The following is a 52,892-nucleotide window of genomic DNA, read 5'->3' as shown; positions in this document are numbered from 1 at the left end:
GAAGCAGACAAGAAAAGACTGTTGAAGAAATGTCTCTTAGCCAGGCGGTGGTCATGCATGCCTTTAATTCCAGCTCTTGGGAGGCAGAAGCAGGTAGATCTCTGTGAGTTCGAGGCCAGCCTGGTTTACAAGAGCTAGTTCCAGAGCAGACTCCAAAAGCTACAGAGAAACCCTGTCTTGAAAAATACAAAACACAAAAACAAACAAACACCCAAAAAGAGAACAAAAAAAGAAACGTCTCTTATGGGCCCATAGTTGTGCAGAGAAACCCAACCAAACAAACCAGTAAAAAATTTCCTCCTATGAATTCCGGGAGGTCTAGTATGCGTTATATTTAGCTGCCGTTATATACTTAAATATTTTTTCAGTTTGTCTAGTAATAATTCTCCCAATTAAGTAGGAACAAGCCTAGCATGATGATACACACCTGAAAATCCTGTGCTTGGGAGGTGGGGGAGGCAAAAAGATAAAGAGTTTAAAAGTCGCCGGGTGGCGGTGGCACACGCCTTTAATCCCAGCACTCAGGAGACAGAGGCAGGCGGTTCTCTGTGAGTTCGAGGCCAGTCTGATCTACAAGAGCTAGTTCCAGGACAGGCTCCAAAGCTACAGAGAAACTCTGTCTCGAAAAATCAAAAAAAAAAAAAAAAAAGTTTAAAAGTCAGCCTCAGTCACATTAAGAATTCCGGCTAGCTTGGTCTCCAAAAGGGCTTACCTCAAAGCAAAACCACTTCGCACCCCCATCTCAACCTCAAACAACAAAACCAAATAAGAGCAGAGGATTCTGGGTTTTGTAGTACAGTTTCAATGTGCGCCCACACGTGCAAGAGACATTTCCCTGAAGGCTCTCCGTCCAGTTGTCAGCTTGATCCCGCCTCCTAACTTCCGGCGTCGCTACATTCTTTTTCTGAGTCCAAACGGAGGGCGGGGTTTGTCTGTTCTCGGCCCTCTGATTGGTGCATTCGACCGGGTTCCTGAGTTCAAATTTTCAACCGTACCGGTTGAATCCCGAAGCGGACGGACGACTGTGTCTTCTTAGATAAGTGGGTGCAAGGCGAAGCCGGGTAAGTGATGGGAAAGGGGGAGCCGCGGTGCACCGGGAGCCATTCCTCTAGGTTTCCAAGAGGGTAGGGGGATCCTCGGGGCAGGCCTTGAAAGCCTAGGCAGCGCGCGGGCTCCGGCGACCGGACTTTGTGGTAAAGCTTCGGACTCGGAGTCGGTATTCCTGGAAACCCCGGAGCAGAGGCTGCTCCAGGCTGTCAGGCCCTAGAATGTAACGAGTGTTCGTGTTAGCACTGCGCTCCAATTTCCGCTCTAAACTTTGCATTAAGCGCTCTTAGCATTTAGGGAAGCCGAGGCCCAGTGGGTGGAAATAGCCCTGCCATTAAATAGCATTGGTGGAGGAAAAGAGATGTGATCGCCACCAACTGCGTTTATCCGAGATAGGAAAGTAATTTTGTTGTTTGCCAACAAGGTTGAGGCAGAGTTAATTTTATTTTGATTGTCTTCTGTTTGTGATATAAAATTAATTTTATGTTATCGTTACTCCCTTTTCCCTTTATATTGAGGCATTACGTCTTTCCGCCCTTTTAGCTTCCTTTCCTGGAACATTTATAGATTGGAGGAGAAGGAAAGTTGTATCCTTTAGTATTAACATAGTATTGTGGGTTGAGTTTACCCCCTATTTTCTTGATTTGTAATCGCATATAATTTTCTCAGTAGCAAAGATTCTCACCAAACTATTTCTGCTTGCTTGCTCTCCCTCCCTCCCTTCCTCCCTTCCTTCCCTTCCCTCCCTCCCTCTGTCCTCCCACTCTCTTTTCTTTTTTTCTGCACTTCCTGACTCATTCTTACCTTGTATTCTCACACCCTTTGCCTTTATTTAACTTTTTCTCATATTAAAAAAAAATACAAACTACTAAAGAACTATTTGCTACTATAATAAAACTATTCTTTTTGTTGTTGCTTTGAGAGAGGGTCTCTCTACACATCCCTGGCTGTCCTGGAACTCAGGCTGGCATCAGACTCACAGATATGCCTGCCTCTGCCCCTCAACTGCTGGGATTAAAGGCATGTGCCACTATGCCTGGCTAGTAGGAATAGTAAGAATATTCTTGTGTGTGGCCTCAGTGTATTACAGCTGTCAAGCCCCACCCCCCAGGTCCTTTGTGTCCCTCTGTTGGTTTAAAGCCCCACCCCCCAAGTCCTATGTGTCCCCCTGTTGGTTTAAGTGTCTGTTCAATAGTATCAAGTTGCTATTTTTGGTTCAAAATTTTGTGGCCTTTAGCCAGCAAAACCAACTGATTGACCTTTGAGAGTGTGTTGTGAGCCTTTGTTGGTTCATGTTAGATACCGTTTGTATACAGATACACGATATATTCAAGGCTTTATGGTATACTTGAGGACAAAATGGTTGATGTGTGTGTGTGTGTGTGTGGTATTGGGGTCTGAACCCAGTACCTTGCTCATGGTAGGGGGAGTACTGGGGTACTGTCCTTTTTGTGTGTATGATGACGATAATGATTACTACTGTTGCGACAGGGTCTTCTTGTAGCCCACACGGATCTGAAAGAAGATATGTAGCCTAGGCTGTTCTTCCTCCTTCCTTCACTGCCAGAGTGCTGGGTTTGCGCTAACACACTGTTTATGTGGTGCTGGGATCTCAATGCTTGGGTCTTTGTGTATGCCAAGCAAGAACTCTACCAACTTAATTTTAAGACAGAAACTTAATAAGTTACTATTATGTAAACAAATTGTTTTGTAAGGGTTCTGGCAACTTTAGAAGTAAAGGAGATGGATGAGACTTAATATGGGAACATAAACTCACTCTTGGAAAGCAGGGTTTGGCTAGACAGGGATGAGAACAACCAGGTTGCATGTCTATGAACTGGATGGCTAGGAAGGCCCTGCAAAGTTTACAGTAGAATAGCAAGTGTGGAAAACTCAATCTTACCAAGTATGTAAGTAAAAGTATTTCTTTTTTCTTCAAGACAGTTTCTTTGTGTAGCTCTGGCTGTCCTGGAACTCATTCTGTAGACCAGGTTGGCATCTAATTTAGAGATCTATCTGCTTCTGCCTCTTGAGTGCTGGGATTAAAAGGGTATGTCACCACTGTTGGGCTCAGTAAAAACATTTTTTGGTCAGGTTTATGCCAATGTTCAAATTAGAATGAAATTGTCATCAGATTATTTTGGCAAGTACAATTAAATTTGGTCAAGAGAAAGCTATATGGAAAAGTAGGACTGAATTCTACATTTCCTTTATATATTTTTTCCTTTAGCTTTTCTTGGATTTGTTTTCTATAGTGTGAGCCTTTATACTCAGCTTCTTCCCTTTAAGATTTTTTATTTAAAGCCGGGTGGCGGTGGTGGTGCACACCTTTAATCACAGCACTCCGGAGGTAGAGGCAGGCTGGTCTCTGAGTTTGAGGCCAGCCTCTGGTCTATAGAGCTAGTTCCAGTACAGACTCCAAAGCTACAAAGAAACCCTGTCTCAAAAAAAAAAATTTTTTTTTTATTTTAAAAAGCTTTTTGTTGTTGTTGTTTTTTATGTTTTTTGGTTTTGTTTTGTTTTTCGAAACAAGGTTTCTCTGTAGCTTTGGTACCTGTCCTGGAACTAGCTCTTGTAGACCAGGCTGGCCTCGAACTCAAAGAGATCCTCCTGCCTCTGCCTCCCAAGTGCTGGGATTAAAGGCCTGTGCCACCACTGCCCAGCTAAAAGCTTTTGTTTTTTAAACTAGAGAGAAGAACAAGAGAAATTGTGTACCCTTTCACAAACTTACTGTTTTGCCTTGGTATTGTTAGGAAGCAGGATTGATAATGGTGGTGATTGACTATCCTGAGTTATTGTAGATAGATTTATATTTGAGACAAAGACATGTAAATCAGCAGCCCGATTGTTCTTTACAAGAAAAAGATGGAATTAAACATAAATAGAAAGATGCCGTATTAGTCAGCATTTTCTAAAGGAACAGAGTTTATAGATTGAAGATGTGATGTCTGTATGGGATTTATTAGAAAATGGCTTACAGGCTGTGGTCCAGCTGCTTCAACAGTGACTGTCTACCCAGGAAGATTCCAGTAGTTGTTCAGGCCCTGAGGCTGGGTGTCTCAGCTGGTCTCCAGTACCTGCCACAGTGTGTGCTCTAATGCCAGTGGGAGCCAGCAGGCAAAGCAGCAAGCTTCCTTCTTCCATGTCCTTTATTTAGGCGGCCAGCAGAAGGTGTAGCCCATATTAAAAGGTAAATCCCACCTAAAAAAGATCTGGATTAAAGATGTGTTTTTCCACCTCAAGAGAGTCTGTTTAAAAGTGGGTCTTCCCATTTCAAATTATTTTTGAAAAAAAAAAAAATCCCTCCCAGGTGTACCCAGCTGATACTCCATGTGCTCAGTTGACAACAAGAATAGCCAGCACAAGCTGACCCCTCGCCAATTTGACACAACCATGGATGTCATGATTGATTTCCAGATGAAAACAATAATCAGGTTATAATTAACACCTGACATCATATAACTATCCAACGTATTCTACAAATGCTTTATGAATGTTAGAATAGATGGTAATGTCCCACGAGGGACATTCTTTAGGGATCTCAAAACTTTAATATGATAACTACTGATAGTCTCTTAACTGATGTTGCATTGCATGATAAAGAGATCGAGGAAAGAAAAGACAACTGTACAGAAGCATTCTTAACAAAATATGACAGAAACGTGTCAACTGTAATCCTCATTTCTACAACTGGTCACGTGGCTTTAGCTGTCTTTACAACTACCTTCCTCTAGTACCCTTCCTGCATTTCCTCCTCCTTCAGCAAGCTCTTGGCCGCTTTCCCAGAGGAGTAAGCCAGGCCTTAATTTTTGAAGGGTCTGTGCCCTTTTTCATCCTGTCTGGATTAGATTGTTGTAGTCTCCCATTGGTTTGGGGTCACAGGATATGCTAGCACCAATAGACAGTCGCTCTAAAGGATCATCTGTACTCCAGATAAATATTTTTTACCTCCACTATGGAAAAGCAATCCAATTTTCCCTTGGTAATCTGAATCAATCACCCCTCCTAACACTGTTATTCCTTTCTTAGCCAAAGTGGCCAGGGGATGTTTGAACTTCCAGTTCAATAGAATATTTGCTGTGGCTCTTGGCAAGAACACTATACACTCCGGAACCAAAACTTCTTGGTTAGCAGAACTTAAGGTTGAGGGATCAGGAAGCAAAAAATTTTTCCTAGAGGGCTACTAGGGGTGATAGTGAATGTGGAACTATCCCACCACCATCCCTCCTTTTCTTTTGTTTGTTTGAGACAGGGTTTCTCTGTAGTTTTGGATCTTGGATCCTGTCCTGGAACTCGCTCTGTAGATCAGAAACTACCACATATTGGATGCTGATTCAAATCAAATACCACCCTCTGGAGAATCCTGCCCAGCCCTCCATGCTGCTGCCACTAATTGGCCCTGTAACTGTCTTCAAAAGCCATTCCATCTTTCTCTCAGGCTAGCAGATGGTGGGGAACATGACAAGACCAGTGGATTCCATGATTGTGGGCCCGCTGTTGCACTTTTATGGCTATGAAGTGAGTTAATCAGAAGTAATACTGTTGAATACTTGACGGTGAGTAAGGCATTGTGTAGCTCATGGATAGTGGTTTTGGTAGAAATATTACATGCAGGAAAGACAAATCCATATCCAGAATAAGTATCCAATAAGGACAAATGCTATCCTTTCCATGGAGGACGTGGTTCAATACAATCAACCTGCCACCAGGCCACTGTCTAGTCACTCCGGGGAATGGTGCCATATCTGGGGCTCAGTGTCAGCTCTGGTACTCAGCAGCAGTTGTAGCCAGGTCAGCCTTGGTGAGTGAAGTTCATGCTGCTGAGCCCATGACAACTTCCATCTCTGCCACTATGGCTACTTTGTTCATGGGCCATGACAGGGATGGCTGGGGAAAGAGGTTGACTGTCTACAGAATGCTCTGTGTCACAGCCCTAGCTGCCTTGGAACTAGCTCTGTAGACCAGGCTGGCCTCAGACTCACAGAGATATCAGAGATCTGCCTGCCCCCACCTTCCAAGTGCTGAAGTTAAAGGTGTGTGTCACTACCGCCTATCTGAAGTCACCTTTTGATGAGCATTTACATGGAACACAAGTATCTTAATATCTTTGCCCATTTGGAGAAATCTACTCACATAATTCTTCCCTAGATGTCTTGCTTATCAATTTTACAATCATGCTCTTTCCAAGTCCCTGACCATCCAGTCATTGACTGCAGCCCATGAATCAGTGAAGAATTGCATGTCTAGTCATTTCTCCTTCCAGACAAAATGTATGACCATGAGTACTGCCCACAGTTCTGCCCAGTACTTGCATGGTTCCAGAGAGGGGTTGTAATGCTGCAACTGTCCATGTCTGGGTGGTGCCTGCATAACATGCAGAACCATCAGTAAACCAGGCCCTAGTCTCCTTTTCCTCAGTCAACTGATCATAGTGAACACCCCATAAGGCTATAGGTGCATTCTTGGCAGCAGATGGCGTTGTAACAGGAGTAGAAACCATAGACATTTGGGCAACTTTTTCGTGTAACTTGCTTGTGCCTTCAGGAGCTACTCAGGCCTGCTCACATATATACTACTTACATTGATTGCTGCTCTACATGTCCTACTTTATGGTTTGCTGAGTCAGATAACACTCAGCGCATGATGGCTAGCTCAGGTTGCATGATGGCCCATGGCTGAACTTTCAGGTTCCCCTAAGTAGGCTAGACTAGTTAGTAGATGATGGTACAGCCTTGCTCCAGAATGCCAAAGGTCTCTTCCGTGATTCGTCTGTAGGGGCCTGTCAAAAGCTCCAAACAGCATTCCTACCTTCCAGTTACACCTCAAGAATTCTCGGGTTTGCTAGATCATATATATGGTCCAAGTGGTAGAACAGCCTGGACAGCAGCCTGGACCTGTTGAAGACCCTTGTCCTGTTCCAGTACTCACTCAAAGTTAGTAAAATTTGGCATAAGGGCCAGATTAACACATCTAAGTGAGGAACGTTCTATCTCTAGAATCCAAATAGGCCCCCGAATGTGCTTCTTTCTTGGTGGTGAGAGGGGGTAGCTATAATAACTCCTTCATCTTAGAAGGAATATCTCTGCATACTCCACATCGCTGAACTCAAGAATCCCACTGAAATAGAAGACCCTTAAATTTTGGTTGGATTTATTTTCCATCCTCTGATGTGCATACGTATTACCAACCAGTCCAAAGCTCACTTGGTCCAGTCAACATAATGTTGTCAGTACAGTGCACCAATGTGCAGGAGACTGGAGAGTTACTATATCCTTGAGGTAAAACTGTAAAAGTATACTGCTGTCATTGCCAACTGAAAGCAAATTCCTTCTGGTGGTCGTTATGGACAAGTACTGGGAAAAAGGCATTTGCTAGATCGATACCTGCGTTCCGGGAGATGTGTTAATCTGCTCTAGTAAGGACTCTGTTTGATATAGCAGCTACAATCAGAGTCACTACTTGATTGAGTTGTCTTTCTTTCTTTTTGTTTTTTTGTGACAGGGTTTCTCTGTGTAACAGCTCTGAATGTCCTGGAACTCTCTCTGTAGACCAGGCTGACGTCAAACTCACAGAGATATGCCTGTCTCTGCCTCCCAAATTAAAATCAAAAATGGAATTAAAATTGGAATTAAAAATGTATGTGCGCCATCACTGCCTGGCCAAAATTTTTAAAGTTTATCCTTTCAAAATACCTTTCTGCTGTTTCCAGGTGCTTAATGAGAAGTGTCTGTGGACGTTCAGAAGAGACCTGAGAAGGTGATCTGTGACGTGGGCATTAACTACAGGACAGGTGTGTATCCATGGTGAGGTGCACGCGAAAGATTGAAAGAAGTGTTACTAAATCAGCTTCATCAGTGTTTATGTAACTGAAGTATGTCTTTTTAAACCAGTACATATTTTTGAAAGAAATTTCTTAAATTTGGAAACGAAGAAGTAAAATCACTCACTATCCAACTTCTTAGAGATGCGGTGGTGGCACATGCTTTTAATGCCAGCACTCGGAAGACAGAGGCAGGGTTCCAGGACATCTGGGTCTATACAGAGAAACTCTGTCTCAAAAAAACTAAAAAACAAAACAAAGAATAAGTTGTGGGTGGCTGGAGAGATGGCTCAGAGGAATAGAGCACTGGCTGCTCTTCCAGAGGTCCTGAGTTCAATTCCCAGCAACCACATGGTGGCTCACAACCATCTGTAATAAGATCTGGTGTCCTCTTCTGTACTGCAGGATACATGAAGGAAGAAACCTATATACATAATAAATAAAAATCTTTAAAAGAAAAAAAAGAACAAGTTGTGCTTGGTGGCACATCCTGTATAATTCCAGCGCTTGGTAGGTGGTGGCGGAAACACTGGGGAGTTGAAGGTCATTCTTGCAACATAGTCATTTTAAGGCTGGACTGGGCAATGTGATCCTGTCTCAAAGATATGTCAAGGGAGGTATAGGAGTAGAGCAAGCCCTGAATTGATGTGTCTTGTTAATATGAACACAAAAGTTTTTAAAACAGTAAACATGAGCCAGGTGTGGTGGTGCATATGTTTAATTCCAGTACTTGGAAGGCAGGTCATCTTTGTGAGTTAAAGGCTAGGCTAGCCTGGTCTATGTGGTGAGTTCTAGTACAGCTGGGGCTACATAGAGAGATTCTGTCTCAAAGCAAACAAACTCAGTAAAATATGATTTACAATTTTTTTTGTGTGTGAGAGAGTAGGAGTGTGTGTGTGTGTGTGTGTGTATGTATGCGTGTGTATGTGTACGTGCATGCAGTTAGGGGCATGAGTACCATGGTGTGTGTGTGGCCAGAGGATATTTTAGGAATGGTTTTCCCCCTTCCACCGTAGATTCTAGGGACCAAGCTCAGGTTGTCAGGCTGGCACAGCAAGCTCCTTTAGCCACTGAGTCATCTTTGTTGTGCTATCTTGTTTGGGATAGCTTAGGCTGGCCTCAAATTCACTGTGTATCCTATGTTGGCCTTGAACTGATGGTTGTCCTGCTGCCTCAACCATTCAATTCACAGTGACACCATGTCTTTCTAGAATTGGTAAGTTTGGAAAAGAAATGAAAATACATTTGCTTTATGTTTCTGGGTGAATTAGAACAAGTGTCTAGTGTGTCCTGTGCTGACTTCTGAGTGTTGGGATGCCACATCCACGGCTGTCCCGCCTGTGTGACAAAATGCCTCTCAGGTGGTGGCCATCTCAAAATGAGGGGCTCGTGCTTCCCGGAGCTTGGCCCCCGGCGGTTCCCTGGCAGTCTGCTCGAGTTGAGGTACCTGATTAGCCTCAACGATCTCGTTCACTTTGTTCCTGGCGATGGTTTCTTGCATTGACTCTGCTTCTGTTCTATTCTTCTCTTGACAAAAACTTAATCTGTTCAAGGAACCAGGAAGCATTTCCAACGGCTCCTTGAATACGGAGGAACTGATGTGTCAGTTCCCTCCCTTGATTCAGGCCATTAATGTTATGATTAAAACTCCAGCTCACTCTCTGGGGGAATTTATAGATACCCTAGAACAGAAAGAGCCCATGATAGGAGATTTGGTAAAATATGGGTAAATTATGAAGGAAAATGTATGGAATGGCATGAGTTACCATTTATGGAGAGGCTAGCCAGAATGAGAAACCCCTGGTACATATTAGATAGGAAAGAAAGGCAGGCTATTCTTGATAACATGAAGTCAGTCATTCAATATTGGAACAAACCCTGGGGGTGGAATCCTGAAGAATGGTGTTTGGGTTACCTTGGTTACCTTGAGGGCAGATATGATTGAGGGCCATGAGGAAGCACAGTTAAAGAATGGTGTTTGGGCTACCTTGGTTACCTTGAGGGCAGATATGATTTAGGGCCACAAAAAAGCACAGGTAGTTAGTGGTGTGAGACGAATTTCAGAGAAAAGCTCTGCCCACCTGGCTCTGACCACAAGACTTGCTGAGAATAATTAATTGTCTGTAATCATTTTCTATGGAAACTTTTATGTCTGCCAACTTCCTTCTGTAATCTCTTAAAAGTGATGCTTGAATTTTAGTAAAGTTGCAGCAGATTCAAGTCTCATTAGAGTTGTGTCTGTCTGTCATTCGCCGAATCCTGGGTTCTCCTAAGCCTTCACCCCTGTTCTCCCTCGGTCTTCGATCTCCAAGAGAGTCAGTCCGCGACATTGGGATGCTAAAGGATTGATTTTGGATCTTTCTCTTTCCCTTTCTTTCTTTCTTTCTTTCTTTCTTTCTTTCTTTCTTTCTTTCTTCCTTCCTTCCTTCCTTCCTTCCTTCCTTCCTTCCTTTCTTTCTTTCTTTCTTTCTTTCTTTCTTCCTTTTTTAAATTTTATTTTATTTTTTTTAAATATTCATTTTATTTATTATGTATACAATATTCTGTCTACGTGTATGCCTTCAGACCAGAAGAGGGCACCAGACCTCATTACAGATGGTTGTGAGCCACCATGTGGTTGCTGGGATTTGAACTCAGGACCTTCGGAAGAGCAGGCAATGTTCTTAACCGCTGAGCCATCTCTCCAACCCTCTTTCTTTCTTTCTTTCTTTCTTTCTTTCTTTCTTTCTTTCTTTTTCTTTTTTCTTTTCTTTTTTTTTTTTTTTTTTGAGACAGGGTTTCTCTGTATAGCTTTAGAGCCCATCCTGGAACTAGCTCTTGTAAACCATGTTGTAATAGGAAGCGGGGCTGTGTCCTGCCACCCGGCTAGCTTTACCCGAAATAATTACACGGAAACTGTATTCTTTTGAACACTGCTTGGCCCATTAGTTTTAACTTCTTATTGGCTAGCTCTTACATATTGATCTAACCCATTTTTAATATTTTGTGTAGCACCATGAGCTGGCTTACCAAGAAAGATCTTAACCTGCATCTGTGTCCGGTGGGAGAATCATGGTGACTGCCTGACTCGGCTTCTTTCTCCCAACATTCTGTTTTGTTTACTCCACCCACCTAAGGGTTGGCCTATCAAATGGGCCTAGGCAATTTCTTTATTAATTAACCAATGAAAGCAACAGATTAGAAAGAAATCACTCCCACATCAAGACCAGGCTGGCCTCAAACTCACAGAGATCCACCTGCCTCTGCCTCCTGAGTGCTGGGATTAAAGGCGTATGCCACCACCACCCTGCTGATTTTGGATCTTAAATGGACCCAGTTTTGGAAGCTCCATAGATCTGTTGCTGTAAACAGATCGGATTTCAACATAGAAGTTAGCAAATGTGTAACCAAGTTCATTAAGCTTTCTTCAGGCTTAGTTTGTACGTTTGACTAATAGTCAAAACTAGATGTTGGACATGTTGCCATTTATTGACTCTTTCTAATCCCCTAAGGTACAAGGAAAAAATGTGAATGTTTCATTTCTGGGTAAAATGAAAGTATGTGTTAACGTAAGATCCCTCACCCTGGCAGGTGGGAGAGGGTGTTGGTGAGGAAGTGCCAGTGCCTGGATGAGATTGTTTTAACTGACTGCCTCTACTGAAGCCTCGGCTTCTGTTGGCTCTTGAATTACTAACAGTTTAGCTTGTGCTTTCCTCTGTCTCACAACAACTGGGTGGTGAGGCGCTTGGCCTCTCACATCCGCCTATTTTGCTAGGAGCCTCTGGCCTGCAATTTCAGGCCTGCTTAGAAAGTGCTCTGTGCTGCTCCCCACCCCTTCGGAACCTGCCCGTTTTGATTTATAGAGCTTGTCAAGGCCAGTTATTTTCGGTTTGGGGGAGAGTGAAGAGACCAGAGGCAGCATGAGGCCAGTTTCTGATGAATGTAGACAGGCTGCACTCGCTGTCTCCATTTGTTTTCCCTTTCCACCTATTTCATCCCCCTAGAAGACTGGTAAGATCCTTGTTTGTTTGTTTGTTTGTTTGTTTGTTTATTTATTTTGAGACAAGGTTTCTCTGTATAACAGCCCTAGCTGTCCTGGAACTCTTTTTTTTTTTTTTTAAAGATTTATTTATTCATTATGTATATAGTGTTCTGCAGGCACCAGATCTTACTATAGATGGTTGTGAGCCACCATGTGGTTGTGGGAATTGAACTCAGGATCTCTGGAATAGCAGGCAGTGCTCTTAACTGCTGAGCCACCACCTCTCCAGTCCTGTCCTGGAACTCTTCTGTAGTCCTGGAACTCTTCTGTAGTCCTGGAACTCTTTTGTAGGCAGTCATTGAACTAACAGAGATCCACCTGCCTCTTCCTCCTGATTGCTGAGATTAAAGGCGTGCCCCACCACAGCCTGGCTCTATTGTCTGTACCTAAAGAGATAGGATTACACATGTGTATTTTTTCAGTGTTTTATTTTATTTTTTTATTTTTTTTTTGGTGGGGAGGAACAGAGGGTCTATACAATATGATGGATGATATGTAAGAGGCAATTTTATAAAGAACTAGTTTTTACATAGCTTGGTTCATGCATACCATATTGAGTTGGCTTTCTTTACTTATTTAAAGAATATTTCTACTTTATTTTATTTTGTGTGGGTGTTTTGCCTGCAAGTATGTATGTGTACCATGTGCTTGCCAGGTGCCCATAGAGGCCTGAAGAGGGTATCAGATCCCTTCGAACCAGAATTACGGATGGTTGTGAGCTACCATGTGGGTGCTGGGAATCAAGTCCCTGACCTCTGGAAGAGCAGACCATGCTCTCAGATTTCCTGTAGGATTATTTTTCATTAAAAGCTGTTTTTCCTGAGCTGGTTCCAGGGCTGTCATGGCTATACAAAGAAACCCTGTCTTGAAAAAGCAAAACAGCTGATTTTTATTTTTTATTTTTTATTTTTTTAATTTTCATGTATTTCTTTTTGTAGAAGCAAGGACTCAGTATGTAGTCCTTGCTGACCTGGAATTTGCTATGTATATCAGGTTGGCCTTGACCTCAGACCCCTCTGTCTCTGCTCCCAGTGCTGGGATTAAAGTGTGACCAAGCCCAGGTGAAGGCTGTTTTTCTACTGCGAATATCTGTAATTTTTCAGGGGCCTGCGCTGTGGCAGTTTTAGATAATTTTGAAATATGAAGCTAATTCTCTTGCTTGGCAGCTTGATTTGTTTAAGGGAATATGGTTGACATATGTGCCTTCCCCTGCCCTTCATTGAGACATGTGTTGACAGAAATTCAATCTTGATTAAGGGGTGCAGAATGGGTCCAGTTCCCACCATTCGTGGGGCTCTCATTTAAACAGCTGCCTTTGCCTTGACCTCTGCGGTATCCCACTAGGCTCTAATAGACTTTAATTTTTGATATTTTGACTTGTTTGTGGTGAGGCAGTATTATGAAACTATCTTGATTTCCAGTTTGTTACTTCGCTTTTGTGTGCTGGTCCCTCCTCCCTCTTCTGGTACTCTGTCACTGAGCCTCCTCCCCAACCCTTCTTTAGATTTTCTTCGTTTACTTTGTCAGCCTTTAATGGAGAGGATGAGAGTTCTCAAGGAATAATGGATATATAGTTGTTAATTTGAGCCCACTTTGAGGAGAGGCAGAGTGGTTTGTTGTTGTTCTTTTTTTTTTTTTTTTTCTGAGACAGTCTCACTTTGTAGCCTAGGCTGGCCTGGACCTCAATATGTAGGCCCAGGATGATCTCAAATTTGAGGCAGTACTCTTGCTTGAGGTTCTTAAGTGCTGCGATTATAGGTGTATACACCGTGCCCAGCAAGAGTGGCAGGGTAGCCTCCTGAGTTGGCCAATCTAGACAAAAAGATAGTGTAAAAGGAGCGTTTTAAAAAAATAGACCACTGAGGTGGTAGGTGGAGAGAGAGATAGCTCAGCGTTTAAGAACACTGGCTGCTCTTCCAGAGGACCTGGGTTCAGTTCAGTTCCCAGCATCCACATGGTGGCTCACAACTGTTTGTAACTCCAGTTCCAAGTAATCTAACACCCTTATACAGACACATGTAGGAAAACACCAGTGCAAATAAATAAATCATTTTAAAAAATAGACAATTGGGCTGGACAAATGCTCAGTGGTTAAAGTGCTTGTTGGTTTTGTAGAGGACCCAGGTTTGAATTCAACACCCACATGGTACTTCATAGCTCTCTGTAATACCAGTTCCAGGGTATCTGATGCCCTCTTTTGACATCTGCAGGCAACTGGCATGCATGTGGTGCACATATGTGTATGTGCGGGCAAAATATTTATACAAGTGGGGGAAAAAAGGATGAGGTTGGAGATATGGCTCAGCAATTAAGAGCACTGGCTGCTCTTTTAGATGTCTTGAGTTCACTTCTCAGCAACCACATGGCAGCTCACATGTCTATAATGGGATCTGATGCCTTCTTTTGGCATGCAGGCATGCATTCAGGCAGAGCACTCATACTTAAGATGTATAAATAAATAAATCTTAAGAAAACCTATATATGGAAACACTAGAAAGATATGTAATGTTTGAACAAATCAAGGTAGTGGTCAATTTATGGATCACATAAATGGAAAACATTATTTCCAAAAACCAGTTGATTGAAATTATTCTTGGATTATTGTAGGCCCATATTTCTATATGGAGTGGCAGCCAGGCTTTAAAGCCATAGGCACCACCTGAGGATGGCCATGTAGCTTACCAGACAGGCCTTCGCAGCCTAACAATAGGTCAGGATGGTTTTGCTCCTTCTTTGTAATTTGGAGGATGCCTGATAAAAATGCCATTTCAAACCTACAGACAGCTAGCATCCACAGTAGACAGGTGGTTGTGGATGGGACTGAAAGCCATTCTTCTGGTTACCTAGGAGACAGAATGCTCATGTATTTCCCCTAAGTTAAATTTTGGTATAAAGACTGTTTGGAGAATAAACGAGAAAAATTCTTCAGGATGTAAACTCAGGACTTCATGAGGGATCATGGAGAATCTCCCTCCCGATAAAGCCATGTGAGTTGTGCCTTTATTCCCACGCCTCCACGCCGGTCCAGGGAGAGATAATTTATATTGTGGTCTGGTCAAGAGAAATAATTGAGAGTCCAGGCTAGCATCGGACCTGGACAGATTATCAAGAATATTTAGCAAACATTCCTGGAATTCAATCTTTTCTGAAGTGCAAACTTAGAGGAAAGTAAATGTTCCTTACCTAACTAGCCTTTCAACTGGAAAGGTAGACATTATATAATAATAAAACATATTCTCAAAGAGCACAAAGCTTTATAGTGCAGTCTCTCCTACTCTGTGTCTCCTAGGCCCCTGCACAGACTCAGTTACTAACACTCCTTCATGTATGTGGATGTATGAATATGTTGCCTTTTTCCTCTTTTTTTGATTTTTTGAAATCACAGAGGCTCAGACAGGAGGTATTAGGCCAGCCAAAGAGACAACAACAAAAGCATGTGAAAGGTTAGATGTGAATACTTTGCAGGTTTTCAGTTGTTTTTTTTTTTGTTTGTTTGTTATTAAGAGTAGGAAAGGGGCTTGAAAGATGGGTCAACAACAGTTAAGAACATGGCTGCTACCAGAGGGTTTGATGGCTCACATTCACATGGCATCTAAGATCCAGGGGAATCTGCCCTTCTGGCCTTGCATACAGGTGGTACCCAGACATACGAGCAGAGAAAACACCATGCATATACAATAAAAATAAATAAGAATTACAAAATAAATAAAAAAGAATAAATAAAAGAAAAAAGAAAAGGAAAGAGGCTTGAATAAAGGACAAAAAAATAGAAATTGTAGAGTGATCACGGGCTTCTTGGGAGAGCTGCTGAAGTCATAGTTTGCAGAGGGCTAAGTGTAATTGTGGCTTGTTACATTCCCATCTCTTCCTTCCTCAGCTCTGCTTGTCTTCATTATAGTCCTGCCTGGGAAGTGTTCCCAGTGACCTCAATTAGGCATTGAGATCATGGGAATCTTAAGATTTTCCCATGTCTTTCAGCATAGTTGTTCAAAAGAAGAGAAAAATGCCCTCTTTCAACCACAGGATTTTGACTGTTGCCCGAAAAATCCTTCACTAATGGCCTTTAAAAAATTGCCTTTATGCCGGGCCGTGGTGGCGCACGCCTTTAATCCCAGCACTTGGGAGGCAGAGGCAGGCGGATCTCTGTGAGTTCGAGACCAGCCTGGTCTACAAGAGCTAGTTCCAGGACAGGCTCCAAAACCACAGAGAAACCTTGTCTCGAAAAACAAAACAAAAAAAAAAAAAAAAAAATTGCCTTTATTTATATGGTATGAATTTGTTTCTATTTTGTGTATGTGGGTACATAGCAAGTTCCAGGCCAATCTGCTATGTAAGTCCCTGTCTCTACCCCCACCCTTACCAGCAACAACAGAAAAGCTAGGAGTCGTGTTGCATGCCTTTAATCCCAGCACTTTGGAAGCAGAGGCTAACTGATAAATTTTGAGGCCATCACTGTTGTACAGATCAAGTTCCAGGCAAGCTAGGGTTACATAGTGAGACCCTGTCTTAAAAAACAAACAAACAAAAAAAACCCAGCAGCAGCAACAACAACAAAATCAATATTATACAAATGATGAAGCGGAAATGAAGGAGAATGAAAAGTTTAGAATGGCATAATAGAGAGCCTTCTTAAGTCAAAAGACTATGGAAACGTGAAGGGCTGGCTTAGGGCAGATAGAGAGCTGACCCTCCCAGCACTGCTGATTCCTGAGTGACCAGTGAGGGCTGCCAGAGGGTGTGCTGCCGCCAGGAGCTGATTGCTCTTAACGTGGCTGGACAGTCTTTGATCCTTAGCTTCCTTTTCCAGCATGAGGACGGTAAGTGATGCTTTACAAGGTTGTAAATGAACCTTAGAAACACTAAAGATTTAGTAGTTACTACAACCTGGCATCTCTAGTAGCTATTTTTGTTCCTGCAGTTGTTTTTAACCACAGTTTTAAGTGTTGTCATGTGACTTTTGGCAAACCCTTGTTTGTTTTTTAAAGATTTATTTATTGCCAGGCAGTGGTGGCGCACGCCTTTAATCCCAGCACTCAGGAGGCAAAGGCAGGCGGATCTCTGCGAGTTCAAGATTATCCTCAGCTACAAGCAGCTACTGTATCCCTGCAGGCCAGAAGAGGGCAGTGTGAGCCACCATGTGTTGTTGGGAATTGAACTCATGTTCTCTGGAAAAGCAGCCAGTGCTCTTAACCACTGAGCCATCTCTCCAGCCCTACCCTTGTTTGTTTTTATTAATCATTATCTATAAACTACAAAAGTATCATGTTTCTACTCTTAAGTCCTCAAAGAGAATGTTGTTATAAAGAATTAAAGCTGTACCAGGCAGTGGTGGAGCACGCCTTAATCGTAGCACTTGGGAGGGAGAAACAGGCGGATCTCTTGTGAGTTCGAGGCCAGCCTGGTCTACAGAGTGAGTTCCAGGACAGACTCCAAAGTTACACAGAGAAACCCTGTCTCGAAAAACTAAAGGGGTGAGAAAAAGAGTTCAGGTTGTAATGAGTTCATGGGAAGAAACTGTATGGTGTATATAGTGATGTCACTGCAGAAGCCTGGCAGTGGTGACACACAATTTAATCCCAGCACTCAGGAGGCAGAGGCATGTGGATTTCTTTGAGTTTGAGGCCAGCCTGTTCTACATAGTAAGTTCCAGTACAGCCAGGAACTGTTTCCAAAAACAAACAAAATCCTGTCATTCATTCATTCATTCATTCATTCTTTCATTTATTATTTTGGTTTTTCAAAACAGGGTTTCTCTCTATAATAGTCTGAGCTGTCTTGGAACTAGCTCTTGTAGACCAGGCTGGTCTTGAACTCACTGAGATTCACCTGCCTCTGCCTCCTGAGTGCTGGGATTAAAGGTGTGTGCCACCACTACCTGGGCCTATTATTTTTCCCAAGACAGGATTTCACTATGTACCTCTGGCTGTCCTGGAACTCACTATGTAGACCAGACTGACCTCAAACTCACAGAAATATGCCTGCTTCTGCCTCCCAAGTACTGGAATTAAAGGTGTGTGCCACCACGTCTGACTATGTTATTTGTTACAACAATTATTTCTGAGACACTATAAAACCCAGAAATGTTTTTCTCATTACTCAGGTCACTGAGAAGCTAAGGAAATGCTGGCCAAACCACTGAGCAGTAATGAAGGTTGGGTGGCTAAACTCAGAGTATGGGGCAGTGGTGTAGTTTGCAGACCTCCAGTATGCAAGTTGCCAGTGCATAGAGTTGGTGGTGGATGGGGCTGAGGACCTGGCACACTCCCCTCCTCTTCTGAGGAACATTTTCATAGTCTGCATTAATATCCCTTGACTCAGCATCTTTACCTCTTAAGAATTATTTTGGAGAAAAAGTAACAAAAATGTACAGAATATTAGCTATAAAAATGTTCTCCTAGAAGTTTTTTTTGAGACAAGGTTTCTCTATAGCTTTGGTGCCTGTCCTGGAACTGGGATTAAAGGCATATGCCACCACTGCCCAGTTAGAAGTATTTTTAGTGAAAATATTGGGGAAAATTCTAAAAATGGAGTATAATTTTTACACATGATTAAGTGATGGTATATGCTCAAATTTCTTGCCATGGAGTATTGTATAACATATGTGAAGCAGATTCAAGATGTGTTGTGATTGCAGCTATATGACTGTAATGTTTGCTTGCTCACTATGTAGACCAGGCTGACTTTGAACTTGTAAGTCCTCCTGCCTTTGTCTCCTGGGTGATGGGATTCTATGTGTAAGCTACCAGACCTTGCTTCGTGTGTGTGTGTGTGTGTGTGTGTACTTTGAAACAGGGCCTTATGTAGCCTAGACTTGCAGGTGAAGTTTCTCTGTGTCCTGGCAATAGCTCCCAAATCAACATAAAGAGACTTAATATTAGTTATAAGTGCTCGGCCGATAGCTTAGGCTTGTCTCCAGGCAGCTCTTACAACTTAGATTAACCCATTTCTATTCATCTATGGGCTGCCCTGAGGCTCGTTTACCTCATTAGTAAACTTCCCATGTTGCTTCTTATAGCACTACTAATAAAAACCCAGAAACAGATATTGGGGTTCAAGCTGAGAGATCAGAGAAGCAAAACAGCCAACCACTAGAGAGCTCTACGAAATCTTCAGACTGAAAAAGAGCAAATTCCTATTACATCCCACCTTATATTCTTCTCTAGTGCTGGTTCGAAAGGTGTGCACCACCACCGCCCAGCCTCTATGGCTAACTAGTGTATCTGCTGGGACTAAAGGTGTGTGCCACCACTGCCTGGCCTGTAAGGCTGACTAGTGAGGCATGTTTTGCACTCTGATCTTCAGGAAGCTTTATTTGTTAGATCATAAGCAAAATGTCACTATATTTCCCCTTTTTTGTCTAAGAGAAAAAAGAAGGTTATAGGGGTTGGAGAGATGACTCAGTGCTTCTTCCAGAGGACCTAGGTTCAATTCTCAACACCCACATGGTAGCTCACAACTATCTATAACTCGTTTCAGGGGACCTGACACCCATATCAAAACACCAATGTACATAAAATAAAAATAAATTATTTTTAAAAAAGGTTATAACTAATATAAGAAAAACTATATATAATAAGTACAATAACTATATATAATATATACAGGCAATAAGTACATCAACAATGTCTAGTCCATTTGCATTTGATTCAGAGAACATAATTTATTATGCATCTTATCTTGGTGAGTCCAAAGTTTTGTACCTAATTTACTTTCTATCATAACTTCCATTATGATCCCAAACTGTATTTTGATATCTCTCAACCTTCTTCTGTGTCTGTCTTGAGACTCCTCAGACTCTGCCCTTTTCCCCAGCATTTTCTCTCCTCCGAAAATCCTGCTTAGTAAAAATCACTGTTTTACTAACAATGAGAACAACACATTTTCACAGTGTACAGAAGGATTATTTCACAGTACACATTAGCCTTGGCCTCTACCTGCTCCATACTGAGATTACATGTGTGTGCCACTACATCTGGCACTGGTTCAATTTTTCCCCCTCCACAGACAGGGTTTCTCTGTAGCTTTGGATCCTGTCCTGCAACTTGCTCTGCAGGCTGGCCTCAAACTCAGAGATCCACCTGCCTCTGCCTTCTGACTAGTGGATTAAAGACATGTGCCATTGTGCCTGGCAAGCATGAATTTTTAATTAGTTTTTATAGGAGTTTAGAGAAGTTTCTGTTGCTGTTGTTTTGTTTTCCTTAGACCAGGTCTCCCTATATAGCTCTGGCATGGACACTCAGTAAGCAGTGCTGACATTTACAGATGTGCCTTCATGGCCTGTCTCAGAATGCTTTCTAGGACAAACAGTTTAATGGGATTTATAGGCAATGATTTGTCAGTGAGTATGACCTTTAGACCTTTAGATTATTTTTCAGACTACTTTCAACTATTGTGTTACGTAGATAGAGCTAGAGTGGGTTTGCACACAGTGAAATGCAGATGTTTTTTTTTTTTTTTACCCCAAGACAGGGTTTCTCTGTAACTTTGGAGCCTGTCTGGGAACTAACTCTTATAGACCAGGCTGGTCTCGAACTCACAAAGATCCGCCTGCCTCTGCCTCCCGAGTGCTGGGATTTGGGTCTGTATTGTTGACTTGTTCCTTTTACTTATTATGCATGTTGTGGCTTTGATGTGTATTAACTCATTTTCTTCATGCCTAGGGAATTTTGTTTTTCCCCCTCTGTATTAGAGATCAAACTCACTTCTTCATACATACTAAATTTGCTTTCCACTACTGAGCTATACCTCCAGCCCAGGAATAGAATATTTCTATTTCTTAAAATATTTCTAAGGAATGAAAACCAGTACTTGGGAAAACTATGTTTCTCTCTTCTGTACATAAGGTCCTCTGCTAAACACCCTGATATACAAGTTAGATTGGCTTTAGTCTTCAAAACCTGCAGTGTACCAGGAGAAATGTTTACAAAGTCAACTGATACAAAGTTAGATGCTCATTATTCTGGAAGAACTAAAGCTCTGTGGTTTTGGATACTTTGCATAACATTTTCTAGAGATTTAGTTTGACTTGGGTAAAGATTTTTGTCAATAGGTGTAAAAGTTAATGATGTGTTTTAGACATTAGGTTATCAGGCACAGAGTGAAATCGGGAGAAAGGCTTAGAAACAAGAAAATGACACAGAGGGAAAATTAATAATGAGTGCAACATCCAACAATGAATGGCAGATGTAGGCACTCATCAAACTTGGCCTTTCTTTTTTTTTTTAAATGTTTATTTATTATGTATACAATATTCTGTCTGTGTGTATGCCTGCAGGCCAGAAGAGGGCACCAGACCCCATTACAGATGGCTGTGAGCCACCATGTGGTTGCTGGGAATTGAACTCAGGACCTTTGGAAGAGCAGGCAATGCTCTTAACCTCTGAGCCATCTCTCCAGCCCCCTTGGCCTTTCTTTAAAAGGGAAAAAATTGTACATTTATTTATCTTGTGTGTGTGACTGCATGCCACAACAGGTGTATGGAGGACAAATTGCAAGAGTCAGTTTTCTGTTTTGCCACCAAGTGGCTTTTAGTGATCAAACTAGGTCATCAGGCTTGGTGGCATGTACCTTTACCTACTGAGTCATCTCAATAGTTCCAAAATGACTTCTAATTCCAAAAACAAGTAATCTCACAATCTCACAAGCAACTAACTTGTAGGTGGATTTGACAAAGTGAGGTCTATTTTTCAGATGCTTTGTGTGTGTGGGGGTGGTGGGGGGGTGTTTTGAGACAGGGTCTCACTATGTATCCCTGGCTGACCTGGAATGTATTATGTAGACCAGGCTGGTCTTGAACTCAGAGATTCTCCTGCCTCTGCCTCTCAAATCCTGAGATTAAAGACTGTACTGCCATGCCCAGTTCCAGGTGATTTATTCTTTCTTTCTTTCTTTCTTTCTTTCTTTCTTTCTTTCTTTCTTTCTTTCTTTCTTTCTTTCTTTCTTCTTCTCCTCCACCTCCTCCTTCTTTTTCTTCCTTTTCTTCTTTTTTTATAGTTTATTTTTTATTTTATGGGCATTGTTGTTTTGCCTTCCTGTATGTCTGTATGAAGGTATTAGATCTTTGAGTTACAGACAGTTGTGAGCTGCCATGTGGGTGCTGGGAATTAAATCTGGGTCCTCTAGAAGTGCTCTTAACTGCTGAGCCATCTCTCCAGCTCCCCAGATGATTTTCTAAATCAGAAATATAAAACCGATATAAAAAGTAGTTGGTAGAGAACAATAATTAATATCGATGAACAACCAATTTTTTGTAACCATTTCTTTCCTCAGAAGTCATCTGTTGTAGAGTGTCACACTCCTGGGAAAAGCTGATTCTTCTGCGTTAAGTGGGGCAATGTCACAGGTTAAAACTACTTACTCTTTTGATGCCCCCACCAACTTTATCAACTTTTCATCATTGGATGCTGAAGAAGATACTGAAAATATAGACTCTTGGTTTGGTAAGTTTCTGCTTTCTCTGCTTGTTTATTTAAGGGTTAGTGTCTTGTTTTGCACTGAGGACACTTGAAGAGTAGAGGGCTGGGAGAGATGGCTCAGCGTCAGGAGCACTGGCTGTCCTTCCTAAAACCCACTATAGTAGCAGTCTATGTCTCTAGTCCCAGGTGATCTGATCCCCTCTTCAGGTCACCACAGGCTCAGGCATGCACGTGTGTGCAAAAGAACCCATGCACATAAAAATAAATTAATAAAATCAAACAAATTAAAAAGCAAGAGACTCTAAAGAAATAACTAGATTTCCTTCCCCTCCCTCTCTCCCTCCCTCCCTCCCTTCCTTTTCCAGACAGAGTTTCTCTGTGTAGCTCTGGCTCTTTTGGAACTCGCTCTTGTAGACCACATTGGTCTTGAACTCAGAGATTCACCTGCCCCTGCTTCCTGAGTGTTGGGACTAAAGGAATGCACAAATACCACCTGGCTTAGTCTGTACATTCTTTTCCACACCATGACAGCTTCTCACTCATGATTTAGTAAAAAAGTTAATATTTTGATTACATAAGTCTGTTCGTATGTAAAGTTCGGCTTTTTGAGATAAGGTCTCATACCGTAGCCCCGAGTGGCAGTCTTCTTGCTTCTGTCTTGGAAATGCTGGCATTACAGATGTGAAGTAGCATGCCTAGCTTTTCTTTCTTTTTTTAAAAAGATGGAACCATCAGCTTTACTGATAATTTAGGGTTACAATACAGTTCCACAGATATGGGGGAAAAGACAATTCCAAAAAATATGGTATACTTCACGAATTTTCCTGTCATCTTTGGTGGAGGGGCCATGGTAATCTCTTCTGTACTGTTCCAGTTTTAGTGTGTGTGCTGCTGGAGCAAGCACCTGGCCTGCCTGCCCTCTCACTTTTCTTCCTTTCCACTTTCCTGCCTTCCTTTTTCTAGGCACTACTTTACTGCATAGCCCAGCTCACATTGGTCTTGAACTTGCTATATAACCTAGAGTGGCCTGAAACTAAAAGTCCTCCAGCCTTCAGCTCACCAGAGCTAGGATTATAGACATATATTACGATATTCAGTTTATAGGTGCTTTGTTGGGCATAAATGGGGGGTTCAAAAATGATGTCATGAATATATGTGATGATATAAAACCTACCCCATTGTCCTCTGGGCATAGACTGTCCCCAACATGGGTATGTGTGCTTGAGTGCACTTGCCTACAAAGACTAGGTGTTGGATCCTTTAGAACTGGAATTCCAGGCAGTTGTGAATCACCTGATATGGTTTTGAAAATCTTAACTTATGTCCTCTGAAGACATAGGACATACTCCTACCCCTGAGCTCCTACTCCAGACTTCCCAAATTTGTTTGTTTTGTTTTTCAAGACAGATTTTCTCTGTGTAGGCTTGGCTGTCCTGGAACTAGCTCTATAGACCAGGCTGGCCTTGAATTCATAGAGACTGGTTTTCCTCTGCCTCCTAAATGGTGGAATTAAAGTTGTGTGCTACCACTGCCAGACTCCAAAATTGTTTTTAGGCATTATAGTACTAACAACCTAATCCAAACAGATTTGAGTCTGTGATGTTCTGTGACATGGTATAAAAACTAGGCCAAGTTTTTTTGTTTGTTTGTTTTGTTTTTTTAAAGATTTTTGTTTGTATGTCTGTGTATGTCTCATCTGTGTGTGAATGAGTGCAGTACCCATGGAGGCCAGGTGAGGGGGTCCGAGGTCATAGAGCCTAGTTTATTTGTGGATTGCCTGAGATGGATGCTATGAACTGAACTTTCATTTTCCGTAAGAGCAGCAATTGCTCTTAACCATTGAGACATCTTGACAGCCCTCAGCTTGTAGCTGTATTTTGAGAAAACTTTGGGATAATGTGAGTCCAGCTGTTGATGATGCTTCTTCATTTTCTTCTTTCTCTTGTCTCCCTCCACCTTTCTCATTAAGAGACATTAACATCACTGTGTGGCAGGAACACAAATGACTCTATTGCAACTTCATTTACCACTTAAAATGCAGAGTCCAAATGAGATGGTGTCTGGTATTCTCCTGGGGAAGGGATTCAGTGTTAATCTCAGCAGAGGGCTCTGTTGGAAGGAAGAACAGATAGTCTGGCCTGCTGTCCTAGAGCGGTCTTTACCATTCCCAATAGCACTGCAACCCCGAGGTAACACCCAGACTGTCCAAAGATTTCTTTTTACAAGTTTTTCTTTACCCTCCCGATATCCACAGAAAGGGAATATTAGCATAGCATTAAGTTTGAAAGAAAAAAAATAATCCCGTACTTAGAAAATCACCTTAGCTATAGTGTATTTCTTTCTTGTTTTCTTTCATCTTGTCCCATCTTTCGCGTGGTTATAATCAGAATGTCCGTGCACAGTGTAGTTATTCAGGGGCTCCCTGTGCTCCTGTTGCTGGAACAGATTGTTTTTGTGCCAGCTTTAGTCACAGCAGAACCCAAGATAAAACTCCTTGAGAAAACTTTGCTCTGCTCCCCTCTCACACACCCCACGCTCTGTGAATAGAATCTGTTCTTTGTAATTTTACAGTCCCTGGTGGCTACAAGTTTTCTTCAAGGAGAATGTGATGCATTTAAATGGTAGATAGGGCCAGATAATATTGGTGTGGTCCTAATTGTGTATCCTTAGAAAGATAAAGGAGTACAGAATCTGCACTTTCCTTAACTGTGAGATGTTGTTGGATGTTGCAAGTGCTTTGGGGAGAGTTTGCAGTCTGTCCCTGACTGCACATTCCTTTCCTTTAGTTGCTAGAATTGTGTTTGTGCTAAAGGTGCTGGCAATAGACTTTACTCCCTATTTTAATGCTTGATTCTTCTTTGTTTTGCTTCCTTACTGATTATTTCACAGATGAGAAGGCCAGCTTGGAGAACAAATTTCTTGGGAAGAATGGAATTGGTGAGCTTTTTCAGGGAATGAGAAAAGTCAAAGTTCAGCAAGGCCGTGTCACACCTTTGAAGGCAGGTAAGGAGAACCAGCTTAGACAAGAGCCTGGACCACAGCCGGTGGGGACTAGCACTGTGGCTCTGAGGGAGTCAGCAGAGACTGTTGGTTTGTCAGTGAGTGGGTGGAGTCAGTTCATAGTGGATGTGCAGCTAACCAAGTGCTGCTCTTTTTCCTGAGAAGAGGTCTGCGTGTAGCTCAAGCTGGCTTCAGACTTGTGCTCCTCTTGCCTTACCTCTTGCATGCTGACATTGTAGGCACCACCTTACCCGACTGTAGCTTTCTTTTTATATGCCTTTAGGATTCATTTGGGAGATTTTTTTTCCCTAGTGCTGGGTATTAAGTCTAGGACCTTATGCATGGTTGATAAGTGCTAATAATTGAGTGCTACATTTTTAAAAGAATTTTGCATCAAGGTTCATGAATAATGTTAGTGTATAATCTTCCTTTCTTGTGTGTGTTTTCTGGCATTTGTTTGTTTTTCCTTTTCCTTTCTGCTGTGCTGGTGACTGAATGTAGGGCCTTGAGTATAGTGAACAAATGCTTTACTACTGGGCTGCATCCCAGACCTTAGTTTCTAAAATTTTTAAACATGGTTTCATGTAGTTCGGATTGTCTTTAGGTCATTATAGCCAACCTAAAACTTGTTTTTCTTTTCTTTTTTTTTTTTTTTTTTTTTCGAGACAGGGTTTCTCTGTGATTTTGGAGCCTGTCCCGGAACTAGCTCTTGTAGACCAGGCTGGTCTCGAACTCACAGAGATCTGCCTGCCTCTGCCTCCCAAGTGCTGGGATTAAAGGCGTGCGCCACCACTGCCCGGCTTAAAACTTGTTTTTAACTGATAAACATAATTGTATGTTTATAGGGTACAGTGTGATAATTTGACGCATGTATATGTTGTATAATAGCTTTTGTAAGCAGGCCTTCTGCATAACTTTACCTAAGTTAAAGCTTTCATGCTTTGGAATGATATTTTTGTATGGCATACATATGCTTTTAATTTAGAATTCTGTATCATCACAAACATGCTTATGCACACATACTCACATATATACACATGTATTTGTTTTTCTTGAGACTTAAGTATTGATTGTGGGGTATTAATTAAAATATTAAAATTAAAAATTAATATTTATTGTTTGAATTCATGCAGACATGCTTTTCTTTTAAAAATTAGGTTTTTTTTTTTATGTCTGAGTGTTTTGCCTACACGTATATATTTGCAACACTCAAATGCCTGGTGCCCATGGAGGTCAGAAGAGGGTGTCAGAACCCCTGGAACTGGAGTTACAGGTGGTTGTGAACCACCATGTAGGTACAGGGACTCAACTCAGGTTCCCAAAGAACAACAAATGTGCCTAACCATTGAGCCATCTCTCCAGCCCCATATGATTTGTTTGTTTGTTTGTTTGTTTCTCGAGACAGGGTTTCTCTGTAGCTTTGGAGCCTGTCCTGGAACTAGCTCTTGTAGACCAGGCTGGCCTCCAACTCATGGAGACCCGCCTGCCTCTGCCTCCCGAGTGCTGGGATTAAAGGCGTGTGCCACCACCACCTGGCCCTTGTAATATATTTATAAGTGGGTATTTTAGGACACTTCTGCAGTAGTCTAACTAGGTTTTTGGTCTCTCATAGTTGACAACACTTACTATAACGAGGCAGAAAAGGAAAATCTTCAAAACCATTCCGTTCCATCAAATGTGTGTTCTTCCGTGACTGCAGAGGGGACTGTATCAGGAAAAACTCCTGTCCGGCCTCAGAGGTAAGAGTGGGCACAAAAGTTGTGGGTCTTACTGGAACTGCTCAAGCAGTAAAGTAACTCTGCGGATCAATGGCCTGTGTCAGTGCTGTTAGACTGCTGTGTTCGTTCAGTGCTTGTGGATTGGAACTTGTAGGTTTCATTTGTAGGTAAGAGCTTATGTACATACTTAGCTGCTTGCTCAAGACATGTTCCTTTCAAAGCCAGGATTCAAACTCGTCAGTTTGATTTTAAAAGCTTCGTATGAATAAAATGATTGTTTTTCTTTCTTTTTTCTTTTTCGTTTTTTTGAGACAGTCCTAGCTGCCATGGAACTCATTCTGTAGACCAGACTAACCTTGAACTCACAGAGATCCACCTGTCTCTGCCTCTGGAGTGCTGGGATTAAAGGTGTGCACCACCACCTCCTGGCAGGTTATGTTTTCTGATGTCAATTACCTTCCTCTCTCTTTTTAAAAGATTTCATTTATTTTATTTTATGTTTCTGGTTGTTTTGCTTGCATTTATTTATGTGTGTCATGTTCATTCCTGGCACCTGGTCAGAAGGGTGCCAGATCTTCTAGAACTGGAGTTATACACAGTGGTGAGCCCTCATAAGGGTACTGGGAAATGACCCCGTATCCTCTGGAAGAGCAGCCACTTCTTGTAACCACTGAGTCTGTCTTTTCAGCCCTCAAATACCTTTATTTGTTTCTGAATATTACAGAAGCTTTCTCATGATCAGGTTTATATATATTGTCCTTTATTTTTATTCTATTATTGTCTTTTATTATTCATTCTTAATATTTTGTCACATTAGAATTTGAACCAGTCTCATTTGTGCTAAGCATATTGCGAGTTATATGCCCAGCTTTTATTTATAATTTTATAATTATGGAGCTGGAGAGATGGCTCAGTGGTTAAGAGTACTGGCTGCTCTTCCACAGGACATGGGTTCAGTTCCCAGCATCCACACGGCAGGTGACAACTGTCTGTAACTCTAGTTCAGGGGATTCAGCACCCTCATACAGATGTGCATACAGGCAAAACACCAATGCACAGCAAATAAATAAATCTTTAAAAACATTTTTAAAAATTTAAAATTACACACACACATATGTTGTGTGTGTATGCCATTATGCATATGGGCAGTAGCTCGAGTCACTTCTCTCCTTCAACGGTGTGGTTCCTGGAACAGGAACTTGGGATCAGGCTTGGACACAAGCTTTTCTGTTCACTGAATCATCTGACTGCCCCCCTCCTCCCCATTCCTGCCGCTCATGTGGAACTTTTAAAGTAAACAATCACAAACAGTTATGTTTTGTAGATGGCACTTAGTGGACTCTTGCTTTTTAAAAAACACACACACACACACACACACACACACACACACACACACAAAATCCCAGCCTGGAGGTGATGGCACTCGCCTTTAATCCCAGCACTTGGAAGCCAGAGACTGGTGAATCTCTGAGTTTGAGGCTAGCCTGGTCAGCATAGTGAGTTCCAGGATAGACAGGGCTACACAGAGAAACCCTGTCTCAAAAACAAAACAAAACAAAAAACAAAAACCCCCAAAAAAGAAAAAAAGCAACCAAACAAAAAACTGGTCTCGGGGGCCAGGCGGTGGTGGCGTATGCCTTTAATCTCAGCACTTGGGAGGAAGAGACAGGTGGATGGATATCTGTGAGTTTGAGGCCAGCCTGGTCTACAAGAGCTAGTTCTAGGACAGGCACCAAAGCTACACAGAGAAACTCTGTCTCGAAAAAACAAAACAAAAAAACCAAAAACCCCCTCAAAAAACCTGGTCTCATTAATTTTTATTTTATTTGAAATGTTGTCAGCTTGTATTTATATTACTATATTATAATTATTAATCTGGTTAGATCTATCACTGCTTTGTTTTCTGGTCACTGACTTTTGTTGTTGATGTTGTTATCCTATTTCCCTATCTCCCCTGGGAAGTGAACCCAGATCTTTGCTTCGTGTCCTTCCAACCAAGTCTTCTACCACTCAACTATCCCAGCCTCATTCAAATATAGTTAGTATTTCAACTCTGTTTTAAAATTTGAGACAGGCTTTCATTGTAAAGCTAAGATTGTTCTGGAACTCAATTTGTAGTCTAGGCTAATCTCAAATGCTCCCCTCCTCACCTCTTCAACCCTGGGATTAAAGGCATCTACCTCCACACCCAGGGCTCTGATTCTAGGTTTATCTTTTAGAGACAAGGTCTTGCCAGTCTGCTATATTAGCTTTCCTGAGTGCTGAGATTACAACAGCATGACCCTATTTAGTCTGTTTTGCTGGTGTTTTTAAATGTCAATTTTATTGAGGACTAATTTATAAACCACCAGCAAATTTGAATACCAGAATTTTCTGGTTGGAAACAGCAAATTTTCACTAACATTAGGTTACTAGAGAATGGATAATAAATGTTTTATTGGCCTTGTAGTATGACAAACTTCTACTGTCTGAAGAACGTTTGTATATCTGTAGTAAATATATTCATCATAAGATAAATTGTGTTATTTCCACCATAGGAGATCCCTTAGACTCTCTGCTCAGAAGGATTTGGAGCACAAAGACAAAAAACATGCCCCTGTTGAAATGAAAGCCAAGAGATGCACCACTCCTGCCCGTGACCTACCACCTCCCAAAAGAATGAAAATGTAAGTCGCCAAGGCTTTACCGTTGGCCTTGCAGACCTCTGTCCTGTGCGGTAGGTAGGTAGGTCTCTCCCCTGAGCAGAGAGTGCTGAGTTATTAAAGTTATTAAAGTTACCCATGGGTCCATCTACAATTGCTGGCTGTAGATTGGGAAACTCCTAAGCTGTTTCTTGTGTCCCCTCTGGAGATGCTCAAATCTTAGTTTAGAGGTTTGCCCCAGTGCTCTTCTGTGGCAAAGACTGACCAGAATATATGATGTTCGTGCTTATTATTATTATTTATTTATTTGGGAATGTGTTTCACCACAAGGAATATTCTAAAGTGACTAAATTTTTGCTTCACAGACGTCTCTGTAAAAGAAGGCTTTGGTTGACTTTTAGCTCTGACATCCCAGCTTTTTGATTCTGCTTGAGCTGTTGCCAGAGAGCAGCTGCTGTGTCTGTGGACAGTACAACCATGTTCAAGAGTGTAGATTGTAAAGGGAGCAGCTGTCACTCACTCAGGAAAGTGAAGCCTTCTCTAGAGACTGTATCTTAAATTTTTTCTTAGTTGTTCAGATTGTCACTTGGATCTCCCAGTTGCAGTGGGGGCTGCAAAGCAGGTACAGTGCTTACTTATAGCTGGCTACATTGTTGCTACTTCTGAATTTACTGAGAAACAGATCATAACTGTCAGGAAGGTTGACTACTGTCTTCTGTCCATTGACATGATGGGAGATGCCTCACCGACCTCTGTTGGAGCTGTTGCTGACGATGGGACTGAAGAGCCTTGTGCTTCAGTTGTTGTTAGTCCCCCAAATGAGGGTGTGCTTTAGGAAGCTGAAATTTATTTATTTTTATTCATTTTGAACTCAAGGTCTCATAAAAAGAAACCAGAGGAAGAGGAAGAAGGCAGTACTTCCAGAAAGAAGGAGAGAGAAAGTCTAGAGAAAGCCAAGGGCAGACGTACTGTGCCTGCTGTTCCACCTGCAAGGTAAATTTCTTTCCCCAGTGTAAACTTTAGAGTAAGTACAGCACACCTGCTATTTCGGGAAACCCCTGGAAGCTGTCTGTGACCCGCAGGATGCCGAGATGGAAAGCAGATGTTCACAGATGCTGGTTTAAACATGCACAGGAAAGCTGGGCTCTGGTGCACGCCCTTAATCTCAGCCCTTGGGAGGCAGAGACAGAGGCAGGCAGATCTTTGAGTTCAAGGCTAGCCTGGTTCACAGAGTGCCAAGAAAATCAGGGCTAAAAAACAAACAAAACAAAAAACACTCACAGGACAAGATCAGTACAACTTCTTCCCATCTCAGTTGAACAGGCCTCCTTGAGCTTCTTATCCTTTATTCAGTAAGTATAGTTGGTTTTACAGTCAGTAATCAACTTGGGGGGCAGTGTTAGTTTTATTCATTTGCCAAGAGATTATTTCAGTTTTTTTCTGGAAAATTTTGTTCATATTTTATTTTTTTATTTTTTGGTTTTTCGAGACAGGGTTTCTCTGTGGTTTTGGAGCCTGTCCTGGAACTAGCTCTTGTAGACCAGGCTGGTCTCGAACTCCCAGAGATCCGCCTGCCTCTGCCTCCCAAGTGCTGGGATTAAAGGCGTGCGCCACCACCGCCCGGCTTGTTCATATTTTAATACAGTAGTTCTCAACCTGTGCCTCACAACCGCTTTGACAAACCTCTATCTTCAAAAATATTTATAATGACATTCATAATAGTAGCAAAATCACAGTTATGAAGTAAGAATGAAAATAATTTTGTGATTGGAGTTACTACAACTCGAAGGACTGTCTTAAAGGGTCGCAACATTAGAAAACCACTGGTTTAATAATAGATAATGGTTTTATGGGTGTTGATATTTATTACAAATTTTATTTTGAAATTTAAAAAAAAAGATTTGCAGTATCGCACCTTTTTGTTGTTTTTGTAGCATAGGCCTACTGTGTAATTAGATAAGTTGCCAAGGATGACCTTGACCTTCTGCTCTTTTAGTCTCCACCACCTCTCCTGGTGTGTGTGGTACTGGAGATTAAATCTTGCATATGTTAGTAAGTACTCTGACTATAAAGCTACATCCCGAGCCCCTTATCTGCTTCTTTAATTTTATATTGCTTCAGATCTAGTTGATACAATATTTATCGCATCAAATTATTTATTTACTTATTTTTTTTGTCTTTTGAGATGAGGCTTCTCTCTGTAGATCTGGCTGCCCTGAATCTCTCTCCGTAGACCACGCTGGCCAGGAATGCCTAGAGATGTGCTTACCTCTCCCTCCCCAGTGCTGGGATTAAAGCCATATACCACCACTGGCTGGCTTTTTCTTTCCTTCTTACCTTGGTGGACCTGGAACTAGCTAGGTTACCTGGGCTGGTTTACAGTTCTCTGGCTTTAACCTCCCAAGTGCTGGAATTCTATTGTGGCTTTTCTGGCTTTTTAGCTTAGTTTTTCATGTGGCACACAAGCTTATTATTGGTATAGACAAATACATGAGTCTTTGGTGGTGTCTAGTGTTTTGTGTAATTTTAGCGTTGTTCTCTGAAAATTTTATAGTGTCTTCATGGAAAGTACCCATCTTCTCATAATGTTACCTAATTAAGCCTACATTGGTTTCTAGTAGACAGACTTTGATTTTGATAGATATTATAGGTTATACCCATCAGCTTTTGCATCCTTTGAATCACTTAACCCTTTTTACCTTTCTTCTCTCTTACTGATTCTTGTTTCTAGGCAGAAGGTTCTCAAAAGCACTGAAGAGCAGGAGCTGGAGAAAAGGCTGAAGATGCAGCAGGAGGTGGTGGAGATGCGGAAGAAGAATGAAGAGTTCAAGAAGCTTGCTCTGGCAGGGCCAGGTCTGTTGCGCCTCGCTGGGCCTTAACTAGGAGGGTGCTTCTTGGAATTTTGGTAGCATTTTTTGAGGTCTCTAAAGCAAAAACACCAGTTGGAGTAGCCAGCATAAGACATGTATTTATTTAAAACTGGCTGCATCCCAGGATTTCTTTCTCAACCTGACCACCTACACCAGAGTGTTCTCAGAGCATGCTGTTCTTCTCTTGTGTGTCAGCAAAAGGACTGAGATTCAATCAGCCCGGCCAGCCTGTCATTTCCTTCTCATCTTAAAGGTGGAAGAGAAAAAATAGTTCTGTCAAATTCAGTTCCATTTAGAAGGGAAAGTATGACTTTGCATTGTTCTGGCATAGTGGTATTGATAGCATCAAAGCTAGAGATCCCTGCTTACTTTATTGGAAAAGGACTTTGGAGTTTATTGGGTCCCCTATTAAAGATTTTGACTTAAATTTTGCCTTTAAAGTCAGTCGATGGGCTTGGATTCTCAGTGCTATGGAGTGTTTGACCATAATCTGTGAGGCCCTGGGTTCTACCTCTAGCACCGATTCACAAAGGGGGCTGAGGTCATGACTCTATCAAAGCAATTGGAGTGAATATCTTTCTCCAAGCTATGACTGCATCCTCGTAGCCAGCTCTTCTTCCTTACCTAGTTTGCATCTGAGCAAAGGACTTCAAGCCCACTAGAACTCAGCGAACATAAAACCTCAATTTATAGTAACAGAGATGCGGAAAGAGTGTTCTCTGTTCTTAATGCTAACTGTGTTCCTCTGTTCCTCAGTGCAACCTGTGAAGAAATCCGTGAGCCAAGTCACCAAAACAGTTGACTTTCACTTCCTCACAGATGAGCGAATCAAACAACATCCCAAGAACCAGGAAGAGTATAAAGAAATGAATTTCATGTCTGAACTTCGAAAGCATCCTGCATCGCCTGTAAGTTGCCAGGCAACAGCATTCTTATTACTAATTGAGTAGGATTCAGCTGTAGCATTTGTGGTCATTATTTACGGTATAGGATGATTGAGGCTTACTTTTGAATCAAGGTAGATACAAATTCCCTGTGAACTGTGGCTGTCAGCAAATCACTCCTGGGAAAGCATGCTACCAAGTTGGTGTAAAAATTAAGATGGAATAGGAAACACATAAAATTATGTGTGGCAAATTTGTAGAGGCTTTCTTCAGCACCTGAAGGCTCATGAAAGACGATGACAGCAAATGTGAAGATGGGCCGTCATTGCTTCTGGTGGTACTCTGCTAATGAAACTGGACACAGCCTGAGAGGGCTGCCCCAACCCCAGTTGGATCAGGGAGTTTGCTGTGAGGTTGTGTCTCCTAGGAATGTCAGAAGCTACAGTCTCACCCACGTGACTGCCTAAACCTGAACTGAACAAGGACAACCACAGTAGACATGCTAACATGGATGAGGGAAAGCTCAGGAGGCCTCAGTCCTATTCAGAGAACTGCAGGTAACTAAGGAATGCTGAGAGCTGGAGAAATAGTCTTCCCAGGGAACAGCACATCCATTGGTTATTCAGTACAAAGGGTCAGCCCTGAAACATACATATGAGTTACATTGTACAGACTGTCTTAGCTAGGGTGACTGGTGGTTTGATAGAACACCGTGACCACAGAAATCTTGGGAGGAAAGGGATTATTTGGCTTATACTTCCACAGCAGTGTTCATCACTGAAGGAAGTCAGGACAGGAACTCACACGAGGCAGGTTTCTGGAGTCAGGAGCTGATTTGGAGACCATGGAGGAGTGCTGCTTACTGGCTTTCTCCCCATGGCTTGCTTACCCTGTTGTTTTTTTTTTGTTGTTGTTGTTTTGTTTTGGTTTTTTTTGTGTTTTTTTTTTAGATTTATTTATTATGTATACAACATTCTGCCTCGATGTATGCCCGCACGCCAGAGGAGGGCGCCAGATCTCAGTATAGATGGTTGTGAGCCACCATGTGGTTGCTGGGAATTGAACTCAGGACCTCTGGAAGAGCAGCCAGTGCTCTTAACCTCTGAGCCATCTCTCCAGCCCCTAGCCTGTTTTTTTTATAGAATCTAGGACCACCAGCCCAGGGGTGACACCACTCACAGTGGTCTGGGCTCTCCCCCATCAATCATTAAGATAAAACAGCTAGATCTTATGGAGGCATTTTCTTAATTCAGGTTCCCTCCTTTTAGAAAATTCTAGCTTGTGTCAAGTTGACATAAGACTAGCCAGAACACAGACTGAGCAGGTTATATATAGGAATATATATATGTATGTATGTAACAAAAATTAATAAAAAAAGAGTCCATAAATCTGAAATTGGGGTGGTGATGATATGGGAGACTTTGGAGGAAGGAAAGAAAAGGGGAAATCGATGTGATTATAATGTCAGAGATAAGAGACATAAGCCTAGGGCCAGTGAGCAGAGCTGACACCTAGTTTAGCCTGCAGGGCAAATTTGCTAATTGATAAAGGAGATTGGGGTAGAACCAGGGGTTAGTTATTTGCATAAAGGTTTTAGGACCTGTTCTTTCAAAACCTTAATAAACATCAAATCTGAAGGAAAAAAAATCTTAAAAAAAGTTCGTTGCTACAGTGTTGAGTTCAAGATCTAACAGGGCCCATGTGAAAACTGAAGTTGGAGCAGACCTCATTGTTTTCAGTTTATTTGTTTGTTTGTTTGTTTATTTATTTATTTATTATTTTTTGTGGTGGTTGGTTTTAGAGGCAAAGTTTCTCTTTGTAGCCTTGGCTGTCCTGGAACTTGTTCTGTAGACCAGGCTGTCTTTGAACTTGTAGAGATCCTCTTGCCTCTGCCTCCCCAAGTGCTAGGATTAAAGGAATTCATGACTACTGTTCTGCTCCTTTTTTTTTTTTTAATTTTCAAAAGAGTAATAGGCACTCTTAACTGTGGGACCACTCTCCAGCCAGCTGTTTGATTTTATTTTAAACGACAGAGTTGTATTTTGTTCAGGCTTGCCTCAAACTCACTGTGTAGCTGAGGATGATTCCTGACCCTCCTGCCTTCCCCTCCCCAATAATGGGATGCTGGGTGTATACCACCACTCCTGACTTCAGGCAAAGTTTTATTTTTAAATGCTTTTATTATTTCTTTTTCTTTATTTATTTATATACCTGTGTGTCTTGTGAGTGCATGTCATGTATGTGTGGGTAATAGCGGAGTTTAGAAGAGGAAGTGGGATCACTACCTGACAGCTGGAATTAGATGGTTTTCTGAGCTACCTGATGTGCGCACTGGGAATTGAACTCTAGGTTCTCTGGAGGAACAGTAGGTGTACTTAACCACTGAGCTACCTCTCTAGCCTCCCCCAAATTATTTATTTATTTAATGTGTACATGTGTTTTGTCTGCATGAATGTCTATACATCATATGTATGACTGGTGCCGAAATGTGTCTAGCTTTATTAGCAGAGCACCACCAGAAGCAATGATGATCCTAAATCAACATTCTGCAGGTAGTGAGCTGCTCACATTTATAGTCATCTTTGTCTTTTATTTGAGATGAGATCATACTCTGTTGCTGCTCAAGTCAGCCTTAAGAATTTGCCGTCGCTGCCTCATTAGAAATGTGCCCTTGAGTTCTGCTTTCATTCACAATTAATGATTGAGCTAGGCCTAGTGGTGCATGGCTTTAACCCCAGCACTGGGAAGGCGATGGGTGAATCTCTCATGAGTTAAAGGCCACCTGGTCTACATAGTGAGTCCCAGACCAGCCAAGGCTATGCAGAGAGACCTGACCAAAAAACTCACTAAAAATAGATGAGAAGTTAATGCTCCACAGTGGGTAGACTTTTGTGTCAATCAGTTTGAGGGTATATGTGGAGAGAGCTAAGTTAGGGCTCTGCCTGACCTGATGCAGACCCAGCAGCCCATGCCAGTTTCGTATGAGTGGTTTTATCTTTCATTTCCCTTTCCCTTTGAATTCCAAGAAAACTTGCTCTTGATTGGTTCAAAGCAGTATATACTTGGGGAAAACTGCATATGTACTATTATAGCAAAACAATTTGCTAAGTGCTAGATTTTTCAATAGAAGAAGCATGATTGCATAGACTGATGTAACCCTTGCTGAAGGACTCGTATGTGTAAGGCCCCTGGCTCCACAGCTGGGCTAAGTATGTGGCTGTGATCTCATTTAATTTGCTCAACCACTCTTCCCTTCACAGGCCCGAGTGACTAAAGGATGCACCATTGTTAAGCCCTTCAATCTGTCCAAAGGAAAGAAAAGAACATTTGACGAAGCAGTTTCTACCTATGTGCCCATTGCACAGCAGGTCGAAGCCTTCCACAAACGGACCCCTAGTAGATACCACCTGAGGAATAAGAAGGACGAGAGTAAGTTTCCTCCCCGGACCTTGCTGGCCGGGGCTGCTTCTCCAGTCTCAGCACAGCAGCTGTGGTTGTTTAGAGGGATAGTCGGAGAGCGCGGGGAACGGGCACAAATGCTGATGCATTTGTCCCGGCTCAGTGGTGGAGAATGAGAGGCTTTTGTTTCTGTCTATTTTTTTTTTTTTTTTTTTGGTTTTTTCGAGACAGGGTTTCTCTGTAGCTTTGGTGCCCGTCCCGGAACTAGCTCTTGTAGACCAGGCTGGCCTCGAACTCCCAGAGATCCGCCTGCCTCTGCCTCCCGAGTGCTGGGATTAAAGGCGTGCGCCACCACCGCCCGGCTTTGTTTCTGTCTTTATGAAAGAAATTTCTACAAGAAGATAAAGTCTACAAATTGAAAATAGTTGCTGGGTATGGTGGCACACGCCGTTAGTCCCAGCACTCGGGAGGCAGAGGTAGGCTGATCTTTGTGATTTTGAGGCCAGCCTGGTCTACAAAGTGAGTTCCAGGACAGCCAGGGCTGCTGCTATACAGAGAAGCCATGTCTTGAGAAACCAAAAAAGAAAAAAGAAAAAAGTACTGTAAAATAACTTACGAGGAGATGTGGCTAAGGGGGGCTGGTGGTGTATGCTTCTAATCTCAGCATTTGGGAGGTGGGGGCTCAAGGCCAACTTGGTCTAAATAGTGATTTCAAGGCTAGCATGGACTACAAAGAACCCAGACTCAAAAACAAATATGGCTAATATTTTGGGTAAAACAGGGTGCGCTTTTGAGCTCTCTGTAAATTTTCTCTTCCTATTAGGCATTGTTAGCACTTTGTTGTAGTAACATGAGTTACTTACTTTAAATGCAGTATTTCTCTGTTTTCCTTTTCAGTGCTGGGGATTCAGCCTAAGGCCTTGTGTGTGCTAGTCAATCATTCTGCTGATGTATTACATTCTCAACCTTAACTACAGTGTTCCTTAAGATTGCTGCTATATCCTGGCATTTTATATTATGAAAATAATGACTTTTTTTAATCTTCATGGAATTAAGTTTTCTTCTAGTCACGCCTTCATAGTCAGATTCTGTTTCCAAAGAGATTCCAGTAAATGAGTCAGATAATAATTTTTCTCACCTTTATATAAGGTCTAGATTGAAAATTGTCAGGCTTGTTACTGACCAGGGAAATACCCTCTGTGAGCATTGTTAAGACTCTAAATCAACTGTTCTCAACCTGTGGCTCATAACCTCTTTGGGGGTCAAATGACCCTTTCACAGAGATCACCTAAGACTGTCGGAAAACAAAGATATTTGCTTAACGGCTAATAACAGTAGCAAAATTACAGTTATGCAGTAGCTACAAAAATAATTTTATAGCCAGGTGGTGGTGGCGCACGCCTTTAATCCCAGCACTCGGGAGGCAGAGGCAGGCGGATCTCTGTGAGTTCGAGGCCAGCCTGGTCTACAAAGGGAGTTCCAGGATAGGCTCCAAAGCTACAGAGAAACCCTGTCTCGAAAAACCAAAAAATAGGGCTGGAGAGATGGCTCAGTGGTTAAGAGCATTGCCTGCTCTTCCAAAGGTCCTGAGTTCAACTCCCAGCAACCACATGGTGGCTCACAACCATCTGTAATGAGGTCTGGTGCCCTCTTCTGGTCTGCACGCATACACACAGAATACTATATACATAATAAAATAAATAATAAAAAAAAAAAAAAAAAAAGAAAAACCAAAAAATAAATAAATAAATAAATAAAATAATTTTATAGTTGGGGGTCTCCAACATGAGGAACTATATTAAAGGGTTGCAGCATTAGGAGGGTTGAGAACCACGGCTCTAAATACTAATGTGTTGGGATAGTTGCTCTTGCTCTTTCTGTCTCTAACTTTCCCCGGTTACTATCTGACTTCTTTCTTCTTTGCCTCCCTGCTTGGTGTAGCTATAGTGAGGTCGGTTTGAAAGTTGAAATGTAGCCTAGGTTAGGCATTAAGTATTGATTCTCCTGCCTCAGCTTCCTAATTGCTGGGATTACAGGCATGTACTATCATGCCTGGCTTTACCATTGACTTGCTATGAGTGATACGGATGTTTGTTGTGAAATTCATAAAGTTGGGAGTTTCTCATTGGTTTGTAAAGGTCTGAAAACTGTAATAAAACATTGTTAACAACAAGCAAAGTAGATTATTGTCAGTCGAAAGGCCTATGCAATGGCAGAGACCTCCATCGGCATAGTTAAGTTTTCAGTGCAAAGACGGCAGAAGAATTTACCCTTCGATAAGAAGGGAGGGAACATTTGTGGGTTGAGCACACAAAGCCAGGCACCCTGCTTTGTCCATTTTCTATCTGGTTGGGTCAGCATTTACAGGTCAATTGGATTTTGGAGAACTAAGCAAATGTCTTTGATTTTGCTTTACAGACTTGTTACCCTCCAGATCTGTGACCAAGATCTCAAGAGACCCCCAGACTCCCATACTGCAAACTAAATACCGTGCGAGAGTTGTGACCTGCAAAAGTGCAGCAGAACAGGAAGCTGAGGAGCTTGAGAAGCTGCAGCAGTGAGTCCTGCTGGCATGTCTGAGGAAGGCTAGCAAAGCCTGCCTCTTTGCTTTTGGCCCGATGGGGGCAGCGGTTGCTGTTTTCCTTCTCATGGTGGCTCTGTAGACTGTGCTCCTGTCACTGTGACTGAGGTGGGAATGTGGAGGTGCCCTGGAGCACAATCTGGTAGAAGTCCAAAGCCGAAGTGCGAGTAGCAGAACTTAGTTTTGGATTCCTAGTCTAGGTAGACCTTACCTCTTCCTGGCTGTCAAAGGATTTTTATAGCTCTCCTCTTAGAAAAGGCTGGAACTTGTCTGCCTAGGTCTTTCCTCATCATTATGGTATTGGGGTGAACTCAGGGCCTTTGTGCACGTAAGACAAACACTACTGTTGAGCTACATCCCAGTCCTTTTTAACTTTTCAAGTTGATCTCACTAAGTTGCTTGGGCTGACTTTGTAGCACAGGTATGTCTAATTATCCAATTCTCTTGCCTCTGGCTGAATTGCTTGGATTACAGACGAACCTTGCTTGCCCCTACTTTTTTTTTTTTTTTTTTTTTTTGACAAGGGTTTTATGCATTCCTAGCTGACCTCAAAGTTGCTATTAGCCAAGGATGACTTTGATTTTTTTTTAAATTTTATTTTATATTTATGGGACTTTTGCCTTCATGTATTGTCTGCAGTACTGGCATGCTTGGTGCCTAGTGAAAGAGGATATCAGATCCTCTGGAACTGGAGATGGTTAGAGATGGTTGTTCTCTGTTGGGAACTGAGGCTTTTTGGAGTAGCAGCCAGTGCTTTTAACCCCTGAGCCAGCTAGCTCACCAGCCCCAAACTTGAGTTTCTGGTCCCCTGTCTCTATCTCCTGAATGCTAGGATTACAGGTGCCTGCCATCATGGAGTCCCAAGCCTCCATATTCCCACCTGCCTCGTTTACTCTTCTCAGGAGGTGAAGAGAAGATGGAGAGGAGAGATTTTGCTGTACATGGTGGATCATCTTATGGCTTATTTATAGGTTTTGTTCTACTTTGTGTAGTTTAAATTTAAAAAGTCTTTTTTGTTTATTATTTAAATTCCCTCCTTACAGATACAAATTCAAAGCTCGGGAACTTGATCCCAGAATTTTTGAAAGTGGCCCTGTCTTGCCCAAGATACCTGTTAAACCTCCCACTCAGCCTGTTGGTTTTGATTTGGAAATTGAGAAACGAATTCAGGAGAGAGAATCAAAGAAAAAATCAGAGGATGACCACTTTGAGTTTCATTCCAGACCGTGCCCGACTAAGATCCTGGAGGATGTTGTGGTAAGAATACCTGAGGTGTGGGTGCAGGCAGGAATGTTTTGCACATGACTAAAGATCCGCCTACTCACAAATGTTCATGTTGGTACGTGAGCGGGGTGTCATTGTATCAGTCTGGAGAATGACAAAAAGATCCAGCAGGATTGGATTTTGGTCTTAAAACGTCAAGTCTAGTAAGAGGCAACGAGTGGGTAAATAATAGAGACTCAAAAAAAATTTACAGACTCATAGGTGGATGTGTTCTGAAAAGAGATGTAACTTTTCTGGGGTTTGGGTTTTTTTGTTTGACTTTTCAAGACAGGGTTTCTCTTGTAGCCCTAACTGTCAAGGAACTCACTTTGTAGGCCAGGCTGACCTTAAACTCACCAGAGACCCATCTACCTCTGCCTCCGAGTGCTGAGTAAGGTGTTCACCACCATGCCTGGGCAAGAGATGTAGTTAATGGGCTGCAGAACTTGAGAAGAGGGAGGGAAACTTCAGAGAGTGCTCTGTAGATGGGCAAGCTTTGGTGACACATAGTAGAGGTGACATCCTTGTGCTGGCTGTGATGCTGACACATGTCTCCTTTCGTATGGCGTCCTCCCTCAGGATCGGCAAGGTTGGTTTCTGAACCTTGCATAGATAACCAGGATCTGTAAAAGCTCAAGTTGATAAAATATAAACTAACACACAATGCACTGTTGAAATAATTATTCTTTCCTTTGAAGTGGGGTCTTGCTTTGTAGTTCAGTCTTGTCTTAAACTTCTAGGATGCAGAGATGTCCTTGTATCAACCTCCTGGTATCCAGTACGACAGATTTCATGCCATTGTGCGACTTACTGTGTGTTGCCTTGCAACCTCAAGTTATACTTGCAAGGCTTTATAAAAACCATGATCATATCTAGGAATAATCATCATTCCCTCTTTAACTGAAAGCCTTTTTTTTGCCGGGCAATGGTGGCGCACGCCTTTAATCCCAGCACTCGGGAGGCAGAGGCAGGTGGATCTCTGTGAGTTCGAGACCAGCCTGGTCTACAGAGCTAGTTCCAGGACAGGCTCCAAAGCCACAGAGAAACCCTGTCTCAAAAAACCAAAAAAAAAAAAAAAAAAAAAAAGAAAAAAAAGAAAGCCTTTTTTTTTTTTTAAATATGGCACCCTCATTTCCTCCCCCTCCCCCATGTCTCAGTGTAATCTTAGCTATCCTGAAACTCGTTGTGGATACCAGGCTGGTCCAGTACTCAACAGAGAACAGAGGTTGACCTGCTTTTGCCTCCCACATGCTGAGATTAAAGGCATGGGCTTAGGTGTATTTTTCAGAAAACTCAGCTTTAAAAAGGATATGTGCCTTACCCTAAAAAGTTGTTTGTGTACCGAAGATGTGGTTTCTTAACTTTAGCCCTAGCATTTTGAAGCACAGCTGAAGAGCCTGCCTCTCAGAGCCTGCTGCAGTGGGTCTGCTTTCTGCCGGCTTTCCAAGTGCCGAAGCTCTGCCTCTGGTGGCCGTCAGTGCTGTGGGGTCAGAGTGGGCCCGCTGTGTTGCCTGTGTGCAGAGAGGAGCAGCTCCCGAGAAGACAGTTGGCAGTGGGAACCAATCCTCATAATTGGGAAAGGGAAAGTTGTTCTGTAAGACATTAGAGAAGGGGACTTCCTGTTCTTTGTTCCGCCCCTGTGATGGACAGGTGGTAAAGACATGAAAAGATGGTCTTGAGGAGCAGAGCACATAAGGCAGAAATGAAAATGGCTCTTGGGGCAGAGGTCATGTGGTGGAAGCCTTGAGCGTGACATGCGGGCGTGGAATGGGAACTTGCTGCTGCTGCCTGGTCGTCAGCGCTGCTGTGTTTGGAAAGGCCCAGGGCCAGCAGCAGATCGTCCGGGTTCTTTTTGTTTAGTTTTGTGTGGTTGTTGCGTCCATGTTGAAATGATGTCGCTGGTAAGATCCTAGAGTCGTGAGACTGGCCTGAGAGCTCATCCCAGGACACTCGGGGCGTTCCCTGCCCCATCTCCCACCCTGCTGCCTTTTGTCCATGTGCCATCTGTCCATGCACACCGTCCACTTCTAACCACACATCACCTCCCCAAACCTCCTACAAGGGAGACTGTCCCTAATTTACTCTGAGCTGTAGCATTCACTGGGTTTCTCTAGAGCACTGATGAAGATTAAGATGTATTTCAATTACTACTTGTTTATTGTCTCTTTTTTGTTCTACTGGAAAGTAGAACAGGGAACTTGTATGTCATATTGTTCACTTTGTATCCTACCCAGTGCCTTACTCATAGCACTCATAACACTAACATTAGATAGCCCCGTGAGTAACATTATAAGCTGATGTATACCAGTTACTATCTATAATCTGTGCTAGACACTGGGAGCTCAAAGGGGGAATAAGACAGGGATTTGTCCTCAAAGCTGGCAGAGCCTGGTAGAATAGAGTGCATGCTCTCACCCCCAGATCTCCTGTAGGTGCTCTGTGGAAGTGTACAGCTCTCCGGGGGAGAGGTTTCTCCTCTACAAGTATTACAGCTCTGAAAGGGGTTTCCTGGCTGTGGGGAGCCAAGGAATACCACAAAGTTACACTGCACAACAAACCTCACACAAGAGATTTATTGGGTAGCTGCCTCTGCTCAGTTGAGAAGCAGCAAAGAACTGAGCAGGCTTATATAGGGTTTCTTGGGGGAGGAGCTTTCCAGGGTAGAGCTTTCTAGGGTGGGGATTGGTGGAATTTCAAAGCAAGCCTAGGAATTGGTGGATTTTCAAGCCAGGAAGTGAATTTGGATCACTAACCTTACACCAAAGGTTCTCAACCTGTGGGTCACGACCCATTTGCTAGGGATTGCTTAAGACCATTAAAGAACACAGATATTTACATTATGATTCATAACAGTAGCAAAACTACAGTTTAGAAGTAACAGTAGGAAATAATTTTATGGTTGCTGTCACCACAACATGAGAAACTGTATTGAAGGGTCACGGCATTAGGAGAGCTGAAGACCACTGCCCCATACTATAGAGAAGGCAGACAGACTCAAATGACAGCATTACTGGGCCTCAAGGAATTTGAAATTGAAATGTAAAAATAACAAAAAGGAAACTTCTGTTTGTGGAAATTATATTTCTTGTTTTGTTTTCTGAGATGGGGTTCTCTGTGTAACAAGCCCTGACTGTCCTGGAACTGTCTTTGTAGACCAGGTTGATCCCGAACTCACAGAGATCTGCCTGCCTCTGCTGCTGGGATTAAAGGTGTGCGCACCATCGCCTGACCTTTTCTTTGTGTCTAATAGAGGCCCTTATTGGCTTTCACTAACTTTTTTCTTTCCTTTTTGTTATTTATTTATTTATTTATTTATTTATTTATTTATTTATTTATTTATTTTTTTGGTGGGGGGACTCGTGTAGCCCTGGCTAGCCTGAAACTGGCTTTGTAGTCCAAGCTGGCTTTGAATTCACAGAGATAAGTCTGGGATTGAAGTTGTACACCACTATTCCTGGCTAACCATAACTTTTTTGTGTTTATTTGGGAGTTCCAAGAATGGAACTCTCTGGTCACCATTCTTGGCAGCAAACACTTGTACCCCCTGAACCATCTCACTGGTTCCCCAAAGATTTCTTCTTTTTTTTTCTTAAAAGGTTTGTTTTATTTATATGGAGGTCAAAGGCGGGGGCGGGGGGGGGGGTTGTATGATTCATGAGAGTTACAGGTATTTGTAAACAACTGATTGATACGGATGCTGGACTCCAGATCATTTCTTACAGAACACCTTTTCCTTTCTGAAATTATGAGGATCGATTTCTCTGCGAGCTGTCTGTGTGGCTGCTGCTTAGGGGTTTCATTGTTTCTCTTTATACAGTAAGCAGACCACTCTTACTGTATCCCCGGGTTGGAAGCAGAGAAAGGTAAAAAAAATGAAAGGGGAGGGGGTCTTTCCTAACTAAATGAGTCCTTAGATATTGAACTGCTTTGCTTTGTGAGAATTTCTGGCCTAGGAAGCTGTTGATGTCCCTCCCTCGTGCAGGTGGGAAGCAGAGCTGGGCTAGAGCAGAACCCTGGCATCCGGGCTTTCTTCCCATGTCACAGTCCTAGTGCACTTCACCAGTCTGTCCATCTGTGCTGGGTGTAGCCGAACGTCAGATTTGTTGTAGTAAGAATTGTAACTTCAGCTCCAGGGGACCTGAAACCCATGGCAAAACACTAATACAGATTTTTAAAACATGTGAAAGCATATTAATGACAAAGTCTGCGGACTGAATTTCCTATAAAGATAGAAGTCTTCAGAAAACAGAAAATCTGGGGCTTTCTAGAAAGATGACTCAGCAGTTACGAGCATTCGTGACTCTTGGAGGAGCTGGGTTGATTTCCAGCACCCATAAGGTGGTGGTGTACTGCTCTCCATCACTCCAGTCCCAGGTCCCAGTGCCCTCTTGACCTCTCTGATACCAGGCATCACATGGTGCACATATATACATACTTGCAGCCAAATACTCATACACATAAAATTAAAAATAAATAGGTACAATAAACTTTTGCATGTACAATCAACTGTAATTAATGGGTTCTGCATCTGTGAATTCAACTAACCATGGATGGAAAAATATTTAGAAAAAAATACATTTGTACTGATCATGTACAAACTTTTTTCCTTGGCTAATATTCCCTACATTGTATGATATAATAAATTCACATAATAAAAACGTAATATGATATAGTAAATATGCTAGAATAAATATATTTAACACCTTTTTATTGTGTTAGGTATTATGAGTAATACAATAATGACATAAACTATATGAGAAGATGTACATCGGTTAATGCAAATACTGCACCATTTTGTATACGGGATTTACACATGGTCAGTTTTGGTTTCCGTGAGTGAGACTCCTGGAGGTCCTGACAGTGCTCACAGTGGAGGCCTCTGCTGTCTCAGCACATGAACATTTGAAGGCATTTAATTTCCCTCTTTTGGTTGTGTGTGTGTATGTGTGTGTGTGTATGTGTGTGTGTGTATGTGTGATGTTTGTATGAGAGTGTTAGTCCTTGTACACTCATGTAGAGATCAGGATAATTTTGGGAGTTGGTTCTCTCCTTCCACCATGGGTTAAGGGATCAAATGCAGGTCAGGCTTGTGGCAAGTGTCTGCTCATCTGGGTTTTATTTTCTCAGCCTGGGTTCTAGTATTTCATGTTGTGTACTGGAAATTGTTCTGGAATATTTAATTGAACTGTGTGCTCCTCCTAGGGTGTTCCTGAAAAGAAGGTAATTCCAGCCACTGTTCCCAAGTCACCAGTTTTTGCATTGAAGAACAGAATTCGATTGCCCCCCAGAGAAGACGAGGTGATTGCTTGGGAGGAGGATGTTTCCTTTTTTTCCTGCATCATCAATTTGAGTTTTTACAATTAATGAGGCCCAAAGGCAATCAGCTCTAGTCTGTAAGAATGATATGAATGTTTGATCATCTGTTTTGCTCCTCTGAGAGCAACTGGTAAGGTGTGACTCTTGACTTTCAGCGATAACGGGTTGCAGTCCATGAAGACAGCAGGAAAGTTAAGCACTAGGAGCTTGTCCATTCCTCTAGCATTGGTCATGCTGTCTTTGTAACATGGTCAAGAGTTTCCTGAATTATTGTCACTGCTCAGAGAGGGACTTTTTAAAAAGCAGTTACATTGTATTGTCCTTGATACACAAGGGTCACAAAGGTGTCTGAGAGTAGTGATTCATGGAAATATAAAATGTGAACTGTCATTGATCATGCTGGCTTCTTATTACATCTCCTATTTTATCTATATATATCCAGAGTTAGGGTAATTTTATAGCAAACCTCAGCATAAACCTTTTTATAGGTTCAGTGGAAACTAAAATACACGGTAATCTTATGTTACTAGCTTGAACCCAAACAACTAACTTGGTCCTATTCTGGGTTTGGCAACCATTAATTCCAGTCACATGTTTTAGTGGAGTCTAGAGTCTGAGTCAGAGTCTAAGGTGGAAGTATGCTTGCCTAGTACTTTCTTCTGCTCCTCATTTTGCCTGTCAGATCTCATTAGTTATTCCAGCATCCCTGTGAGGAACTTGAGATTTTTAGAGTAAGTGTGTTGTCGTTTACCAAATGTTTTTACATTACAATGACCTGTGGTGTGGCAGCTGAGCTGGCATTGTCCATCTTTGATAGAAAAGGAAGCTAGGTTTCTGTAGTCACATCTCAGGCTGAGTGACTTCACAGTGCCTTCTGAGTTGCCATTCTGAGGTGGGTGGGCAGGAGTCTTGAGGAGTCTTGTTTCTAAACTGTAGTTTCTCTCTCAGGAAGAGGATAAACCAGTCGTGATACGAGCTCAACCTGTGCCACATTATGGGGTGCCGTACAAGCCCCACATCCCAGAGGCCAGAAACGTGGAGGTGTGCCCTTTCTCCTTTGATACCCGGGACAAAGAGCGCCAATTGCAGAAGGAGAAGAAAATAAAAGAAATGCAAAAAGGGGAGGTAGGTATTTTATTTTGCAAAATACTATTCTTTGATCTCTTAAAGGGAAGCTTTTTTCCCCCCTCTGCTTATTTGTTTTTTGGTTGTTTGTTTTTTTTTTTTGGCAGTGTCATGCTGTGTAGACCAGACTGGCTTTGAATCTGTGGTTGTCCTGCCTCCTAAGTACTGGGATTATAGGGATGTATCACCATACCTCACTCAGGGAACTTTTTTTTTGGTTTTTGATACAGGGTTTCTCTGTGTAGCTTTGGAGCCTGTCCTGGCACTTGTTCTGTAGAACAGACTGGCCTCGTACTTACAGAGCTAGGTCTGCCTCTGCTTCCTGAGTGCAGAGATTAAAGGTGTGCGCCAATACTGCTTGGCATTCAGGGAACTTTTACTAAATATATGAAAATATAGTTTCTTTTTTTTTTTTTAAAGATTTATTTATTTATTATGTATACAACATTTAGCCTCGATGTATGCCCTCACGCCAGAAGAGGGCGCCAGATCTCATTACAGATGGTTGTGAGCCACCATGTGGTTGCTGGGAATTGAACTCAGGACCTCTGGAAGAGCAGCCAGTGCTCTTAACCTCTGAGCCATCTCTCCAGCCCGAAAATATAGTTTCTAATAAAAAGTATATGTATGCCTTTTATATGAAATTACTATTAAAACCATTGCTTTCCACTGATGCTTGCAAGACTCCTTTGGAAATCTGTTTTGGGCAAGTAACTTAAATAATCTGTCTGGCACAAGGAGGCTAGTTTTGGAAGGATTAGGAGGAAAACCTAGGTTTTCTTTGGGGTAGAGAAAGGTCAATTGCTTTTCTGCTAGACCACGTGGCTTTGAGAACTGACTTTAGCTTCCTGTCTTTCAGGTTCATGCACATACTTAGGAACACATATTGCTTTCTCTCTGTCTCAGTTTGCTTTCTATTGCTATGATAAAATACCGTACTTGGGAAGAGGTTCTTGTTTGGCCATGTTTTCTCAATTGAATTTTCCCCTTTTCAGATAACCCTGACTGTGTCAAGCTGACAAAATGCTTACCAGCATACTTGCTAAGAGGCTTTTTTTGGTTCTGTTTGACTTTTGAGATAATTGTCTCACTATGTAGTCTAGGTAGATGCGTTGATCTCCTAACCCTGCTTCATCAGCTCCTGGAGGTCTGGGCTTATAGGTGTACATTGCAAGAGTTCCTTGTAAGTTTTTGTGTTTATCTATTTTATTCAGAGATTTGAAGGTGGGAAGGTACCGAAGTCGTCAACAGAATCAGATGTCCTCTGTGGGATAGGTTTTCCTGACTTCCCCATTGATCGAAGATCATTATGTTACTCTTCTGTTTGCTTTTCCATTAGGTGCCCAAGTTCAAGGCACTTCCTCTGCCCCATTTTGACACCATTAATTTGCCAGAGAAAAAGGTAAAGAATGTGACTCAAGCTGAGCCTTTCTTGCTGGAGACAGACAAGAGAGGCGCCTATAAGACGGAGCTGTGGAAGCACCAGGTAGGAATAGGGAGCAGTTGGAATGTGGTTGGTTGATGGGTGTATAGTGAGTGGGCGGGACTAGAGGTTGGACAGGTAGATCCACTATCTCTTGAAATCGTCTGGGATGAGAGATTTGATTACTTTAATATATTCTGTGTAAACCAGGAGTCACATCGGTTTTTCTGTAAAAGGTCAGGTAACGTTTATTTTAAGTTTAATAGGTTACGTATGACTTCTGTCAAATAATTTCTCTCCTCATTTGCCCCATATGTATATTTGAACATATAAATACTATTCTTAGTTCAAGTTGCATTTGGCCAGAGGCTGAATTTTGCTTACTTCTGCGTTAGCAGTCACCTGGTGGTGCAGGGCTCCTTAGACAAGAGTTTCTGTAACTCCTTTCTCATCTCTTTCCTTAAGTTGGTGCTTTGGTAAAAAAATCATGCTGAGAGAATTGGTTCTCAATAAGACAGGCTGTTTTCTCAGCATAGTATGTGATATAATTGATCTTTATATATCATAATAGGCGATTAAAGGCATGATTGATTGATTGCTTATAGGCTGGTATAATTGTCATCTAATCTTACTACTATCACTGTTCTCTTTCCTCAAAACAAAAACTAACCCTGATTTAATTGAGCCTCTGGGTCTGATCACTCACTCACAGGAAATAAGGGGTAGGAAGTGCTAGCTTTTTAACGAGGCAGCCCAGAACCTCCGGAATGTGTGCTGCTGCTGCAGTAGTCAGGAGCCACTGTATGCTGCTGTCTCACAGGCTTTCCTTTTAACAGCTGGAGGAAGAGCAGAAGCAGCAGAAGGAAGCAGCTTGCTTCAAGGCTCGTCCAAACACTGTCATCTTCCAAGAGCCCTTTGTTCCCAAGAAGGAGAAGAAATCAGTTGCTGGTAGTATTTTATGTGCTACCGGGGGCTGGGCCAGAATGGGTTTCTAGGACTTGCTATGCCAACAAGAACTCTTACCTGAGAGGATGGCAGCTTTCTTCCCTCAGACCCGGCCTTTTGCTCTTGTTGGACCTAGTAGCACCCTTAAGGTGTCGTGTGTTGGGGCAACTGGTAGAACAGGAGTTGTGGGAGACACAGCTGGCCTATCAGTGATAGTCACAGGCTAGTCACACCCAGGAAGAGAGCCAGTGGATGAGGGAAGGGTGTGGAGATTTCTTAGGCCGCGGGCAACATGGCAGGAAGTTGGGCAGGGTTGAGCAAGCTACTTCACCTCTCTGGGTCTTGCTTTTGTCTCATTTACACTAAATTATTTCGGTAAGCCTTCCCAGCTACTCAGCATTGCAAGTCTGTAATGTGACTTTACTCCACGCTTCTTCCTCAGTGGCCTTTGGGTGCTAGCCAAGTCTCTCCACTTGGCCTAGTCCTGGGGGACTAGGTTTATGAAGTACTGCACTGCATCAATGTTATCTCTGTTTCTGTACTCAGAGAACCCTTCCGGTTCTCTAGTTCAGGAACCCTTTCAACTGGCCACCGAGAGGAGAGCCAAGGAGCGGCAGGAGCTGGAGAAGAGGACGGCTGAAATGGAAGCCTGGAAGATGCAGCAATTGGAGGAGGTCAGGCAGCAGGAAGAGCAGCAGCAAAAGGAGGAGCTGGCCAGGCTACGGAGAGAACTGGTAACGACTGGGCAGCGTGTGCACTGCCAAACCCTGGCTCGTCTCTGTTGTGTTTTCTGGTGGAGCTGGGGCAAGCTATTCCACATCCACCTGACAGTCGAGTGAGGGGAACAGTACTGTCTCTCCCACGTACACCCCGAAAATCAGCCTCTACTTTGTCATGTTATTTTTTTCTTCCCTTTTTCTTTTTTCTTTTTTTTTTTTTTCCTTTTTTCAGGTACCTGTCTGGTACCTGAGTTTGTTCCCAGTATAAATCTGTCTCTATAGCAATTCTCAGTGTAGGTCCTTGCAGCACCCTAAGCACAAGTAGTTACTGTCACTTGTTGCTGCATTAAACTGGCTAACTCTAAGACTGATCTTACACTCTTCATGAGGTGGCTGGCACCTCTCGCTCCAGCAGCCTTCTTGATTATTGCTCTTCTGCCTTTAGGTTTGAACTGATTTTGTTGAATACTAAAAGTCAATCAAATAAGCTTAAAACTTTACTCTGGTGATTTTTTTAAAATATTTTTTTATTTTTATTTTTAGATATGAGTGTTTTGACTACATACTTCTGTGTACCACTTGCATGGAGTACCCATGGAAGCTAAAAAAGGGGCATTAGGTCTCCTTTTTTAAAATATTACATCTTTTTTTTTTAATTTTAAGATTTATTAATTTACACATATAAGTGTTTTGCTTGCATGTATACATATCCACCCTGTGTGTGCTTGGTTGGTGTCCTCTGAGGTCAGAGGAGGGTGACAGATGCCCTGGGATTAGAGTTACAGATGGTTGTAGGTGCTGGGAATTGAACCTGGGTCCTCTGGAAGAGCAATCAATGCACTCACTTAATCCCTGAGCCATTGCTCCAGGCGCTGGCACAATTTTTTACCTTGTGACTTTGTCTGCCATGGTTGAGAAAGGCTCTGTTACTCTCCCTAGTAAGCTACACTGAGGATGCGTTTGACATTCTTAGTGAGGGACCCAGTACGCGACAGTAGAAACCTGTTAGGACATCCTACTTCTCCATTTGATGTGCGCTCCTTCCTTAAATTTGTAATTGGGCTCTGTCAAGCTTTCCAACCAGCTTCCTCTAAAAGACAAAGCAAGCGACTGTGTAGTTCTGCAGCATCCTTCTCAGCGGGGTTTTGCTCTCCTCCCCCTCAGGTACACAAGGCGAATCCGATCCGCAAGTACACAGCCGTGGAGGTGAAGTCCAGCGAGCTGCCGCTGACTGTGCCCGTGTCTCCTAAGTTCTCCACCCGATTCCAGTAGACGCTCTGTGCATCACACCGGGCATAGACACAGCCTTTTCTCAGGCCACCCCTGGGTGGCAGTGGACCTGACAACTATGGATGCCAGTTTTCTTGAGAGTCATTATACACAGTTTTGAGCTAATGAGACACAGCTCATTTAGGCTTTAACCAGACTTCTTGTAGCTGTCTTCCTTCCAACATCAATTCCTCCTTTACCATTGGGCTTAGCTCTGACTAGAACTTCAAGTGCTTACTTTAGCACAGTCTAATCATTTCTCTCCTAATCTCCCTCCACCCTTCTTTTCTATGTATATTTTAAGCACAAAATAAAGGACATTAAATCCTGGGCTGTGGTTCCAGTTATGAATGAGAAGCAGCCAATCTGTCAGATTCATTCACTGTTCAGATTGAGTGTGCTCTGAAGCAGGGACCGTCCTTAATGGCACCAAGGAAGACAACAGCGTGGATTCACGGAAGCCTTCATCCAGAGCTGCTGTTGAAGCAACCTGCATTTTCAAACCTGACTTGAAATAACATTTTTTTAAAGGTCACAGGGATATATTCTGCTCACTGTTTTCCAGGAATGCTGTCCATCCTCCTGACGGGGATAACAAGGTGATGTAGTTCAGTCTGTGGCAGGGTGACCAGAAGGCACCACTCGGGCTGGAAGTTAAGACAGGTCTGTAAGCTCCACGGGCCTCTCCCTGTTGGCTTACATCCCCAAAGCAGTACCAGGCTAGGAACCAAGAAACACACTAGTCTATGGGGGCATTTTACATCCAAACCATAGCACTTCACCTGTGACCCTGTAGGCTCTCTGCTCTTGCCCAGTGCAAACGCGCATATTTCAGCTTCAGGAGTTCCCATTGTCTCTTTTTCCTTCTTTCCTGAGATCTGTTGATTATATTTGGTGTGGCTGCTTTACCTATGTGTATATACATGGAATTCTTGCATACTTGTACCAGTGGGTGTTTGAGGAGTCCAGTGCCCTGGGACTGGAGTTACAGATAATCACCATGTGGGGTTCGGAAGCTAATTCCAAGTCCACTGCAAAAGATGTTCATTTTGTGGCCAGAACAGTTCTCAGCATCGTATATGACATTGAGCCTATTTTTATATTCTTTTTGTTGTGGTTGTTGTTCATGCAGTGACCACCTTCTAAATTTATTTTAAACAAGCCTTTGTAACTTTAATCAGAGGTAACAGAACCAGTGTTTTCTGTAGTGTGATGTGCGATCTTGGCCCTCCCAATGGCCCACAAAGCAGAACAGAGAGCGCTTCCTTTATTTATCATCTAGAGATCTTGGCATAAACGTCATAACTGTCACCAGTTCATTTTGCAAGGGCACGGTGCTGCGCATGCACAGCTTGGCACTGCCAGCCTCCGCAAATCCAGAGAAGAGCTAAAGCAACAGAAAAAACCTGTTTATACTTCCGTACGGACAATGGGC

The 52,892-nt window shown here is 42.5% G+C and overlaps 1 protein-coding gene and 1 non-coding gene across 4 annotated transcripts; one reads left to right on the top strand and one right to left on the bottom strand.

Annotated features, from left to right (window-relative positions):
* The first annotated feature begins 986 nt into the window (after positions 1 to 986).
* Positions 987 to 51,783, top strand: Tpx2 (TPX2 microtubule nucleation factor). Of its 3 annotated transcripts, none has more exons than XM_057780902.1 (18): positions 987 to 1,061; positions 7,757 to 7,837; positions 22,161 to 22,327; positions 25,193 to 25,306; positions 26,916 to 27,042; positions 29,559 to 29,687; positions 30,540 to 30,656; positions 32,395 to 32,516; positions 33,290 to 33,441; positions 36,678 to 36,846; positions 39,235 to 39,373; positions 40,441 to 40,654; positions 45,863 to 45,958; positions 46,925 to 47,101; positions 48,441 to 48,587; positions 49,361 to 49,472; positions 50,016 to 50,203; positions 51,353 to 51,783. In XM_057780902.1, exons 3-18 carry the CDS (start codon positions 22,222 to 22,224, stop codon positions 51,458 to 51,460), a joined length of 2,217 nt encoding a protein of 738 aa, XP_057636885.1. In that variant the 5' UTR covers positions 987 to 1,061; positions 7,757 to 7,837; positions 22,161 to 22,221; the 3' UTR covers positions 51,461 to 51,783. The 3 variants fall into 3 exon arrangements, with proteins under 3 accessions (XP_057636885.1, XP_057636886.1, XP_057636884.1); XM_057780903.1 differs by having other exon boundaries at positions 22,158 to 22,327; positions 50,037 to 50,203; XM_057780901.1 differs by having other exon boundaries at positions 22,158 to 22,327.
* On the bottom strand, positions 23,100 to 23,207 carry LOC130882148 (U6 spliceosomal RNA). The gene has a single exon (XR_009057784.1). It is a non-coding gene; the product is annotated as a U6 spliceosomal RNA (small nuclear RNA).
* Positions 51,784 to 52,892: the final 1,109 nt, after the last annotated feature.

Source organism: Chionomys nivalis, chromosome 9 (genome assembly GCF_950005125.1).
Source record: "Chionomys nivalis chromosome 9, mChiNiv1.1, whole genome shotgun sequence".
In the NCBI taxonomy this organism is placed as follows: domain Eukaryota; kingdom Metazoa; phylum Chordata; class Mammalia; order Rodentia; family Cricetidae; genus Chionomys; species Chionomys nivalis.
Note: the sequence above shows the minus strand (reverse complement) of the source record. Positions and strands in the feature narration are given on the sequence as shown.

What these genes read in the sequence shown, in the direction of transcription:
- Tpx2 (XM_057780902.1), top strand. Translation starts at nt 22,222, where the DNA reads ATGTCACAGGTTAAAACTACTTACTCTTTTGATGCCCCCACCAACTTT. An exon ending in ACTCCTGTCCGGCCTCAGAG is followed by an intron (nt 27,043 to 29,558) that starts GTAAGAGTGGGC and finishes TTTCCACCATAG; the next exon opens with GAGATCCCTTAGACTCTCTG. An exon ending in CGGAGCTGTGGAAGCACCAG is followed by an intron (nt 48,588 to 49,360) that starts GTAGGAATAGGG and finishes TCCTTTTAACAG; the next exon opens with CTGGAGGAAGAGCAGAAGCA.